Genomic DNA, 52703 nt, shown 5'->3' with positions numbered 1-52703 from the left:
ACTTTGGGTTCAAGTCCCTCATGAAGATAAGTTAACCTGCATTTTCAGTTCAGTTCTGATCAACAGAGCAACACAACAGATAAGGGGTAACGGCTTAGGTAGCCCAATTTGATTTGAATTATACCCTTTTGCAGTTCCCAGGATTATATTCATTCGAATCTCCCAAGTAAGAGGACTTCGAGGCCCTACATCACCATGAAGCCACTGCTCCAAATTCCCATTATTTACATACTCATACACAAGCATCCTACAACAGATTGAAACAAGGATAGGACATCATCAGCATATCTGTTGAAGATATCATGTATAAGGCCAGCCAGGAAAAAAAAATTAAACAACACAAAATCATTTTCAATGGGGAATTAATAAGATATTCTTGTTTGCAGTTCAAATACAATCAAGCAGGATTAAGCAATAGACAATAACAAAGTACCTATGAGCTCCTTCCGCACAGTAACCAAGCAATCTCACTAAATTTTTATGTCGAACTCGTCCAATTGCTTCTACTTCAACCTTAAACTCCTTCTCAGCTTGTCCCCTGACAGATTACACCATATAATCTATTGACTGGTCCTTTGGTATATAAATGGTAAAAGATTTAAAATGACACACAGATTAATTCAACTTAGACCACAATCATCAGTCCATTAATCCCAAGCTTGATTCTATAGAATACTAAATTGATAGCTGCCAATCAAATCTAAAAAATTTGTCTGATGAAAACAGATAGAATCGAAATAAAATAACTGAATAGAATAGTAGTAGCAAGAAAGCACCTATTATTGAGCAAGTTCTTGACAGCAACCTGTGTGTTATCCTCCAAGACACCATGGTAAACAATCCCATACCCACCTTCCCCAATAACGTGGTCGTCGGCAAACGCATTCGTGGAAGCCTCGAGCTCTCTCAAGGTATACCAATGGCCCCACCCCAAATGCGAAACTTCGGGAGCAACTATGGAGGCCTGTTCAACTGCCCGAGCCTCCCCACTCACTACGCGCTCGGGGTAAGAAATTCTATGGTCCTTTCCAAGCTCGATGTGAATCCTGTGAACCCCACCTGGACTTTCCTCTCCCGGTGGAAGAAGCAATGCCTGCCCTTCTATTCCGGCCAATTGATCCGATTCGGGAAATGGGTCGGCCTGAATCTGGCTTCGGTGGCCATGGTCAATTCTGATTTCCTGGATCTCTTTGGACACAGCTGGGATCGTGGGCTTCTGAGACGGCCTGATTTTGGAAGAGTTGTTCCGTTTTGATGTGAGCCAGAGCGAGATTAGGAAGAGAAGAAGCACAAAGGCAGCTCCGACACAAACACCCAAAACCACCCACAAGCGAAGACCAAATATGGAAGTGGGTTTGGAGAGCTGATCGTTCATGAGCGTAGTTCTGTGATCGGACATTGATACTGATCTCTGGAAGGAAAACCCACAATTGGATTCACACACATTGGATGAATAAATCAATGCGCAGACAAGCCCATATATACAGGCAACAAGCTAGTGATTGGTGAAGAATTAAGAGCAACGGAAGCAAAGTGAGTGAGAAGACGAGAGTGATCAAGAAAGTAGCAGCTGTCATGATGGGACTCCTTGAATAGGATGACCCCCACTTTGTGGGTCACCCTCCAAGGGGCTCCACTTTCAGCCTCCACATTGTTTTCCATCCGGGCGGGTCTAAGAAAATAAAAACCAAAATATTTAGCCACGTGGCAGCGGGAGAGAAGCCGACCTTCGATGCCCAGTAAAAGAACTGTACCTTCCGCCTATCTTTTCTTGACACGTGGAGATTGGACAATGGGATGTTTACGGCATCCAATCATCTGCTGAAACATGGCATAGTGGGAATTCTGTAGCCAACAACAGCGGTTTCGTCTTTATTCAATTGTTTTCCCCATTTGTAGGGGATTTATTAAAAATAAAGTTGAGTTTTTTTTTGGGAAATTGGAAAATCATCATATGGGATGCTCCCCTTGAAAATTACAGGCTTTATTGTTTTTATGGACCGACCATTATTGGAAGGTATATTTTATAGAAAAAAATATAAATAAAATTGGTCTGCTTGTCTCATTGTATATCACATGTGAGGAAAATTATGGGGTTGTGCTCTTTTTTTATTGATATTTTTAAATTATCTTTTAGCTATGAAAATTACTAAATTTAAAATTTACCGAATTAATTTATTAAAAAAATAAAATAAATTTTTTTACATCAACCCTGTGAATTATATCAAAGTTGAACACAAAAAGTGATGATAAACCTTTTGTAGACGCCATCCAATGAGGAAGGGTTAGGTTTGGTAAGTCCAAAGAGTGGACACGTGTTTATTTAATTAATCCGAAGCAAAATCATTTGCTAAAGTGCCATGGAAGAACCTGCTTTTTCAGTGCCTATTTTTCCATTTCCAAATGACAGGGTTTTCATACTCTCATCATAAATATAAAAATAAATAAATAAATATTTGTGGAGACAAAAAAAACGATGTCTTTGCTTTTTATGGATACGTGGATTGTGACTATTGGATTTTCTTTTATTTTTTATTTCTTTTTTGTATAATGGTATGAACTGAAGCTACAAATATGGGTAGAAAAATGAGAGTTTCGACAAGCGAGTATCATGCAATGATGCATTATCTCAAAAATATTATATTTTTGAGAAGTTTGAATTTTGATTTTTTAAATGCATGTATTTTGAGAAAAATAACTCTCAAAGTATGCATTTTAATAGTGAAAATCATGATTATTATTATTATTTTATGAGGTAACAATTTACCATGTGACATGATTTTTCTTTTTTCTTTATCTCCTCCATAATACCTTTACTTTTTTTGTTTTTTGTTTTTTTAATATGTTGGCTTTATGATTTTTTTTTTAATTTCATTTTTTTGTTCACAATTTCGTTTTTCTATATTTATTGATTTTAATTATTTATAAATATTTTAAATATAAAATAATAATATATAATCAATAAGAACAATTTTAATATAAAAACAAATACTTAAGAACAAATTAAAAATTTTAAGATATCAATTTTTTTATATTCTTATTAAAAAATATTTATATATTTTATAAATTTTATTACATTATCATATTATTTGATTATTTAAATTTTTATGTGAAATGATATCCGATGATTATGGTTTTAGTTTTTTTTTACTTATGAAGTTAATTTATCTACAATTTTAGCTTTTTAATGTTTAATATTTTTAATTAAAAAATATAAAAGCTTTGATGTTTTGTAAAGTTTTTAAAATTTGTATTTATAAATAAAAATAAATATGTGTGGACCCCGCATTTTGGCTCATACGTTTCCCACTCGATGGTGAAGCTCGCTTTTTATTTGAAAAATTATGATTTAATTGTTGATTAAGAAAAATGACTTGGAGTCGCCACTTATTTTTGTTTTATTTTTCAATGGTAAACAAAATAAGAAAGAAGACCCTAAGTGTACTCCTTATTTTGGAAAAAGTGATATGCGAAAAACCGGATTGGGTTCGGGGGTCAGGTTACTTATCAAGAAGGTACGGTAAAAACCGTAACACCCTTCTAAGCCCCTAAAACGGATCTCTACTAATAAAATGAAGCAATCGTGGCATCTAATAAGGAAATCAATGATTACCCGAATTGATTGTGCACATATGAGTATCAGAATATGTATAGAAAGTAACTAGAATATGAGCGAATGCGTACCTGGGTAGCAAACGGCAACGCGCTGGAAATCTCCCTTCTCAACTCCGTGTCCTGGACTATTCCCAGCAACTCCATGCTCCTCTGTTCTTAGCTTCCTACTCCAGTTCAAACCCCCCGTCTCTTTTCCTCAAAACTCTCAGAAAAACCCTTGCCCTCCACTCACAATGCTCTCCTCCCCTCCTTCTTCTTTTTTCCTCTCTTCTCTCATTTGTATCTCGGATTTGTCTTTTTCACGATCTCTATTGCAACCCTCTTTTCGGCCACCTTTTTCTGCCCCATTCCTTCTGCAGAAAGTTCCTCCACGTGTCAAAGTCCTACTGTAACTTCAAAAAGCGAGATTAATTCCTTATGACCACTAAAGAGGTGACACGTGGCCCGCTGGGATAGTTACACCTGACTAAAAATATGATATGCAAAAACAAATAGAGAAAAAGTGACCCATGCCTAAATGGGGGTCTACAATATGCTTTTTTATTAAAAAAATATATTTAATTATTTATATTATTTTCTCTTAATTTTGTTAAAAGGTTAAATTTTTGCATAGTAAAACAAGAAAAAAATTGTGTATCATTGCTCATAGAAAAAAATGATACCAAACTTTTTTGAAGATATATATGTTACTATTATTTTATAAAAAAAAAAATACTAAAATGTATTACAAATACAACCTAAAAGGCGAAAAACGAACCGAACTCATTAAGTTGTCGACTATTCAGGTGATAATTTTTTCTATAATACCTAAATTTATTTAAAATATCCATAAAATGAATATAAAAATATCATTTAAACTCTTTTAAATGAAAATTATTATATTTTTCACATTAAATAATGTGCTAAGAGCCCATACAAAAATCAATTTAAAGGATTATAAATGCTTTGTAATGATTAAAAATGAAGATTTCTGATAATTTTTTTTTAAAATGTAATGAATTATTATATTGTTTGTAACCTTTTTTTTTAAAAGAAAAATATCAATTTAAAAACATATTATCATGAGGATGAAGTGAAAGTTTGAACAACTGGTTAAAACCCAAATCCATACATTATTATTTATTGATTTATAAATAAATCATATTATATTTGATTAAATATAAAAAAGATAATAAAGAATATTTATTTCTTATTTTGTAATTATATTGTATTAATGAGTTTATTTAATTTTTGAATTGATAAAGTTAAGTTTATTATCATGGAGTAAACGCGTTTTAACAGGAATGTCTCCCGAGTGGGCTGAGGCACCATTCACGAACATATGCGGTAACGTGGTAAAAATTGATTAGCTCAAATAGATAAGGTCATAAGGCTCATATCTAATGAATGGTTCATCCTTTAGCCAATAGTTTCTGCCACGTATGAACCCACACGACAACAACTCAGTGATCGCGTCCACCGATCCAGCTCAGCGAGTCAATGGTCGACTTCGAACGATTTAAACCATACTTGGCGCGAAAGCGCTTGGATTTCCCGCCATTTCTCCTTTTCCTTTGAATGCATGTAAAACCCTAGAGAGAAAAAGAGAGGCATAGAGAGGGAGAGAGATGGCCGACGAGGAGCCCATAGTCGCCGGACGGCGGAGGAGCAGAGGAGCTGAGGCGACGGCCCGCTCGGACGCCCTCCAGCGTCTAAAAGCCCTCCGCCGAGGCGGCCGGCGCTCCGATGGCGTTGGATTCCAGATCAAGGTGGAAGATCCAATCTACGACACTGTCGACGAGGATGAGTACGACAAACTCGTTGCCAAGCGCCGCGAAGAATTCAGAGGGTTCATAGTCGACGATAATGGCTCAGGGTACGGAGACGAAGGTCAAGAAGAGGACTGGTCCCTAGCGGGTGTCCCTCCATCTTCCGATGAATCGGACGGCGAAGCGGAGAGGCCTAAGAAGAAGAAAACCGAAAAGAAGGACCCGCCTCCCAAAAAGCCCTCTCCGCTTTCTGCTGCGGCGGCTATGATGGGGAAGCAACGGCTTTCTTCCATGTTCACTTCTTCAGTTTTCAAGAAAAGTAGGGATGATAAAGTTAAGGGACTGTCGTGTGATAGTATAGTGGATGATGTGATTGCTGAATTTGCTCCTGATGAGGCTGATAGAGAGAGGCGTCGGAGGGGACAATCGGGGTTGGTGTCTGGTGGGAGGAATTTTGTTCCGGGTACCACCATTAAGATGGAGATATCACCGATTTCGATTAGGCCTGAGCCTACCAAGGTCACTATAGCAGATGGTGATTCCGTGTCAAGTTCAATGCAAAACGGCAATATGGTTGAGGGAAAGGGTGTAGTTAAAGAATCCAAAGATGCAAATGATTTGAATTGTGGTTTGGGTGATAGAAGAGATTTTCTGGAAGAAACCAAAGATGGAAAAGATTTGAATTCGAAAATGGATGCAGAGTCAATTGTCCAATCACATGATCCTTTAACCAAGGTAGATGCAGTTGAGGAGACTGTGCCAGATGCGGTTGAGGATAAATCAGAGCAGGCTGTGAAGAGAAAGGAGGTTCATTCACTCAATGCAAAAATTAAAGAGGAGAAAGACCTGACATTGAGTGCCGCCACTGCCGGGTGGCAGGCAGTAAGGAATGGAGGCAATCCTAGTGCTGGTTATGAGGGAGAGGTGGTTAATCCTAGTTTGAATTGTGAGGAGAAGGCAGATTTTTTGCTGGATTCAGATGGGTCACTGCCTTTCTACATACTTGATGCCCACGAGGAATTTTATGGTGCTAATATGGGCAACCTCTATCTGTTTGGGAAGGTAAATCGATAGTTTCAAAATCGTGTACTAATTTTAGGGCATTTTCAAGAAGTCCTTAGTTTCATGATACATGGATCAAGAATAATTGAACATGAATAGTCTATGGACATGAATTGTACATGGACTTGTTAAGATAGAGTTTATACTAAACAATTCTGACGACAATAACTTGATGGTTGGCTTCGTCTGTTGCAATTAAGGTTAAAGCAGGAAGTGCATATCATAGCTGCTGTGTGGTGGTAAAGAACATGGAGCGATGTGTCTATGCAATCCCAAATGATTCGGTGTTTGGCAATGATGAAATCATGAGGCTTGAGAAAGATATCGAAGCCTCTCGGGTTTCTCCTGCAGCTTTGAGGACAAAATTGCAAGTATGTTATTATCCACATAGACCTGTATATCCCTTGTTTCTTCTTTCTTAATTTTTTTTTTTCTGTTTGTTTTTATTGACCCACTCCTTCCCTGTTCATTGATTAGGACGTGGCATCAGGATTAAAGAATGAAATAGCAAAACAGTTGTTAAATCTCAATGTTTCAACTTTTAGCATGACGCCAGTTAAGGTTTGTATTTTGATCATTGAAGCAGCAGAAAAATGCATTGTCTAACTCTTAAAAATGCTGAATGCTCCGCCGCATATTTTCATCACTCTTATTCCATATTGTTGCTCATTCCTTGTTTATGATGAATATATCACAGAGGAGTTATGCATTTGAGCGAGCTGATATACCTGTCGGGGAGAATTATGTCCTAAAGATTAATTACCCATTTAAGGTATATTATACAGTTTAATGGAATCAGCATGGTGGTTTAGACCATTGGTTATCATGTTCGGTTATTCAGATTTCAACTCTGCATTTCTCTTTCCAAGAACTTTGGAGATTGGGAAGCTACTTTCTTTAAGATTCCTGTGAGCCATGCATTTGTTATTTATCTGGTTGGTCTCATCTCCCACAAGCTAAAACTGTGACTTCTGTCATTGCAGGACCCACCACTTCCAGCAGATCTCAAAGGAGAGGCATTTTGTGCTCTGCTTGGAACTCATTGCAGGTATAAGTAGTCAGAGCTAGTTCATTACGCTTGGTGTCTTTATTTATATCTCATATTAAGAATTGCCTTTTTTTCTTGCATGTTTGATTTCATGAGTGAATGTGCAACTTTAAAGAAGGAAGCTGACTGTGGATATAAATTTGTGCCCAAATAAACTAGTGAAACAAATTTTATATTTTTTGGCTTACATATGTGCTCCTAGGTGGAGATTTTTGCATGAGCTTGCTAGTGTATCACAAAATGATATTGGTGTATGAAATTTATACATGAAAATTAGAAGCAATCTATTTGTCTGCTTAGTTGTGTCTCACCAAACTCCTACTTGCTCACCAGAAAGAGGAAGAAAAAAAAAAAGATGACATGGTTTAAACAACTAGATATATTTATCAGTCTGTCTTGTGTTAGATAGTGAAATTTAGGCCCTCAGAATCAAGAGATGGATGTAAATGTTCATGATTAATCACCTACTGCATGCTAGCACTTAACTCCTATATTTTTCCATTCTGCAGTACTTCTTAAGTTTGATTTGAGTTTGTTCTAGTAAGAAGAGGGTAGGAGTTTGGAACTTGCATTTGTTAAATTCAATTATATGCCCCCTAAATTTTCTTCTATTGATTCTTGTTGGGAAGCCATGCTAAAATCTGGAACAGCCAAACTCAGTGATAGACCTGGTTTGTTGTGTAGTTACCTTGTTGGTTGGAAAAAGTTTCTTATTTTCAACTCAAGCATGAGGATTTGGTTGCTACTTATAATACTGGTCCATAGTTTTAATACCTTCTTTTTTTTTTCCTGGCTATGGATTGGCAAACTACTTACCTGATGCATATTATTTAGTTAAATTAGAGGAAATTTGACCAGCATCATTCTTGACAGTGCTTTAGAGCTTTTTCTCATTAAAAGGAAGATTATGGGACCTTACTGGCTCTCAATTTCAAAATTTTCCAGTTGTCCAGCTCCTGAACGGGTGAGTTTTTGGAATCCGTTCATTCCTTATCATTTGAGGTACCTGCTGAAGTTCTTTTTGTTCATATTTTCAATTTCCATCTTAAAAGCTTGGTTGAATTATTGACAGGTGAGCTGGTGCAAATTTGAGGTTACTGTTGATTGTCCAAAGGACATAAGGATTTTGGCTTCCTCTTCAAAGAACATAGCAGAGATTCCACCAGTGGTTGTAACAGCTATCAATTTGAAAACTATCATCAATGAAAAACAGAATGTAAATGAAATAGTGTCTGCATCTGTCATCTGCTGTCATAAGGTCAAGGTATGTTCTAGAAGCCTTGTTGGTGGTTCTGATTTTATTGATGGTGACTTTCCCTCTTAGGATATTTCACTTTTTTTACAGTTCTCGGCCATTAGATATGCTCCATATTCTTGTCCGTTTCTGATATTGGATCAGGGTTGTTTTTGCTGATTTGAATGTATTAGAATCAGGCTTGGCACTAGTTATCATTTTGAAATGATATATCAGAGAATATTGGGTCATGTTACTCCAAGAGAAATGAATGTCATTATGTGTTTATTGACATCTTAATTTTCTTTCAATTATCATTTCCTGGAGTTTGATTGTACATTTGTGCTCCCAATTTCCTGGGTTCAGTATGAGTCTGTTAGTCCCTTTTTTTCCCCTTAGGTGGAATCTATAGGAGAAGGAACTCCAGGACTCTCCACCATTGGGCAGTAGAGTTATTATGTTTTCTAATATTGGCATTTATACTAGGGTTCATTTTTGTCTCTGGGCGATTGATTGACTTCAGTGTCAAGGGAACATTTTAGGTTTTGGTGTGAGAAGAAATTTTTGAATATGGTTGTGGATGGTTGAACTCCCCTTACCTCCTGTGTTATCTAGATGGAGTGTTTAGCACCATTCAACACCAGGAAATGACACACAAAGATCCCAAATGTACCCTTTTTGGAATCAGCTCCACACTCTGGTGACATTACATGATTATGTGTCCTGTGTCTGTTACATTTCCATTCTTTATGTCAAGCAGCATCTCCTTTTCCTTTTATGTTGAGCAGAGACTGAAGATCTCTATTTTCTACGATTTAATTAGTATAGCTCATGATCAACAGGCAGTGGCTTAAATATCTACATATTCCTTAACTGCATGGCATGCATATAACTAGGGAATAACAATATACATCAGCATATACTGCTTCTGATGTTCCTTAATGATCACAAATGTCCAATGAATCTATATTACTAAATCCTCCATATAGGCATTTTGTAGACCTGGGTTTCACCGAATTTGATATCTTATCTTTGGCAGTATTAAAGTATTATTAACGGTTGACACTGTAATACCGTATAAATCTTGCTGCAGGATCCCTCTTTTATTCAATTGATTTATTATTCACATAGTTCCATGAATTAGGTATCATTCATGATATGAACAAAGGACAAATAATGCTTTTCATCTCTGCTGAGATGCTTGACTGTGAGGTGTAAAAGCATGTTTTTTCTTTTTCCTAATTTGGTTGATTTCTTGAGTAAGATACTTCACTGGTTATTATAATGGTGCTTAACTTACAGCTTCCACAAATCTATCCACTTCTGGAGTGACTAAAATTATAGACAAGATGTTCTAGATGAACCGCATCTTCTTAAACTTTCATGTCTGTGTCCCAATTATGTAGTCAGCAAAGTAGAAACAGAAGTTAAAGTTTAAATATTGTTGGTGGTTATTCTCTGGCTGCTGCAGTTCTTGCTTCAACATAGGACACATTGATTCCAATTTATTCCTTACTAAGATCAACCACTACTTGTGTGGTTGGAACTTTCAGATTGATTCCCCCATGTTACCCTCAGAATGGAAGAGGCCTGGTGTGCTCAGCCATTTTACTGTTGTACGCAAACTTGATGGAGGCATATTCCCAATGGGGTTCACTAAAGAGGCTTCAGATAGAAACTCTAAGGCTGGAGCAAATGTTCTATGCTCTGAAATCAGGCAGGTTTCAGTTAAACATTTTGTTCTTTGGCAAAATTTATCATTCCAAAATTCTGTTCTATCTAATAACATATCAGTTTTGCGAGAAAACTGTAAATTCCAGGGTTTCTTAAGCCACCTTTTTGTGCTTATTATATTGCAGTGAAAGAGCTCTTTTAAACCGTCTGATGATTGAGCTGTACAAATTGGATAGCGATGTTCTTGTTGGTCATAATATTTCTGGGTTTGATCTGGATGTTCTTCTCCACAGAGCTGAGGTGGGGATATTTTAGATCTTTCAATCAAATATTTTAATGGATTCAAAATATTCTTTAACCCATTCTCAATTAATTCTTATGTAGGAATTGGTGAATTCACCATTTTTATCCTCTATAATTTGCTTTTGAATATGGAATGCCTTGACTTCACCTACTAATCTGATGCATGTCTTGTTGGTCTAGCTGACCATCTACTTCACATTTTGAATTAAAGCAAATAAAATACAGTTAATACTAGATACTATTTCTGTGCTGATGTTTCTTTTTGAAAAAAAAAAAAAATAACAATTCAATCAGTATTATTTTTTTTTCAATGTCCAGTTTTAAAACACCAAACGAGACAGTAAAACACATTCACTTTGTTGATTCATCTTTGGATAAGCCATCTTCCCTAAATGACTCTGTAATTTTTTACCTACTTATACAGGCTTGCAAAGTTCCCATGTGGTCCAAGATAGGTCGTCTCAAGCGTCGGGTGATGCCTAAGCTTACCAGAGGAAGCACCATTTTTGGTTCCGGAGCAAGCCCAGGGATCATGTCTTGCATTGCTGGTCGGCTTTTATGTGATACTTATCTGTGTTCCCGTGACCTATTAAAAGAAGTATGACACTTCATTTCATGATTCTGGTTCTGCCAGCTTACACCAGTGAGCATTTTGTAATGTTGTTATGGTTTGATTCCTCATGCATGAAATTTTGATTCTTCCAGGTCAGTTATTCTTTGACACAACTTGCAAAGACTCAGCTGAACAAAGATCGGAAGGAGATTGCTCCACAAGATGTTTCTAGAATGTTTCAAACATCGGAATCCCTTGTGCAACTTGTACGTTTCTGATGTTTACTTGAACTACTTTCATGATCATCATGCTTCTGATTGGACAAGAGAAAAAAAAAAGTTTGATAAGTTCTAATTGGTGGGGATTGTAGTTTTAAGATTAATAGCCTTATAAAAAAATTGATACTCATCTTGGGCGAGGCTTCAAAAGTAGGGTCACCTTCTGCCATCCTTCTCTGCCATTCAGCTGCCTATGCCATTTACATCATGTCTTTTCATACCATCTCAACCCTACATACTTTTTGGTCATTATCTTGTCCTTCTAGAACCTTTAACTGGAATCATATTGCTCTTTTGTTTTATGAAATTCATTTTGTTTGCTTAGTTATGCGTAACCTTGTATCCCTTTGCACATAACATAGTTCAATTTACCTAGTAGCGACTAACAGTGACATTTAGTGGCTTGGAAGATTTTCGACTGAGGCATCTTACTTTTGATTCATGCCTCAATGAATTATTGTTGTTTCTCATAAAAATTAAAAAAGAAGAAAAAAATTGAGGCATCTCTTGAGCCTTGCTCAGAGACTGGTATCTTCTAAAACTTTGATAATGGTTTAACTGGTCTACTTTGCCTATTATAAATGAAAAATCATTGCAGCTCCTTTGGATGATTGCATATTATGGTTCTCATCCTATGTTTAATGGTTTCAGATTGAATATGGTGAAACAGATGCATGGTTATCCATGGAACTTATGTTTCATTTGAGTGTTCTTCCTCTTACTCGTCTTCTGACTAATATCAGTGGTAATCTCTGGGGAAAGACTCTCCAAGTGAGTGCTTCAAATGTGGTTTCTTTAATGATTTCTTATGTATTCTGTCCATGAGCATGACATAGAAAGTACAACTGACATGTGTTTTCAGGGTGCTAGGGCACAGAGAGTAGAATATCTTCTATTGCATGAGTTCCATGCAAAGAAGTATATTGTCCCAGATAAGATTTCTTCTCATTTGAGGGAAACAAAATGGACAAAACGAAGAATGAATCAAGGTGGTGCTGAGGACAGAAATATTGATGAACTGGATGTTGATGATGCACATGTTGAGAATGATGCTCATCATAACAATCAAGGAAAAGGAAAAAAAGGTCCAGCCTACTCCGGTGGATTGGTTTTGGAACCAAAGAGAGGCTTGTATGACAAGTATATATTACTTTTGGACTTCAATAGCCTTTACCCTTCAATCATTCAGGTAATTTGCTTTTCTCTCTCCCTTCTTACTCTCTCTCTCTTTATCTATCTCTCTCCCTCTATCTGTCCATCTAACTCTATCTCCCTCCACCCCCTCTCCAATCAATTGTTTCTTTTCCTCCTTTTACATATTTTTTATGAGCACTAATACTTCATTGTTTACAGGAATACAATATCTGCTTCACAACAGTTGAAAGATCTCCAGATGGATCGGTTCCTCGTTTACCATCTAGTAAAACGACTGGGGTTTTACCTGAGGTATGATCACCTTAGATTAATGCATTCATATTTCTGATTGAATTGAGAAGAAATGGAACTTTGCAAACTTTTTGAAACCTTATATTTGTAAATTGCATCTCTTGTTCCTTTCAGGTCTAGTTTATAGTTTGCATCTTAAAGAGCAATACAAATCTTTAATTCTAAAGGGAGAAGGAAGTTTTAGATCAAGATTCAGTAAAATTTAATTTGTATTTATTAGGCATTTAAACAGAAAAACTAGAGTATGTTTGCGGACATATTGCTTTGTGGGGGAAATGGTGTTGACATGGATCTGTTTCTGTTATTCATGTCTGCATGCACCCCCAGGTAGCAGGAAATGTATTAATCTCCCACCAAGCTCTATTCATTCTATGGTCCTGACCTAGCTGTAATATCATTGAAGTGAAAATTTTAAAATTGGCTGATTTAAAAACTGATTTGGTTAATTATTCAATTAATATTATTTTTGGGTTGTTAGATATTAAGTGGGTCCTCCCAGAAACGGTTAAGGAGGCTTTAACCTCCTGGAGGGGTTCTTTTGTTGGGAAGAAAAGGAAACAGATATGGAAATCCATTCCGCTGTGTATTTTTTGGACGGTCTGGAAGGAGAGGAATAGGTTAGCCTTTAGGGGGGGTGTGGTGAATGTTCAGAGGTTAAAGAATTCTTTTGTTTGTAACTTATGGAATTGGGCCAAAGTGTATTTAGGTGAGGAGGCTTTCTCCCTTATAGGTTTCTTGGAGTGGATAGCTTCCACTTGAGGGGAGGTAGCTCTTTTTGGTCCTTTTTCTTTTTTTGAGGCTGTAGCCATCTTGTATACTCCCTGTATGCTCTGTGGCGTTTAGCCTTTTTTAATGCATATCTTGTTTACTTATCAAAAAAAAAAATACTTGTGATGTCCTGCTTGGAAATTCTATTAAATGTTCTTGGAATTTCTGTGGATGGAACAACATGACCATTTGATAAATAATTTGCCCAAAGGATGCTACACTGGTAATGGCTCAATTGTTAGGAATTATATCATTATGGTTTTAATAAAAGAGCATTTATAATCTCATAAGAAACAGAATACGGTTTAAGGTGCATCTGTTTTTTTAATAGCCGATTTCTATTTGAACGAGACTTGAATATTGGCTCTAAACTTTGAGGGCTTTGGTGGCATGCTATTTTAGTGAAGATATAAATAGTATGAACTGTGAACGCTCCAAACCTAAAGAGAATGCGTGATTTTTTTGCAATCATGGCATGGATTTCATGACTTATATTCATTTGCTACCTGCTAGCTTTTCTGCTTAGTCCTACAGTTTCCTCATGAAGGCATGTTAAAAATTCCTAGCATAGAGATTATGAAGTGGTTGACCAAGATATTTATTCTATTTTTGTATGCCCCCGTTCAAATTCTTCTTTCAGTCACTTGCTCTTCTCGTAGTTTATTTGTTTCCATCTGTATTTCTCTTTTTCTCCTTTTAAATTTTTGGATCAGAATATCATTGGTTTAATGCCCTTTATGAGGTTCCCCTTGTTTTGGTGGAAAGTAAACTGGGAAAAGGATGGCACTAGTGTTGCTGGTAAGGCTTGTGTTATATTGGGTTCAGATGATTAAGATCCTTGTTTGCAGCCTACTTTTTGTGAGGAGGAATCCAGTGTTCCCTTCATTTTGGGGATTTTGTAATACTTGAATAAGCTTCTGTCTGTAAACAGGAGATCACTGGAAGGTTTGGCATCTATTTACTGGACCTACTTTCTATAGCTTCAAATGCACCCTCAATTATTTCTATTGGAACTAGAGAGTGCATGCTTTTACCCTACTGGTTTGTGGTTGATTGCGCTTGAGAACATGAAAGGAGCTTACATGTTTATGTGGTTGTTTACTGTAAGAATTTTGCTTCAAAGAAGGAAGATACAGAGGGTGAAGGTTTAGGGATAAAGGGAGAGAAATACAGAGAGCACTTCATCAAGGAGATTGAGAAACAGAATGCTACATCAAAGAAGGGGAAAATGGAAACAAAGGAAAGAAAATGAAAAAATACTTCTTCAAATAAAGAATAGGAAAGAAAATAAAAGAGAACACTTCATCAAAGAAAAGGGAGAGTGGAGGGTGGGGGAAAGAGGATAAGACTCCTTAAAGGGAGGGAGATGTGTTTTCATGTATTAAATGTGAAACGTCTGATTAAATGCTATATATTTGCTCTGTGTCTATGAGAGAGAGAGATGTGTTTTCCTGTATTAAGCAAGTATGAAATTTCTGATTAGTTACTACTATATTTTTGCACTATGTGTGTGCGTGCGTGCACATGAGAGAGAGAGAGAGAGAAAGGGGGGGGGGGTGCAGATGTGCTCATGTTTCAAGTGTGAAATTTCCGATCAAATATTATTGTTTTGCTTTTACTTTACATACCGTCTAAAAATTGGTCCAGGGAAGGAGAATATGAAATTTTAATTAAATTCTATATTTTTGCTCCAATTTTCTTCAGTATAGATAAATTAATATAAAATTTTTATTTTACATGTCTTTTTTGTAGTTGTTGAAAAAATTAGTTGAGAGGAGGAAAACCGTAAAGTCTAGGTTAAAGACAGCATCTGGTCTCAAGGTCCAGCAGCTTGACATTCAGCAGCAGGCACTGAAACTCACTGCAAATAGGTTTGTGTAATTTTTTTACCATTTCCATTTTTAGCCAATATGATGTGCTATAAATTTTCTTTGTTGCTATAATGGTATTTCTTTGTTTATTTTCCATGTTGTCTGTGATTCAGTATGTATGGATGCCTGGGGTTTTCCAATTCAAGATTTTATGCAAAGCCACTGGCAGAGCTTATAACACTACAAGTAAGAGGATCTGCAGTGCTTACTCTAAAATTGAAAAGAATGTATTAATTTTAGATAAGCTTTGGATTCACATTTTATGTTTTTAGTATTAGTGAGGAAATCTCTTAATCAACTTGCAGGGAAGGGAGATTTTGCAGAGTACTGTTGATCTCGTTCAGAATAATCTAAACTTGGAGGTTTATATCTTGTATATTGAGAATCCAAATTTGTTGTTAACTTTTTGCTGTATTAACTGGTTCAAGTAACGTGGCTGTTAGATCCATTGTCTTGTATCCTGCAGGTGATATATGGTGATACTGATTCAATTATGATTTATACTGGGCTGGATGATATTACAAAAGCCAAAGCAATTGCAGGGAAAGTCATTCAAGAGGTGGGGTTTAATTATATCCTAGCATCTGCTAGAGAATCATCTCAAGGAGATTGGGGTTTCCATTTTTCCTGTCATATGATGTAAACATGATATCAATCAAGTGTCTAGGGTCAAGGTGAAGAGTCCTTAATTCATTATTTCCAAAGTAGAGATGCCTGTGGTCAATTTGATATCCAGGAAGTACATGGCATGTTTCTACACAAAAGATTCTAAAATGAAATTTTGGATGATAAAAAGAGTTCTGTTTTGTTAGATATACGCATCTCTCTGGCCAGAATAGCATACACTGTAGCTCTTTCTTAAGGCATGTGTTTGATTTAAGCTTGAAACTGCACCTTTTTATATTATCCTTCTGTGATGCTTTAATGAAGTGTGATCTTGTTACTCATGGCATTCAGGTCAACAAAAAATATAGGTGTTTAGAAATTGATCTCGATGGCTTGTACAAGAGAATGCTGCTTCTCAAGAAAAAGAAATATGCAGCTGTCAAATTACAGTTCAAAGATGGTACACCATATGAGGTAGATAGTTGAACATTCACTCTTTTTTTCTCTTCTTATTGGTTGAGAATATGCTATTCTAGGCCTTAGTAAAATCACTTTGTTTGGACAGGTTATTGAACGAAAGGGTCTTGATATGGTTCGTCGTGACTGGAGTTTACTATCAAAGGAATTGGGAGATTTCAGCTTAAGTCAAATCTTGTCTGGAGGGTGTGTTTAACTTCTATCTTTTATTTTATTTTTCTTTTTATTATTATTATTATTATTATTATTATTATTATTATTGTGATTATGGATTGTTGAGCTGGAGATTCAAGAAAAATCATTGGCTTATTTGTCTTTATAAATTTTGTCACATCTATGGCTCTTGTGCTTACAGGTCGTGTGAGGATGTTGTTGAATCAATACACAACTCTCTCATGAAGGTGAAGTCCTGATTTTGTGTATTTATCATCAAATTCAGTATGATGTTATCATCACATTAAATCCTAGTGTTGATTGGCATGAAAACAAAGTTGATTTCTTAGTGCTTCACTGCTAAACAACAGGGGTCAACTGATAAAAAATTCCAATCACTGTCTCATAAGTGAGCTTGAGGATGTGTCAAATGTCAAATGTTGTTATTGTGCTTGTGTCAGTTTGATGGTGTTTAATATATGCTCAACAACCATATATTGAAATTAAAGGACCTTCATTTAGTAGATTTTTCATCTAATCCAACCATTTGGAAGATGATCACACCAACTATTTATTGTAATTGTGTATCAAGAGGCAGAACTGACTGGCATAAATTGCATAATCATGCTTCAAACCTGCACAGTTGGCCATCATGGAATTTAACAAAATGTCAACATGTGCTCATTAAGCAGGTACAAGAGGACATGAGGAATGGAGAAGTAGCACTAGAGAAATATATTATCACTAAGTCATTGACTAAACCCCCTGAAGCGTACCCAGACAAGAACCAACCACATGTTCAAGTGAGTTGAACCCATCTTTGATCTCATTTATTTTGATTACTCATCTGAAACTATAATTAATTTTGCTTGTATGATTTGTTCTACCATTCATTTAAATATTGCTGACTGCATAGAATGATCCATTTTCTAGGTGGCACTAAGATTGAAGCAAAGTGGTTACTCAACTGGTTGCTCAGCTGGTGATACAGTCCCTTATATTATTTGCTGTGAGCAGGTTGGTAATGCAGCATTGCATTTTCTATGGAGGAAGCAGTAAATCAAACTTTGGCGTACTGGGCTTCTTCTATGTTTAAGATTTTTACATTTGTAATAAGTTTTTGAGCTTTACTTTTTTCTTGTGTGTGGACAGGGGACTAGTTCAGGTAGTTCAACAGGGATAGCACAGCGTGCTAGACATCCTGATGAATTGAAAAGAGACAATGGAAAATGGATGATTGACATTGATTACTACTTGGCACAGCAGGTTTTGCTTATGTATTGATGATGCTTAATTAAATTGTAGTAACTAATGTTGGTTTGTGATTAGCTTCATTCTCCAGCTTGCTTGATGGTTAATATCTCTATGCAGATTCATCCTGTGGTCTCTCGTCTATGTGCTTCAATTCAGGGTACAAGCCCAGCACGTTTGGCCGATTGTTTAGGGCTTGACTCATCCAAGGTATAAAGCATCTCCCCTCCAGGCTGTCCTGGCATCCAATTGCCATAAAACTTTTAGGCAGTTATTTTTCCTAGATGAAGCTAACATTGTAATCATGGTCTCTCTCAGTTCCAAAGTAGACGAAGTGAGGCCATCAACAATGATTTTTCCATCTCACTCTTGTCTGCAGATGAGGAGAGGTAAACATTGCTTGACTCATGATAGCATTGTGGCAATCTCCAAAGTTTTAATAAGTTCCTGAATTATCAGCCAATTTTTCCATGAAAAGCATGTAGCTTGATTTTATATCCTTCAATTCAATAATCAAGCATTCCTGAATATTACAGTGTAGTAAATGATTGTTGAATTATATCCGAAACTGTATTCCAAATATTTCCCAAGGAAGAAACTTGAATGGCTTTACCCCCACTGCAGTTGATTCTTAGTATTTTATTTTTTCTTGAAGAGGAGGGGAAGGGGTTCTTGTTGTCTGGTGTTAGTGCTTGGCGGGTGTGATTTTTTTTTTTTTTCTTTCCTGTATTTAGTTTCTTTCTGTTACTGTTTATGTTTCATTACCATTTTCCTCCTTATTTTTCAGGATGTCTCAATTAAGACTTGAATTCAGATTTTTCCAGTATTTGCACTTATTGGATTTAATGGATGGATGCATGTTATCAATTGAATTGCAGATATAGAGGTTGTGAGCATCTAATCTTGTCTTGTCCAAGCTGCTTTGGTACTTTTGACTGCCCAACTTTGTTCAATTCTGTGCATACATCAATCACTGAAAAATCAACACAAGTGCAAGTAGAGGAATCCAACAATTTCTGGCAAAGGTTACGTTGCCCTAAATGCCCAGAGGAAGGTGATGTGGGTAGAATGTCTCCTGCATTGATAGCCAACCAGGTAACTGTTGAATTTTTCTGTTCTATATATGCTAGATCTACACCTTATATATGTAAAATGTAGAATCTCAGACCTCGGGCCACTATAAACAACTGATACCCTATGATCGTGTATTCTATCCTACCTAGTGAAACAGGATTGAATGTGATGATCAGAGACAAATTTTACCGTCTAATTTAATCTTATGAAGAATGAAATGTTCTTGTTTAAAGGTCTTGGACTAACATGGTATAGAATCATCAGGGATACCTTGTGCCCTGTGTTGGGGATTGGGACATTTTCTAGCTATCTGTGCACTGCTTTTGAGCCCATGCTTTGGTTTAGGGGCTCAGACAGATGACTCGTTAATTATCTGCTGAAGACTGTACATTTGACCCCCTATATTTTATCTATCAGGTTAAGAGGCAAGCTGATGGGTTCATCTCAATGTACTATAAGGGTTCAATGATGGTATGCACTCCTTTAGATTATTCTGTAAAAAAGCTTTAGACAATTGATGTGATAACTGGGTCTGATTAGGAGTCAACTTTAATTCTAGTGTGATGATGAAACCTGCAAGCACACCACAAATAGTCTCAACCTGCGGGTGATTGGGGATTCCGAGAGAGGAACGGTTTGTCCTAACTACCCTCGCTGTAATGGCCGGCTTGTAAGAAAGGTATTCATCAAATCTAATAACTCACTCTTTTATCAATATATTTGCCTTTTCTATTTCCCCTTTAATTTCTATGGCATCTTTCATTATTTACTAAACTTGGGTGTGAAATGTACTTGGGACTGGGACTAGTACACGGAAGCAGATCTTTACAAGCAGCTTTCTTATTTCTGCCACGTATTGGATACTGTTCGATGCATTGAGAAGGTTTATTTACTTTTCTTCTTCATGAGATTTGTGTGCGATCTATTTCTGGCCTATTAATCCAGCATTTATGTGCAAGGAAACCTATTCAATCTTTTATTGTGTTGCGATTTTGCAGATGGAGGTGAGCACCAGGATCCCAATTGAGAAGGAGTTGGCAAGAATTCGGCCGTTAGTTAACTTGGCAGCATCAACGACTCAAAAGATTAGGGACCGGTGCGCCTACGGATGGGTGCAACTGGATGACCTTACTGTTACAGTTTAAATGGCTGAAAGGTCCCAGTATGTTCAAAGCCGATATAGAGTCACAGACATTACTTTTACCTTAATTCTATGTAAATGGTGGATATACTTGTATTATCAACAGTGGGCAATTTTTCTGGGTAAAATAAGAGTTAAATTTCATTTACTTGATTCATCTCTAACCCAATATCAGCAACATGTGCGATATCTTGAAATACAGATTTGCGTCATCTCACCTGGTGAGAGTGACTAGGCTAGAGGTGTTTCCATTACTGGTTTCATTGCGGCACTTTTAGCTGCATTTTGATCTTTGCCTGTGTTCAAATTTGGTTTCAGAAAAAGATAAGGATTTACTTTGGACCGTCATTCAATGACTCCTGTTTCCAACTGCCTTGCTAATATGGTGCTTCATTCAATAAAATCGAAGATGTATATAAATAAAATTCTAATACTTGGATTCAAAATTCTGTTGTGTAAAGGTTACAACTAGAAGCTGCATTATTTCTTTGAGCACGGGTATACCGCAAAATCATACATAACTCTGAAAATGACAATGCTGGGTGCAGGACACAATTTTATTTGATGACGAAACAAATTGTTTCTCAGACTTATTCGAGTATTACATCAATGAGAATCTCACAAACTGCTGACTATTCAAAGAAGCTCCTCCTACCACAGTGGAATCATCACTTGGCTTCTGTTTTGTACAGTGCTCCACTCGTTCATCCCTTACTGTAACTCACCGACAGGTGCCTCATTGAGCCATAGGAAATGAATGAAGTCATACAACTTTGCACTCACGCTCACCTGCTAGGTAACAAAAGTTTATTTTTGTAGTTGCAACCAAGAAAAAAAACAATCATAAAAGAAATCACTATGAACTAAAAGCCATGCTAGTAAGATGCATATCTGTAGTTACCTTGTATGGTGTTGGGTTCAATCTCCTCATGTGGTCAGGCCGCATTTGTTCAAGCTGTTTCATGCAACGTTCTTTAATGTTCTTGAGAGGGGGTAACTCTTCTCTTGCTTTACCTTCAATGACCAAAAACTGAGCTTAAGATACTGTAAACAGAATGTAGTCTATCGGAGATTAATTATCATACCAGTTGATCTATTTTCTACTGATGAATGATTTTTATTTTCCACTTCAAAGAAAATTTATGAGATTCAAATCAAATCTTGCTACGCCTAATTATCAACAATCAAGAGCTTGAGGGGAGTTTTAAATTTGGAAGTATTTGCTATGGAACATAAAGTAGAGACATGAAAAGACTGTGTGGCCTTATTTAGGATAATTCTTTGTTTCACTTTAGCCAAAGTCATAGTCAAAATTTTAGAGGGGCAATATTGGTATTCTGAGAGTTTCCTAAATTTGAAACAACTTCATGTGTAAAGCCAGAGAAGGGCTTCTAGGAGAAATAACTTCCTAACTTTTGCATTGAGCTCCTTTTTAAGCCACGAGCTCTTTCAATAGAATTACCCAAATAAGTGCATAAGTTTTTATTGAGCTTAAGAAGAGCTTTTGACTTTTTAGAAGCCAATCCAAGTAGATCCCATTATATTGGATGGTTTCTTTATGTTCAGAATGGATAAAGCACTGTAGCTTTCACTGTATCAGGTATGGAGAATTTTTCTAACAAGTATAGATGTTTAAGATGATGACCAACAAAAAAAAGTGATCAAAATTATATCTGCACCTGAGCTCCCAGACCAATAACACTTCAGAAGCTCTTCAACATGTTGTGGCACCACATATGCTCTCTTGGATTCACTAAAAGGGTGACGACATAGAATTCGTTCTGCCAGCTGCAAGTTTAAAATAAGTAAAAAAAACATGTTTTGCTTACATTCTTCAGCCATCATATGAAGTAATTCTCATAAAAACATCAGAAAAAGCAAGCCGTAGGATGGTATATGGGCATCACAACAACCTGTCTCAGTTGATGCTAACAGTACAAACATGATGGAAATTCAAGATGAACCAGAAGTTGAAAATTGTCCTCCTTATCTTTTTTCATAATTGATGCTGGTTCCTTAATGTGTGGATGTATTTGTTTAAAGAGAGTTGCTGTGGGTTCAGCACCACTAGATGTAATTATACCCTTCCATGTACCCTAAGAAAATACCTGTTTCCTCCTTTCTTTACTAACACCTCCACCAACACCCCATCCCTGTATGTGCATTCTAGGAAACAAAACATTTTTTTTATTTGGCAAAGGTCAAACCTTTGGAATGTTTCACTAACCATTGCTAATTTGATAAAGCATTACACTTGTCCATGTTAAGTATGGAAGTTCATGATAGATTATTGGATGGCACAGTTATTGTTCAAAATTAGAGTTCTCATCTTGCTCAACTATTTATTCAACTTAACATTCTTAGTTTGCCCATCGGTAAGTACAAGTCAAATAAGCAAAGAGAGAATATCGATGAGTTTGAAAACATCTGACTATCAACATGCTTCAAAACATATACAAGGAATTTAATAGGAGCACCACAAGTGGATGGAATACCTTAGGAGGCAGCTCATTTTCCCCTGTCATGATGTCAACCAGAGGGTAACCCTCTCTCCCAAACAATCTGTAGCATCGTTTTTTACATGGAATAGAAACCTAGAACCAGAAAATAATGAAACCCCACCAAAAAAAGGAAAAAAAATAATAATAAAAAGAAAAAAATAAAACACAGAACAAACTGATTTGGACAACATTATCAAACCTTTGAAACATCTTCAGAAAGTTTAATGCGGGGCTGATTATTTATCTCAACAAGTTTGAAAACACAACCTAAAGCAGCTTGAGCATAGCATGTAACCAGATAGGTTCCAATCCCAAAAGCATCAACCTCATGACCCTGTGCAGGAAAACAGTCTGATTCAGAAATTTTGTCTGTTTTTCTTTCTGTAGGTACAGATGCCCTACCATCATAAAAATGCAAAACTTGAAAGAAAAGAACAAAAAGAAAAAGTGCAATCTTCACTCATGAATCTACACAATCTCAAGAAAAAATTCAAGCGTTGAAACAATTTTGAATTTTTATTTCTGTGGATTGTGGAACACCTTTATAAAAATTCTGAAATGATGGGAAAACACAATTGTTTCACAGCACCTTTAGTTCAGATGATTACCTGTTTGTTTAAAGCATCTAAAGTTTCCTCGTTGAGATCATTACTGGCAGTGATACTCATCTTTCCAAAATCAGACACTCCAAATTCATTCTCAATAGTACAAAAGAACTTCCTGGCTTCACAAGACAGATATGCTAGGTCACCAGAATCTAACCTAATGCCTACTGCTTTATACCTGCACAAAAAATCATCTAAAACTCAGCAAGAAAAATATAAGCAATTAAGTGAATCCTTTGCTAATAAATATGCAGATTGATATCTGGAACTTCAAGACGTACCCTAAATCAATGAGTGCTAAGGCAACTGCACAAAAATTAGGAATCCCACTCTTCATTACCTGGTAACATAAACATGAATTCTTTGGTGTTAGAGAAAGACCTTGTGAATGAGTCAATATGATATGCAACCAAGTGAGGTAAGAGAGAGAGACTAGTAGTCTAGCATAAGAGTGATGACTCTAATAAAATGACAAATAACCAAAATAAGAATAATCACTAGCTATTGAAATGCAAAGTCACATATTGGAGAAATTGACATAGTACTATGTAAAAACTAAAGTATAATCGTAAGTTACATGATGTAAGCATTTAATGCTTACAAGAACACTTGATACCACAAGTACCAAGATTCATAAAGTTAATGCAGAAGTCATTAAGGTTAATGTGACCAGAAACAAGAACAGTCTCAATATTAAAAGCACTAACCACTGGATTACTAAGAGAATCCTTGTAGGTTCAATCATCACGGTTACCACAGTACTGGGAGGGAAAATTTCAAGGGACTCACCATGTAAAGATATATTTATTAGGGGAGGCAAAAGACATGTTGACTACTTCAGCATCAACCATACCATAGCATGATGTAAACATAAAAATGAAAAGTGCATTTAAGTGGGAAACTGTAAGTTTTTGAATCTAAGGAGAAACATATTTCAAGTGACTGAGGCTGGACCATGGGGCAAAGCAAAGAAAACCTCAACCAGAAAACCATGTCTTTTGTAAGGAGGTAAGGTAAGATAATAGGCCACAATGACAGTAATTAAACATTACAAGATAATTTGCGAAAGTTTTACTTACGTCATATGTGTCCACAAGAGCTAAGAAGTTATTAGGGAATGCCAAGGCATATGAGGTGAAGGCAGCTAGCTCACTTTGATTTGTCTCACCAAAAACGCCACGAAATGAACGTGACCACTGGAAAGCAAACAAATAAACAACTGAACAATAAGACAAATGAACGGACATGGAGAGCAAGAGAGGATGAGTAAAAAACATAAAGTACAGACATACAGTATTCAAAAGTACTTCAGAATTGAAGCCACTATCTTCTCCATGTAAGTATAAGAAAAAAAGGAACATCCAAATCACCTTCAATTAATGCATGAAGTTGGTTCTTATTAAATTAATGAATTCATCTCAAATCCTATTATGGTGATTAAGAATGAGCTTCTGAAATTGTGTATTATAAATACAAATTGATATGATATGTACATGATAATAGGGGCATACAAAGATATTTGAAATTGGGGGAAAACAAAGCTCAGTGAATCCACTGTATGCACACATCATGCAATTTTTATTTTTATTTTCTATCATGTGGCTATCATAAAGTGAATATATTGGTCAATAATGTATGACATCAACCGCTATATGGACTTACTATAGCATTCGGCTTTTGTTTTATGTTTCCAAGTGCTTAGCATTTTACTATTTAAATTAAATTCCATCCATTTCAGAAACTTCTCAAAACCATTATTTTCTTAGAAGGAGCAAATCTTACTTCTGTCATGAAATTTGAGCCATGGTAAAATGTGGAGTTAATTAAAACAAAATAATAACATCAAGTTTGTTAACATATCCTATTGTTTAGAAGAAAAAAATTGCACATTTTATCACCAGCAAAGCCACAAATCCTGTTTTGGTAGATAAAAAGAGACAATGTATTGAAGTGCCAATAAGAGGCAACAGCCACAGATCTCCACCATTAGATACTTCCAAAACATTTATGAAAATTTCCAACTTTCTGAATGACTGAAAGCATGCTATTATAATTTGCAGAAAGATACACTTTACCATTATTTTCTTTTCTTGATGTGATTTTACTCACAAGATGCTAAAAAGAAGATGCTTTACCATTACCAGTTATATCTTACATTCTTCTCTCTTGTTGTAAAGAAAATAGTTAGAAGTAACACTTCATGATTTATATATGCACTTTTCCTTGTGTGGCATCTTTTCTTTCATTCAGAGATCAAACCTGCCACCTACTAGTAATGTCTAAGAAATCCTCATATCATGGCCATTTCTAATCATGCAAAGATGAAATGGGTAATTATGCAATGAATAATCAAAATTTAGTATATATCATTGCTGGCACATACCATAGTATGCAGGATATCTACAACATTAAAGTGCATGGAAGAACTCAATCACAGCTATTTGCAGCATTATTAAAGACTGCAATGCAAGTATAAATGCATAACATTCTTAATTACACATATGGGATAATTTTCACCAGGTTTGTAACAGGATTTTACAGTTTGATGGCTCACACTTAAACAGTATATCCATTGGAGTTGACTCTAAATAGAAAAATAATTGAAAAAAAAACTGAATGAATAGCCATAACAGAAGGCACAAATATTACAAAGTAAAAGGAAATGCTCAAGTTTGATGCCCTAGCACCATAAGTGCTCAGGCAGTAGTAGATTAGGTTAGTTATTTCTAGCTATAGGTGAAAAAAAAGAAAAGACAGAAACATTGATGTACACTATAAATTTGAGATGTACTTTTGAGCAGTTTAAAGCAGTTGCCAGACATTAAAGAATCTAAAATTTTAAGCCAAAGCACCTGAATTTTGTTTAACCATGCCTGCACCAGACTAACAAAATCCTCACAAGTTCTTGAGCCATCACAACTCCGAAGTGATTTGTCTATGATCTCATCAGGGCTCTGAAGGCAAGTGCATAAATTAGATAAAGTAAAGATTCATGCAAGAAGGTATGTATGAATCTAAAGAGAAGAAAATTTGTTCAGTGCACACAAGTATAATGATGATCAGTTCGATAATTGTTAAGGAATAACATACAGAAATGGTAAAAAATTTAGAATGTCGATATCAATTTCAAAGCCAAGGTTAAAGCAGTGGTAAATGTTGGAGTAAGGACCACATATTTGCTAATGAACAACAAGAAAGTGCAAATCATTGGTCAGGAGTCAGGACTATCTAGCATTAAGCACGGGTAACTTCTTAAACAAATTTAGCCTGGCAAGGACAAGTCTTAAAAACAAGTAGATACCAAATAGATAAACAAGTCAGTCAGACCTATAACAAAAAAAGGATAAACAAGTCAATCATGTCCAAGAGTTTTTTCATGCTTCTTCTTCAATTACCCTAAACTCAAACCCTGGTGGAGAAAAAGAGAAACATTCATCTGAAAGCACTAAATGAAACAGCTGACTATTTTATACAGCAGTGCTGACGTTTATAAAAAGATACCACAATGAAGCTAGAACATATTTGGGCCAATTAAAAAAAATAAAAAAAGAAGAAACTAAAACGTATTGGGTTAACAAATGCCACTAAAATAGTGGCATATAGCAGTACTTCAAATGATGCTGCATGGTAGACACCCCCCAGATTTCATGTAAGGAACTTAACAAAATCAATATAGAGAATATAATGGTTGTTAAGATGAAAAATATTGAACTTTACACTTTGAATGACTGACACAGAAAGTAGATGGTAGTGTAGATACATTTGCACATCCAACCAGCAGCCAAGTAACTGACAAGGAATGACTGACAAAGCTAAATCATGTTTATGGTATTCTCCGTTATTACTAACTGTCAAGTAAGTTAACATTCCAGAACTAGCTTAACATAAACAATGCCTTTCTATGCATTGTGATCTATAATTAGCTATCTATATTTGTAATGCCATTGATGCCAGAAACACACTCTTCTCCAAGTTAATACAAGATACTATTATTACTTTGAAACATTTAAGGTACTCTAGAGAATTTTTTTATCAGACAGTACACCTTGAGAATTCATATCTATGTGCCAAGGTCATTACAGAAAAATAAACTTGATTGTAAAAATTACCAACCATGAATGAGCTAACAAAAGCGTGGGAATGAGTTCCACGAAGTGGTATCCCAAATAACCTCCCAGCTGCAACATTACTATTAATGCATGATACAAAAAGGAAATTGGTCAGACCAAAAGTTAGCTTAGATAACAGTATGATCCATTGAAAAAAGATAAATGTAGTAGGGTTTGAAAGTCCCCTTAATCAACCATAAAGAAATACTCCACTAACACATTCGAAAAAGAAAAGCCTAAAGAATGCAGCTGAAAATTGCAACCTAGCAGATAGTTCTACTTCTCCATATTATATATTTCACCTGACTCACCAGGTGATTGGTAATGACAACACAGTAATACGTGTTTCGTTTTTCCTCTCTCTTTTATAAAATTTAAAATCGAATATATTTTGCAAAGCTTTTAAGTATTTGAGCATTCCACTTGAAAAGAAAAACTATTTCATATGATGTAAATATGAGACTTTTTTTTTAGTGATATAAGAATGTAAATTGGATTTAATAGTATTTACTGTAAAGGAATTGGTGCAAGGACAAACTATTTTACCATATAGATAAAAAGTCCCCTAAGAAGTAGTTCAGCGATATAGAAATGCGATGAAATCATATATCTGTTAATTTAAGAAATGGCTACTGCAGTGTTCAAAATGTAGCAACTGATATTTCAGCAGAAATTACCTTGTTGCATCGAATCCTCCAATATAGCAGTATTTTGATGCTCCTATTCCACCATCTGGCCCCTAATTTAAAATAAACAAATCTTTCTGATAAAAGAAAATACAGATCAGAACTTATTTCAAATTAAGGACAAAAAAAAAAAAAAAACCTGTGCCCGTCGAAGCCCAAACTCAAGTAGCATTTTAGACTTCCCAGCAACTAATCGATGCCTTGCAGCATTGGTAGCCACTAATGATGCATAATTAATAAGATTAACAAATGGAGTTTCCAGCAATTGAGCCACCTAAAAAAACAGAGAGAAGCATTAAGGTGGATTATAATGAAAATTTTAAGGAATAAAATGGAAACTAGACACCAAAGAGGAAATAATAATTACATCTTTAGAACATGAGATTGATTTATTATTTTTTTTCAAAATATTCTAAAGAAAAGACCTGGTACTTACAGCAATTGGCCCTTCAACTCTCATTAGGGGTACTTTTGGGAAAACAACAGATCCCTCTGAAATAGCATACACCTCAACATCAGAACAGTCCACTCCTCTAAGATAATCGTAGAAGCCATCCTACAGTTTGTTGATGACAATATATCAGTTAATCATATATTTTAATTCAAGGGTTAGATGGAGAGCAGTATAATACCTCAATATGAAGTTTGATGTTATCAGTAAAAGGAAATTCACATTTTAACTATATTTCTGAAAGCACTATCATGTAGAATGACAATTTTTTATGCGATCATCAACTAACAGAAAAAGTTGAAGTGCTTTACATTGTTTTCAGGTTTGTACAAATCAAACTGTCATAGTCTGGTAGCAAAACCCAATTAATAAGGATTTTACTTTCAAAAAAGTTCAAACTTATATGAAAATTTTCATGCTATTATGTACATAAATCCAAAATACTATTCAGAATTAGAACAGTTATAAAATGCTCTCATGAATAAAACTCATGATCAGGAACGCCTGTGATGGAAAAAAATAATAAAAATAATAATAAACATGGCCATTTTATAAAAGGAAAACCATGTCCTATTCAAAATAAGAGTTCTAGAAATTTCTATGTTCTATCATTTACGAATATCAACATGTTTAAGATCAGTCTAAGGTTTATTTTTGTCCTCCAATAACTCTAGCTTTTTGTTTTTTTGTTTTTTTTTCTTCTGACACATGCAATCTAACTAATTTAATCAATCAATTCTCATCAAACAACCAGGGCGAAAAGCACGAGAATGGCTTCAAAATAATAGGCATCCTCATTTTTAATATATCTTGTTGTCATACAAAGCGTGTGTGTAATAGAATAACCACTCCTATGTATCATAGAGAGGGGAAATCTTGCCACATTGCGCACATAAATTAAATATGATTTCTTTCTTCTTTTTTCTTTTAACAGGCATACATATGAGTCAAATATGATTTGACAACTACCTTGGGTGGCTTACCAGTGGCGGAGCCACGCTATGCCCAGGGGATTAAAGTTTTTGAGGTTTTGATCCCAGATCCAAATTCTGCAAATATGCATGGTTACCACTTGGCTATATGAGCTTTTTAATCTTATTTTGGCCCGCTTGAAGTGAAGTTCATAGCTTGCCCCAGACCCCCCACCCCTAAGTTTTGAGTTGTATTTGTAATAGTTTTTCTAGCTTTTGATTACAGTTATGTAGTGGTTGCCTCTAGGGGTGGGGAGGGAATTTAGCATCCTTCTTTGTATTTACTTATTTCATGATAGTAAACTGTTGGTTTCTAAATAAAGAAAAACAAGAAAACAGAAGCCTGTGTTTTTCTAATTGCTCTTTACTTGATCATTTTGTTATTTCATGGTATGTTTGGTTATTCAAAGATTTGACAAAAAATGTGAGGAAAGAAAATAAAGAGGAAAAATTGAACAAAAGAAAAAGTTAAGGAAAATAAAAAATAAATATAAATTTAATAAACTATTTTCACATACTTGTTTCACCTCATTCTACTTATTTTTTCTCTTCTATATAAAAATTAAATAATTTGAAGATGTATAAGTTTTTAATTAATTTTAATTATATTTGAGTTTCATTTTGATTTTTCATAATAAACCAAACATGAAGAAATCATTTTCTATAGTTTTTTTTCCTTCTCTTAACACCTCTTAAGGAACCAAAAAGAATCAGAATAACAATTGTAATCAAGAAATACAGTTACCTCACATGTAGGAGGCAAGGTTGCGCGGATAAAAGATATTTCTTCCTCTGTGAATTTAAAATTAGCTATAAACTTTATGCATTCTTCTAAACCAGCAAAGATTGTATATTCACCACCAAATGGGTTCTTCCGAAAAAATAAATCAAACCTGAAACATTATAGCAATTAGAAAACAAGATATTACAGTGCAAGCAGCTTCAAAACATAGCAAATAAGATTCTAAAAGAAAATTGATGGCCCTTAAAGCTGCCAGTGACTAGTAGTTCAATTCTAGTGTTCACATATTTTGCAAAAATCAATCTACTTTTCAAAACCACTTGAATTTGTACCAACTCAACCATCTCACAACTCCTTGTGCGGAATGTTTTCCAAGGCTTATCACCCGCTATAGCAAACAATCAATACAGACAATCTTATGGAATAAGACAAACGCAAGCAACAAGCAGCGAGCAATGAAATCAAAATCCATAAAATAAAAAAATAAAAAGGCCACTGCTTGGTTTCTCAGAAAATTTAATGAAACGATCAAAAGAAGAATTCGCCTCAATTTACAGTAGCATAACCAAGTTAATCTTTTTCACGAGCACAGGAAACTAAAACAGTAAAAAGAAAAAAAAAAAACAGTTAAGAAGGATCGGAACATCCTTTTGCTTTTGCTTTTCCTTTTCCTCCAATTTCCCAGTAACCAAACAGAGTCAAGGAAAAGGAAAATGCACTCACACGGCCCGTTCGTTATGCTTGCCGGCTTTCCAGTAAGCGTAGCACATAGTGAACTGATAGAGATCCGTAAGCAGAGGCGTAACCATTGGATTGGTCGGGCCATCAATGACCCCATACGACCGCTCAGTATTCGGACCATTCGCTGCTTTCGCCTCCATTCTTCTGCAAATTGCTAGGGTTTTGCTTTTCCTCTTTCTACGATTCGCTGTTCGCCGTTTCAGGGGTTGTATGCGTATTTATACTCAAAAGCAGACGTGGGCGAAGCGGCAACTGAAGCGCATATTCCTGAAATCAACTCATTTTTTCCATGTGAAAAATCGAGAGGAAGCTGCAGAGGAGAGGGTTGTGGAGACCGTTAAAAACGAAGGGCTGGAGGATAATCGTTACGAAACATGAGGGCCTGGACTCAACGCAACAGGGATAAATGGGCTGTTCTCAGTGGACTGCCGATACGAGACTCGACTCTTCCTATGAAACCCCATCATGACGTGGCAACATCATGTTGACTTCTGCCTGATCAGTGTGTACACTCTGGTCGGATGAGAATTTTGGGTAAAATACTAATATTAGGTAACACATAATTTATTTTAGTAAAGTACTAATTATTAAATTTATTATGAAAATCCAGAAAAATAAAATTCATTATTATCATCAAAATTTATATTTATTACAAAATGAAAACCTCATTTTTATTTATTTATTTATTTATTAAATAAAATGAAAAATACATTTGGTAATTGAATGGATTTTGGTCCCAATAGGGAATGGGAAAGCAAGAAGAAAGGTTGCTAAAATGGAGACGAAACTCTCTGGGTTGGACCATTTGAATGCTACAGGGAACGTGCTGTGTACATCGGGGTCCAGTCTACGAACATGGACCTAATGCTTGAGCTTCAACTCACTGCTTTGTCTTTGCCCTAATTCGTAGGACCTAATGCTGTTGGCATATCGTGTCAACAACGCCAAGACGATCATTCAGATTTCAGAGGGACTAGTTGAGGATTCGTTGTTTGGGTAAAGTCAATAAGACATTAATTTTTCGAAGAAAAATGCAAAGATTTTAATCCATTACAAAGTCGTCTTTGAAAGATACGAATTCAATGCGAGGAAAAGAAAAAGTTGGATACGAAATCGATGGCACGAAAAGGAAAACGTTTTTTTTTCCAAACCGTAAAGTAGTTTTGTAATTTAAAAAACATATTATTCTTAAAATAAATTTTAAATGTTTGTAATAGTCTTTTACAAAGTGTTTTAAGGAACAATTAAAAATATAGAAAATATTTTAAAAAATTTTATATTACACATTAACATAATATATTTTCATGAAGAAATATTTAAAAAAAAATATTATATTTAAAATTCTCTTATATATTCCACCTTGTTTAATTTTTTTTTTCTTTTTTTGAAAATTTTTAATTTAATTATATTAAAATAAATATATTTTATAAATAATTAAATTATTATATTTTTATAATTTATTTTATTGAAAATTATTATTATTATTAAAAATAAAAAAATAAAAAATAAATTAAATTAATTTTATATATAATCGGGATGAGACGAAGTGGGATAAAATAATACTCAAACTGGTTCCGAATTTTAATAGAAATCTTGAACCTGTCTCAAACTAGTTTTTTTAAATTTTGAGCTGTTCCATTAGGGATGGAAGGGGAGGATACCCGAAAAAACCCTACATATTATCATCCCTAGCCATAAGCATGAGACATCTACCCACCTATTTTTCTCTTCCAAAGACTATTTTTGAAATTATTCCATTTTGCTTTTTTTTTTCCATATCTTCTTTTCGAATTCGCTCAATTTTCAAAATAAAAATTGAAATGCTGAAAATTTGTCTAATTTTTACACAACCCATACACACCAGTTGTCTCTTGGGAACGTCATCAGCACAGCAATGCTCAATATTCCAAGAATTTCGTTTCTACTTTGCCTTTTGCATTTCTTTATTAAAACTATATGAATGTACAGCTCAGATATGACCGAGAACCCTGATAAGGCACCAAACAGATAAGACAGAGTCATATGTACTAGAATTGGCAACAAGAGAATGCAAACAGCATATTCCTTGCAAGCTCACAGAGAAAAGAGAGGCTGGGAAACCATCCAGAGATATTGTCAGCAAACTTGCAAAAGCTTCCAAAATCTGACGACTCTTTGGGTTAGTGGCCGGCAAATTGGACTGTTTTCATCCTAGTTGTCCAGAACTTTTGTTTAACAAGCCATGTTTTTGCAGCAAAATTGTGAGTTGAGAGTGATTGTATCATAAAAGAAAGACGACTGAAGGTACTTAAATCCTAAGCTGAGACGACATAGTTTTTTTTTTTTTTTTAAAATTTTCAGTTCTAACCTTTTGTCACTACCTGATTATGGTATTTAGTAATCTTACAATTATGCTGTGCATCTTTAATATTATAAATAACGATACTCCCCCACTTGCATTTTTATTTTATGTGACAACCCTGGACTGAGCTTTTGTCTTTGTGTGTGCTAGACATTAACAGATCAGGTTCATGGTATCATGTAATTTTAATAATACTAGGAGTTTTTAAACCATAGACAGGTGTCCTGTTTGTCATTTAGGGTATCAAGTTAAAAGCCACTCAGTTGGTCCTGTTTGTCATTTAGGGTGATTGGGCAGACCACGGTCTTCACTTAAAAACATATTTGAAGTAACATAATCACTTAGGAAAGTAAACAAAATAGACAGGTGTTTACCTCATTTGGAAGAGGTATTTGGTAAAATTTAATATTTATTATTTAATAATTTAAATTAATTTTAATTTAAATAATATTTAAATCATTGATTTAAATTTTATTACTTAATTTTTACTACTGTTTCACAAAATTAATTTAAAATTTATTTTAAATCATCAAATTGATATATTTATCCTCGTAAATTAAAATTAGGATAAAGGAGGTCGAATAATAATGGAAGTTATGAAATAACAAAAGAAATCGTGACGGTAACAAAAACAAATAAAGATAAAAAAATATAATAAAAATGTGAATTTAAGAATAAATTAATTATTTTATTTATCACTTAAAATTATTTTTTCCTTTAAATTATTTTATCAAATATATTCAATTTACTTAATAATATAAATTAAATTATTAACTCATAAATTGATTTACTAAACACCCACTCAGTCAAACATAAACACCAGTCATCTGCTCCACAGAAACTTGGTTCTTGACTGAGGAGGTTGATCTCCAGTCAACAAGGCCCTTCAACTACGGTTCATTGAAAATAAGCAGTAGGAAAAGAAAAAGAAAAGAATGTGGAGTCATACAACCCCAATCCCTACGTTTGATTTGTTGAAAAAGCTTTAACAAGAATGCATTGACTTTAAGACACGTGAGCTATTCTTGACGTGAGACATTCAAAGAGAAGAACAGAACAAAACAAGAGTCAATAAGTCATACCATAGGATCAGGACAACAGACCTCTGGCTTCTATTTCTTCTATTGGATCCAAGCAATTTCTCGCATGATTGCAAATCTTCTCTGGCTCTATATACAACAAAAGGATGTTACACCATTGTATAGAGGGGTGGAGCTGTTCATTTGGCTGAAATAATCTTGGTTTTTAGTGATTTATCCATGTTACTTACTGGGGAAATGACAGGGTTTTCCATTGAAAGTGGTGTTGCACATCCAAATTAGAGCACTGACAAACCATTGATGGGCGACATTTAAGAGACCGAAAATTAAAAATATCATAAGACAGAATTTTACATAATTTGCAGATTTCTAATTGATAAATGTAGAGGTAGAGCATAGCATACATCCTTGCACTTACGGCAGTTCATTATCAGATAAGAGTGTTCACTGCTAAAAGGAAGAAAGAAAAAACTAAGCCTTTACATGAATCGACCCCATTTTCTCAGTTAGCTTACAAGCAATACTCAAGAAGAGCCAGTCTGCTCAATCCCAGCTCATCTTAGAGGCATTATGATCCAAATACCAGCTTCGTGTTTGAGGGCCTCTTGAGCAAGATGAAGAAATAGAGGAGCTTGCAGAAGTTGTAGTTACAACAATTTTAAAATGTTAAAAGTGGTAGAATACCAACTAAAGCTTCAAAAATCAAGCCTATCTGTCTTCATGTCATCATTGGGAACACTTCTACCCGTATGCATGCTGAAAAGAAGCATATATGAGAGAAACTAAAGATCATATGGCGCCATGAAGTAAAAACATTGTCTTATGGATGAAAGAAATTTACCCATTCAATTGGGGAAAAGGAACTTGGTTGTGTTCAATGTTCTTTAGGAGCATGCCTTCAGACAGATCTCTTCTTTGGATGCACGATTCCAGAGTGTTGCTGTCTTTCACACCAGAAGCTTGTGCATCATAGGGTAGTGACACTGTAATTGTGGTTTCCATTTTTAATTCTTTCAACACTCAAGTACAGGTGAAACCAAGGGAAAAAAATATAATTTTTTTCCCCTCATGATAGATAAACATCAAATGGGATGTGAAACATGTGATAGATGGCACTCATGGATTCAACACTTGGATCCTGTAGCTTACATGATACTATTAAATTGGGCGAAAAGAAAAGATCAAGGCTTAGAAGACCCACCTAATGAATTTGTTCCTGCACAACTTATGTTTAACTGCTGATGAGGCAACACGTCTTCCCTGCAGATATCCTTCACATTGCAGAGACATAAGTTGGCAAGTATTATTTCCTTAATAGTTAATTACATTATTCATAGGGTAGTGTTAAACTTACCGCAGAGGATGTTTGGAGCTGAAAAGGTCCAAGGTGAGCCTGGATTGATGATTCCAATCCAAATGAAGTTTCTGAATTCATTATATCTGTCAAGTTGGGGACCGATGGATGACTTGAGGAGGTGCCTTGGTTGGCTAGCCTGTATTCCATGGTTTCTTGGTTCACAGGAAGTGTGCCAGTCATGTCCATATGCAGGGATCCATTTTCCTCTCCAATGCCTATTCTCATCTGGGAAAGTTGGACAGGCGGCAGTACTCCAGGTAGACACATAGGATGCAAACTTAACCCATTTCTCATTGATAACATCTGAAATGTAAAACAACATTATAAGAATTTTAGAATCACATCCTGTCTCTTTCAGCATAACCTCTACTGTTTTCTACTCTCCACGTGTGTTTGATCTTTTCAAGGAGAAAGATGAGAAGAAATTCAAGGTCGCATGATCAAGCATCACCTCCTAGTACATTCATTAATCATGCAAAACCATTTTTGAACTTGCAGAAGCTAACGTCTAAAAGTTTGCACACTAAATAATGAAGCTATTCCTCAAGTTAATATCGAACTTGAATTCTTTTAACTGTTTTAGAACTTGCTGCTTTTGTTGCAATGAAGATTGCTTCTCAGAAAAAGACACATAATACAACAGTGGCTACAAAAAGCAACACCTAGAGCAATAGGCATGCTTCTAACTCATGCTGGCAACAATTTCGAATATGGTTTTCTAGAACTTTGATCTCCACTTTTCCATGTTTGTGCTTGTGGTACTTAGTTCTCAAATACAATATGGTCTTAGCACCTTAAAGGCACCCTTCGTATTTATCAACACTACATTAACTTGGGCGACTGACTCTCAGTCTTAGTCCCATCTGAACAAGTTGTAGCATGGGAATTTTTTATGGTTTAACTGCAAAATCAAAACATGACAGTTTAATGGGAGGAAAACACTTTAATTAAATAGCTCCTTGTCTTCTCAACCAACTCAAAATTTTCAGAGGGCCATGTCAGAAAGGGCCATTTTGGTCATGGTCTTGAAGAGGTTGTAATATGATATGTTTGAAGGTTTATTACAGGAGATAACATCGTCTTCAAATTCAATTCATCGAAACCAACTCAACTACATAATCCCATTGTACTTTCTAATGCCTGAAAAGGGCTCTTACTCAGTTGTATTCTTCTAGGTGCCATCCCTACCATCCACAGAGAGGTGAGAAATATTAATTCATGACCACTATCTACCCCAAGATGACAATGCTCTAGCTAACTACAATGTCACTGCCCAAACTAATGCCAATGAATGTAGACATGTTGTTATTATTGTTGTATTATGTTAGGGATATTGCTGTAAATTTTTCGAAGTTCAAAAATATAAATAGATGCAAAGGTATAGGAAAGTCAAGTAGATAAAAATCTAACCTCCTTCCAAACCCCAGAATTATATGTTTATAGTTCCAACTTGGTACTAGAGCACAATCCTAGTATTTCCCCTAGAATTTCTAGAGTTTATTATTGCCGAATTATATTAGAAGTACTATTGTAATCTTCATTTCTTAAAATCAATAATTAAAATAGATGGAAAGATATAAGAAAGTCAAGTAAACAAAAACCTAAATCTCTTCTATCTCCTCTTTCTTTTTTTCCTCCCAAACTCCTGCATCACAGGTTTACAGTGGTTATCTGAACCCTGCCCCATGTCGACTCTAACCAGATTCAAGAGCAGGACAAAAAAATCCCATCCCTGCCCCAGTTCATCCATGATTGTCCAACCCCATCCTAGTAAGGGCAGGACAAAGAGAGTTGCCCAGTTAATCCATGCCATTGATATTCCTAAGGATAGGAGGTTAAAATGATGGGAAGATGTAAATGGAATTGTAGCTCAACTAGTGTAGAAAAGAGAGGGAACAAATTATAGTTTCCATTCCACACAATGAATTTGAACCTCAAAACACCCCAATCCACTCACAAGAGAAAAAGAAAGAAAAAAGAACAAGAGGCGGGTTTAGAGCAGGGCAATGTCACCTAAACAAGGAAAAGGAAAACTAGAACTTCATTTGCCAAAAGATGACTTTATAAAGGCTTATTAATTTCATTTTTTTTTCAAATTACAAATATATGAATGTTCATATGATGCATACAAACACCAAAAAAAGGAAAAAGTTTTTACATGAAAATGCCATTTTATAGGCTTTTCTTTTTACAGATCTGCTACCAAAAATTGAGGATTTTTTTTTTAATTTTTTGATTATTGAGGAACCTTCCATAGCCAAGCCCTTAGGACTCTCCATGGGGACCCAAACCTTGGGGCACTAACCACCTTGCAATAACTAACATCAGGTAAATTCAGGGTATCATCAATGATAGGATTCAAACCCAGGACCATGTGCTACTTAATGGGACCGTACTTCTTAGTGTTCGCCATATTGCAATGCATACAAACATAAACTTTCCAACAAAAGGCCACTAGATTTTCAAAAACTGACAAGAACCAAAAGAACCTCCACTCAACACTTGAAGAAAGATTGTAGATTTCAGCCTAGGAGACAGTTTCAAATATATGACTACCTTTTTTCACATAACTTTAGAATGTTTTCCTACCAGACTCAAATAAGCTACCAGATATGCCATAGCAAGCAACTATTCAAGTGCTTTTACTAGCTATAATGTGAAAACCCTTTTAAATTTTATCAAGTTTCAAATTAGCATGGAAAAACAAATTTATACTTCTCCGAATTGCTAAGATCTAAATTGTTAAGACCCTAGATAGGCTGTAGCTATAAGTACTTTGTCCACTTAGTAAAACCCTAGACCTATGGCATACAATTCCAAATATGAATATCCTTTACGTTTAGAGTGCCTTCAAAGCGTATGTAAATCTTGGAGTTAGCAAAGTTTGTTGCGAGACAAAAAGAAGGGCAACAAAGAACAAAACAGGGAGGAAAAAGTTAAAAACAGAAATGATAGGATTTATTGTTCAAAGAAATCAACAAAACTGTATTGCATCAAACTCCTAATTGAGTAATTTGCACTTAAAATCTTTGTATTAGAGAACGAAGAATTTCCAACCTAAGGCTTTTGTGCACTCAATTTATTGGTTTAAGTTGGCAATGGAGTCAAATCTTAGAATATGCCCCAATCATATTCATTGGTTGTGCTTATAAGGTAATTAATTCAATTTTTGTTAATTTTCTTGTCATCAAATTAGCAGTTTCATCACTATCACTTAATTCAAAAATCAAGCTTGCATCGATATTGGAAACTCCAAATCTAGAAGAACTAACCATAGCATGTACTTTGCATGTGTCGCCTCCATTGTTTGTCAAGGCTATTTTTATTTACCATGAATAACAAGAAAGCGGACCTTATGTTTAGATAAATCTCTTGAAATTGTTTGATCCTATCTAGTCTCTTTAGCACTCCATCTTGGTTCTTGCCATGCCTCAAAAATCACTATATTCTCACTGTTCTAGACACAATGTCATTGATGTGTATACCACTGCCATCATACATGAATTCAAGTGGATGCTTGTCAACAAGGACCATATTTTTCCTAAGCCCAGCCCACCAAAATGATGCAAGTGCAACCATTTCAAAATAGGGTTTACTTCTCTTGGTGTCATTGCATCTACTATTCATAAAACTTATGGCATATTCTAGTTCGTCATCAGTTATTGTAATGTAGTACTATGGAGGTAATGTCACTACTTTAGCTATGAATAGTATCTGAATCTTGTTTTGATGTGTGCTATCAATACGAGTCTCTGTTTCTATGCATAGGGTTTTGGGGTTTTATCTATATTTGGAAGCTATGAAATATTTGGAGATGGCATTTTATTGGAGATGAAATTTGCTTCAGGCTTTTTGGCTTTTACTAATATTTGACATGCTTTAATATTGAAGCATGCAAGAGGTTTCTCCTTAATATTCCTTTTGAAAAACTTAGTTTTCATGGGTATTGAAGTGTTTTTTCCGAGTCTTACATTCCTGAATTGTTAATTGTTCAGACGGTCAACATCTTTGAGGTTAAGAATGGACACCTCAAGGACTTAATAATCTTCTTACTTAAGGCCCAGTTGAACCAGCAGGAAGAGACAAAACACAATAACAGGACTAGGCATTAGAAGATGAAATTTCCTGATTTACGAGAAGATAGTGCTGTGGCTTAAATTCACTACTTGAGGGGACTAGTTCTTCTTTTCTTAGTTAGCTATGATGCCATTAAAGATCAGGAAGCTCATTTAGTTTTTGATGAATGATGAATCTCAAAGAGTAACAGTTCAGGAGTCGGTGGTTGTCCATAATTATTGATATGGAAAACCTATCAATGCTTCATAAATATGCAACCAAAGAAGCTTGTCATTATTGATTCTTGTAACATAAATGATGAGCACTTTGATGATATCAGCATTCCTCTGGATGACATAGAATTGTAAGAGGAACTTGGCGTGAAACAGTGAATTTCGTGTATGAAGAGGAACTTTTTGAGAACCCTTTTCATAAATTTTCTTATGTCTTTGGTGGACATGGCATATTACCAAGGGTGTAGATCTTACAAGACTTATTTTCTAGTTAGATCTATTTCCTTATTGCTTTCCAAGTTACATATAGCAATTTCAGTTCACACAGAATATTAGTCAGGAATTTACTAGGTGATTTAAAAGTATCTCACTTGGGTTCAAATGCCTATAGAAGCCAACCCCTATGTTTATCCACATCATTAAGGGCATTTGAATCAGCATGCACCAGCAGCAAACAACGAATAGATAAAGTTTTATTATTGAAGGAGAGTATAAACCTGTACTTGAAGCTGAAGCTGCTTGAGGTATTCGATGGCCTCATCAAGCATGGAAGCCTTGTCTGTCTGTTGTGAAAAAAAGAAAAAAGAAAAAGAAAAAGGAAAAGGAAAAGGAAAAGGGAAATCAACAATTCAGCCAAGAATCCAAATGGATCCGTAGGATAAACAGAACCAACAAAAGAGATGTACACCTTGTTAGAATTTGGAATTAGATTCTGCAACGCTTTCATTTTCTCGTTAATCCTACTCCTCCTCCTCTGCTCAACAAACTCCACACGTCAATACCACAACAGAACTTCCCTAATCACAAAGTTCTACAGACAATTGTACTACAATCCAACCTTTTCAGACAAATTATGGACCTCGGCAGCCCTGCTTCTCTTCGACGAACTTCGCAGAGGAGCTGCCTTTGTCGCCACCTCTTCCACCAATGCTTCAAGACCTTCCTGCAAATCCATCCAAAAATTCAATAGATCAAACTCAAAACCAAAACTCAACAAATTATACGGGACAAACACACAACATAAAGAACACAACTGACTACCTCACTCTCGCAGTCGTACTCGTCCAGGTCATTGTCGAAGCCTCCAGCCGACGAAGACGCAGTTCCGGCACTCACGGGAAAATAAACGCCGGTGGAGGAGTTCATTCCGTCCCGAACGAGGCGATCCGAGCTGGAAATAAGAGGGGATCGACACTGTCTGAGAGGATTCTCCGACAGAAACTCGCTCGGCATAAGTTTGGCATTGTGAAGCGAAGTGGTTGACGACGACGACGACGACCGGAAAAGAATCTGGTGGAGAAAGAGAGATATTTCGTCCGGTTCCGAAGCGGATGACGGTGGCACAGGAGAAGAAGAGCAAGGCTTGGTGTACTGATCCGCCATTAACACTATGAATACAAGCAGAACAGAGAAATTGTGGGCGGGGTTTAAATCAAATGATCGGGGCACGCGCTGCTGGTGCGAGTGGGGAGATCGACAGAGAACGGTCAACAGTTTCAGTTACTAGCCTTCCTTAAAATGATTGGGCTGTCAACTCTTAAAAATGACAGGCGGCAGTGTCTCAAACAGCTCGCCGGTGCACGTGACGTGAGGCATCCCCCACCGATCACTAAACCATTAAACCATCTAACCCTATTTCGGTGATAAATAAAGGGCCAGTCTAATCCTTTTAGTTTTTTTTTTTTTTTTTTTTTTTTTATATACAATGAATTTTCAAAAATACTTTTTAAAAACATTCCTAAAAAATCCATATTTTAAAAATACTTTTAGTCTTTCAATAATACCTCTCCATATATAATAAATACTAAATACTATTTATTTGGAAAAAATAAATTTAATTAGCCCATTATCAAATCCATTAATAATTCTTTTATTCGATAGAAGCTAAATCAAAGTAGAAGGGACAAAAGATTATGGGCCTGGAAATTAAAGTAGGTAAGTAATATAATAGTATGGAATTGGCGTGACCTTACCTCCCTTATAAATATTAATTTGGACCCATTATTAATTTTGGACGGTCAAAGCAAAAGACGAGACCTCTCACTATCACAGCCTTTCACTATCTTGTCCGAACCAACGTCACCTTAACCAGACACACCAAATAATGTCGCAAATATTTATCAATATCTTTGCCAGCCTTTTTCATCAGTACATACACGTGGCGAAAATCCATTGGAGGAATAGATCTCGTATCCAACGTGTGTACGTTTCATGTGGGACCACCAGAGTATCTGTGTCACCATCATCCCACGTCACACACCGGATCAAATCCAGACACGGCAAGTAATGCTGATGGCGTTGGACCGTGACGTGTCAACAGGATAGGATGATTGCTGCATTGAGATGCGTCTCGTTGGGGCTGATCGACGGCTGGAGATGGTTTGTAAGTCAAACGAGGAATTGATTTGATTTGTTGGGTGGGAAATTTAGGAAAATTGTGGGTTCCCAAGGGGTGTGAGTATCTGTGTTGTGTACTTTCTTGTTGTGACGGCTGAGAAGGAAGTCCAACCACTGAAGTCACCAAAATCAACGGCATCTATAAAAACAAACTTTAATAAATAAATAAATTAAGGCTTATTTTATAATATTAATTAAATTCGATAAAAAGCATGAAATCATAACAATATTTAATGATGGCACTTGACAGTGGAATAATAATATTAAACAAAAAAGTTGTACCAATATTCCAATCATGAGCTTCGATTATATATTAAATATCTTGAGGAAAGCAAGACCTAATCTATATTCTCATCCCTAGTGGGTGGTGAGTGAATAATATCATACTCATTTGAATTGTTCTATTAACAAATCATTCTCCAACAATTTTGAATCGAATATTCAAATGATTAACATAGGAAATGATGTGATAACATATTTTAACACTTCCCTTCCTATATTAATTATTCTTAGAATATGCTTTATTAAAATCTTATAATTTTTTAAATTCTGGGTTTATTTATTTTTTTATAAAATAAAGATTTTTATTATTAAATAATTTTATACTAAAGTGTGTGTTTTTTTAAATAAGTTTTTTTATCATTACTTTCATCATGATTTTTTTTAAAAAAAAATCTGTTTTAGTTTATGTCTAAAATTATATTAAATCATTTTTTAATTTATTTATGTTAAAATTGAATTTCTTTTAAAATAAAATATATTTTAATTATTTAATATAAGAAATAGTAAATAAAAAAATGGTGAATTATTTAATTTTCTTTGTTATAGTATTTTTTTTTTCCATTTAATACAAATTATTTAGAGTGTGTTGGGTTTTCTAAAAAACAATGTTAAGAAAAGGGAATAAAAGTTTTAAGGAAAATGAGATAGAAAAAAATAAGAAACAAATATTACGAAGAAATAGTAAATAATAAAAAATAGTGAATTATTTAATTTTCTTTGTCATAAAATATTTTTTCTATTTAATAAAAATTATTTAGAGTGTGTTGAGTTTTCTAAAAAAAATGCTAAGAAAAGGGAATAAATTTTTTAAGTAAAATAGGATAGAAAAAATAGGAAAAAAAATATTATGAAAAATTTTAAAATATTTTCCTTAAAAAAGATAAGCAAAGTTTGAGAAAGTGTGTTGGTTAATAATTTGAATTTATTCATCATTTTCTTTCCATCTATTTCTCATTTTTTATTATTATTTTTTCAAATTTTTATCATTAACTTTATTTTTTAAGTAATACATAAGAAAATAAATAAAAAATCATAGATTCAAAATTGTAATAAAATAGAAAAAAAATTACACAGCACAAATATTTTATAACAAATAAAAATAATATATTAATTAATTTATTTCATCATCATTTTTATTTTATTTTTATCAAAACATCATTTAAAGAAATATAATTGTAATTTTTAGTTTTTTCATCAACCACTTAATACATAATGAGAAAATAGTTGTTATAAATAAATTAAGTAGAGTTTATTTGGAATTCTAAGTTTTTTTTATATTAAATAACTAAAAACAAAATATTTTATTTTAAAAGAAATTCAAATTTTTAACATAAATAAATTTAAAAAATTGATTTAATATAATTCTAGACATAAATTAAAACAATTTTATTTTTTTATATTTTTTATGATGAAATTAATGATAAAAAATTTGATTTAAAAAAACACATTTTTAGTACAAAATTTTTAATAATAAAAATCTTTATTCTATAAAAAGATAAATATAGAATAGAAAATTATAAAATTTATAATTTACTTATTTTTTGTTATAAATAATTAGTCAAATCATGGTTTTTGGGGTGGTATTTAATCTTAATTGGTTTAAATTTATATTATCAATTTTTTTTTAAAAAATACGACCTATCATATTTTTTCACTTTTAAGAGGTAACTTTTGTAAGAATATCTTTTCAATTTTCCCATGATGGTTTTTTATAATAAGATTTTAATAAAAGTATACCATATTATTACTATTTACACTCCAACCATTCTACCTATTTCTCATGTCCCTAACTTTTTGGATCTTGTTGATACTCAATGTCCAAGTTCTCCTTCATTGGAACTGCAAGATACTCTAGATAAACATTTCTCATTAATATTCCTGTACAAGCAGGTATCTTTAAGAGAAAGTTGTTCCTAGTTCAAAAGAATGTTGAAACTCATACTTTTAAGTGGGCAGTAGAGTGTCTACATTGTCAACTTGTCTTAGAGAAAGAATACAATGCACTTATGAAGAACAACTCATCACAATTTGTCCTTTTTTCTTCGCATGCAATATAATCGGTTGTAAATGGCTATATAAGCTCAAATACAAACTTGATGGAAGTATTAATTGATACAAAGCTTGCTGAGGAGCAAAAGGATTCAATCAAACTCAAGGTTTCAATTATTTTGAAATATTTAATATGGTAGTCAAACCTTTGACCATTTAAATAGTCCTTACAATTGCTCTTTCTTTTCAATGGTTGATTTGCCAACTTAATGTTAAAAATTCATTCCTAAATGGCGACCTTGAGGAACAAGTGTTTACGTTTATGAGCCAACCTCTTGGATTTGTTGACAAATGAATTCCTTTTTATGTCTATTGGTTAACCAAAGCTTTATATGGACTTAAACAGGTTCCATGAGCTTGGTTTACTAAGCTTAGCAAAGCCCTTCTTGATGGGGGATTTTAGTCCTCTTGAGTAAATAATTTGATGTTTATTTGTTGTAATGATTAATGTTGATAATATATTGGTGCAGAAGTTACTCCAGACCACCTTTACCTTTTGAGATCTTAGCTAGATTAGCTACTTTTTTGGTGTAGAAGTTACTCACTTTGCCATTTCATTGCATCTAAATTTGCAAAAGTACATACATGACCTCTTGACTCGCATTGAGATGGTTGACTCTAAACCTGCTAACACCCCTGCAACTTTAGGTAACACGTTATCTCAATATGATGGTGAGACTCTCATGGATGAAACCTAGTATTGCAACATAATTTGTGCACTTAAGAACGTCACCATTACACAACTTGATTTTGCCTTTGCTATTAACAAGACTCGTCAATTCATGGCCAAACCAACAACTACCCATTGGCTTGTACTAAAGAGAATCCTTTGTTACCTAAATATACTCCTTCTCATGCTTTCCAGTTGTAAATGTCTCTCTCCCTCGATATTCAAGGTTCAACTAATGTTGATTGGGCTTTTTTGCTTAGATGATCACAAGTACTAACGGTTATTATGTCTTTCTCGACATACCACAACTTAGTCTCTTTGTCATCTACCAAACAATGTATGGTCTCTCGAAGTAGTGCTGAATCTAATTATTGTGGCTTAACTTTTGTTATAGCCAAAATTATATGGATCCAATATGTTCTTAAGAAATTTGTATTCTTTAATCTACATCGGGCCTAGTTTGGTGTGATACTAAGAGTGCTACCCATTTAGCTATAAATCCCATTTTCCATGGTTGATCAAAACATATTAACCTTGATCTTCACCTTATTTAGAATAAAGTCTTAATGAAAGATCTTTCTATTCACTATATTCCGTCTACTTACCTGGTTGTAGATATATTCACTAAGCATTTTCCAAACTCCTGATTCTTAAGCTTTCACATAAAACTTTTCATTATTCTAAGACTAATAAGCTTACGGGAGATGATAGACAACAAGATAAAGATCCATAAAACAATTATAACTGATGTTGTTAGGCATCTTCAAAGTTAGAGAGATTGTTAGAAAGTTAGAGAAGTTGTCAAAAGTTTTGTTAAATTAGTTAGACAATTAATGTAACTCTTATATAAAAACAACATAGTTGAAGCTCAAAATAGCCTTCGATTTTTTTTTTAATTTAATTTAATTTTTTTTTCTGGGTCAACTTCTCAAGCTCCTTTAACTCTAATAGGGCCACCCAAGTTGCAACCCTAAATATATTACTATTTCCATGACATATCGTGTACAATGATTACATTTTCAAAGATGTGATCATATGATAAGTGTAAGGTTAAATTTGTATAGATGAATTCATCTTTAGATTTTAACTATTTTTATTATCAAACAGTCAAATTGACTTGGTTTAGTTGTGTTTTCAATTGTCAATCTTATCAGCGTCATCATGATTTGAATTATCATCCTCACATATAGCTCACAAAATTAAGAGTTTGTAGTAAAAATATTAGATATAAAAGAAATGTTATATCATGGATCACTTCATTGCTATTAATCATGAATTTGATACTAAAAATATTAGTTTCCTCCTGACAAATAATGAGGACGACAAAACAGAAGCCTTAAGAAAAATGTAAACACTATACCATGAAATCGGATTTTCTTTGATTGGTTATTATGTTTATGAGCTTTCTTTTAGTGATTTTTCTTAAATCAATGCATTTATGGGAACTTTCCTTGACCTCCAAATTGTATTGTTCTTGTTTCCATAAAACTACATCGACCTTAATAAGGCTCCACTTTTTTTATGATTCCTTTTAACATGCAAGGAAAAAGTAGAATGACACAAGAAAGCAACAAGAACTACAAGAAGTTACAAATATGAAATATAAAGATATTTCATATCACATGCATTAGTATTTTGGTGCATAGATTTTTTTCACTTTTGTAACCTACTTTTCATCATTTGTGATTTAGCCAGTTGTTTAGTCATAATAAGATTGTAATTAACTTATATATTTGTTGGATTTTGTAAATAATTTTTCCTAGTATTACTTTTTCCACTTCAACAAATGGGTTAATTATCTTCTAATTTTATCTATAGATTGAAAGATGAATAAGGGGATTGCAAGAGTAGGTTAGCTAGGGAATCCCATGGTGTTTTACCTAATATTTGGAATGAGTATATTGTTTTCTTCATAGCATTTGAAATGAGTCAAACTCGTTAACTCAATAGTTGCTGAAAATTAGATGATTTTTGGAATCTCACAAAATGAGTTAAATCTTTAGCAATATTTATGGGAATGCATTGTTTTGTATGAATTAAATTTATGTGGAAAATTCTAATAATATGACACAATAATGATATTCCAAGAAATCCAAAATGCTAAAGTTACGCATGAATTAAGATGACGATTCTTTAAAGCATCATAACTGTTATTTAACTTTGTAATGATGCTAAAAATGTTAAGGTAGAAAGGGAGCTGACCATGGCACTTTTAGAAGCGTTGTCATTGACAAGAAGAATGAAAGAAGATGACACTTTTTTTTTATTGTCAAGGTCCATATTGGTAGAAGATGATGCTTCATATGAGCGTCAAGGTTTATGCCACATCAAGATGATGCTTAATTATTTCGAGTGCTAAGATTGTTTGTAGCTTTGCAATGATGCTTTTTGATTTCTTGGAAATCATTTTGAGCATCAACATTGATATGAACAAGAAACTTCCTAATATAATGATACTCAATAAATGCTAAGGCATGAAAGATTATGTCTTTTCCTAATATAATGATACTTAATAAGTGCCAAGGTTCATACAAGATTTTTTTTTTTAAGCATCAAAGTTTATGTTATGAGAAGATCGATGACGGTCCTTGTAAGTGTTAAGTTTTAAGAATCATATCATGACAATCTATAAGATGACACTAATTAATGGTAGCATCATTGTATGTCTTTCTTGAGATGTAAAAAACGTCATCTTATCATTTTTTCCTTGCATTATTACAATTATATATCTTACATATTTTCTGTATTGCTTTTTACTATATTATTTTTTTGGGTTTAATACACTTTACCCTCTCAACTTATCCCGTGTTTTGCACATTGTCTCTTTAGGTTTAAAATCAAATACATTGCACCCTAAGCTTTTTAAATTGTAGCATTTTGTCTTTTCTGTTGGACAATGTTAGTTTTAAGTGGATGGAAATGTCACGTGTAATGTCCGTGATTGACTAATAAATAGTAGATTTGTAAATTCCTAAACTTAAGAAGTCGCTCACCTTCCCTCAGTCTTCATCTTCATTTTAGTTTGTAACATATTGCACCCTTAACCCCGTTTGGCTGCTCAAAAATTGTAAAAACAAAACAAATCAAAGTTCTTAAATCGTAATATCCATCGATCTTACGACAATTAATTAACATTATTGAGTAGAGATTTCAATTTCATTACAGAAACGAGATCAGAGAAAACCCATAACAACCCAAAATTCCAATCTCCTATCTTTTTCTTCACTTTCTCAGCAACCAAACAACAAGAACATGTAAAGTCAAACCACCCAAATCCCACCTTCCACCAAGCATTGCACACACAAACAATTTCACCCAAATGGGTACCATTCAAAATCAACCTAGGAACCAAAAACCAAAAAGAAAAAAAAAAAAGTCATTCCAATAATCACACCAGAAAACAGCCATCTACAGACCCTCAAATTTCAGAACTCTAAGCTCCCTTAGCTCTTTCTTTAGAGGCGGAAAATCTACAATGCCTAAGAAAATAATCTATGATTAGGGTTTGAAGATTGGAGTAAGAAGGATGGGAAGATATTAAGAAGACGAAGACAAAATGCTGAAACTGTTGATCATTTGTAAGAGAGGGAAAATGCTGAAAATTGCACTCCAAATAGGGTTAGGGTTTGATGAAGACAAAGACAAAGATGGAGAGAGGAAGAGTTGTTTGAGGATTTTTGGGTTTGAGAATTTACAAATTTATCCTTCATTAGTTAGTCACGTGCATAACACGTGATATTTCCGTCCACTTAAACTAACACCGTCCAACGAAAAAGGCAAAGTGTTACAACTTAAGAAGTTTGGGGTGCAATGTGTTGGATTTTAAACTTAAAGGGGCAACGTACAAAACATAGGATAGATTGAGGGGATAAAGTGTATTAAACCCAAATTTTTTTTAATAACAATCTAAATGATCTAAAACATTTGAGATTGGTGATATATCTCTCATACATCTTATAATAAAAGGAAATAAAATCATTTTTCATAGCACAACTTCTTTAGGTTTTCAATCAAGATTTTCTTCCTTCAACGATCATATTGATAACATGATCTAAAATTAGAGAACATAAAGAGACAATTTAGTGGAAGTCGTTGAAGTTATCTTATTCTACTAACCATAACATGAATAATTTATATATAGGGATTCAATCATAATGATTATTGTTGAGAAGTGATCGTTCCCAAATATCTATGTCAAAATGTTGTTCCTTAGGTACACGGTGTCAGTTGTAGTTTTAAAATCCCACTAAACCAGCGAACCATATGGAGGTGATCTTTGGTGTATAGGGAAAATGGAGAGGTTTAGAAGATGAATAAAATTTTTTGAGGTAAACTCCTTCACTTAATTGGTTGAAAAATGATGTTGACGGATTTTTTTGTGAAAAAAAAGGGATAAATCAAGTGAATTTTAGCTAAAATTTGATTTAACAAGATTATTTGATTTAACAAAATTTGTAAAAGTGTTAAGGATATGGGATCTATTGCGTCCTTTCTTTCTATGAAAAGACCCTCAATTAAACTTAACTTAACAAAGACTACTTATAGGTGATCTTAGCTAGAGAATTTTCAACACAAACACAATTTAACTAAATTCAATGGTTCAAACTTGTGAGTTGAACCTTCTTGTAAAATCTTAAAGCCTCCATTACTCATTTGCTTATCAAATTATAACATTAAGGGCTTAATCGTGGTTGTCGCAAGTCAAAATGATTCTTACCGAAGTGCTTGAAAAATCCTTGAAGGGGCCCATAACTCTAATTCTAAGCATTAAATCATGATATTCTAATTTAAAATAGACCACCAATGATATTCTTAAAACCTCCATGGCTTATTTACTAGCCAAATCATACCATTTAAGGGCTTAAAATCAAATATTAATGCCATTGACAAAACACAATGCTTAGTTCTCCAAACAAAGGAAATTTCAAATAACAAAGTATGGGATGAGCCACTGCTATAAAGCCAGGAGAAATAGATAACATTGGGACAAGGAAAGGAAGTCAGAGGAAGTCTCTCTGAATTATACAAGCGCGGCCGTCTTGCATATGGGGCACAAATTCTTCTGCACAAGCCACTGTTTAATGCAGTCGGAATGGAACTCGTGCCCGCAGTCGAGTATTCCCATCGTTTCGCCTTCTTCATACTCTTCCTGTGGTCGGGTTAAAAAAACAAAAAAAGGAAAGAAGGAAACGTTTAGAAGGAAACGTTTAGAAGGAAAGTAAAATTAACAAATAGAATTATACACAAACCTAAACATAAAATATGAAGTTGAAGTAAGCTACTGGAAGAGCTGAGTGTTCTTACTTGGCAGATGCAGCAGATCTCGCCCTCCACAGGAGGGCCCATTGTGAAACTGCTGTACTTCTTTGGCTTAAGCTTTGCCTTGATGGCGTCCTCGTTCAAGCCAGTGCTGACATTCCCAATATGGTCCTCCAGTGCTAGCAGTTCCTGAGTCCAGAATTGTTATTTAGCAGTGTTGACAATAATGATAGGGAATATGATGCTAAGCAATATTTTCCTTTTAAGTTTTCAATAGAATTACCTCGTAGGACATGTTGTCCACATCTGCACGCATATCTTCATTGTTATAATCATCGTCCTCCTCCTCTTCGTCAAAGTCATTTTCATCCCAACTAACTGGCGCAAAGTTATTTTCTACCTGGTCGGCAGGTTCCAAGTAAGCAGGCAGCCAGTTAGCCGGTGCCAAACTAGTAGCAGCGCGGAGGGCAGGCAAGTACGGAGGCAGCCAGGTAGCAGGTGCCAAACTAGCAGCTTCTTCAGAGACTGGCGCTAAGTTAGTAGGTGGCTGGGTCCTGAGTTCCAAGATAGAAGCTGCCTGGTGGGCAGGAGCCGAATTAGAACCGGCCTGGTGGGAAGGCGAGTCGACCAGTACATCTTGACCCAAAAGTCTAAGAAGCTGATATACCACCATCAATGAAAGCAAAGCATGAGAAAAAACATTATCTTCTGCACTGGAGACAAAATAAATCCAACTATGTAATCAAATAGTGGTTATTTTGCTAATTGATATGTAATTTTTCTGAGAACAGTTTGAATGAGGAGATTGGAGAATCAAATGAAAGACCCATACACTATTCACTTTATAAAAGAAGAAGAGTAGTTGCCGGCAAAAACACATAGAAAACCTAGCTAAAATCATACCGGTGCTTGTATGTTGCTGCTCCTGCGTACAAGCGCCGCTCCAGTGAGAGGCTGCAATGGACAAAAAACGAGAAAGTAAGAGGTTTGGCTAACTGATGGTTAACAAATATCACTAGTGAGGAAAATGGATCCATGCATGGATATTGTTGTAAAGTTAATTAAGGTGTACTGCTATACTAATAAATTAAGAACAATGTCCGTAAGTTGTAACTATTCTCGTAGTTTATAGGATAGACAGGCAAACATTTGAACACTACAACTAAAAGGAATGACAAATCAGTTACTCAGGGATGGAAGTTCAGCATGCAAGGCCAAAGAAGAGGTAATGGACTTTTAAGATGATGTTCGTGTAACAGGCAAAGCTCAGTTACCTCTCCTCTTCTATTCAGGCCAAATGTATTGGCTCCATCTTGTATCGGGGCTGCAGCAGGACCAAATTGGTTGCTTGTCTCACCTCTGAATTGGGTGCCAGAAGGTCCAGCAGTAAGCTGAACAAGATTCCCTCGTCCTATTGGGAGATATGCTTCATGGAAATGCTCAGACTGGCTACCGAAAGCTGAACTGGAAGCATTAGATCCATGAATCCCATAGTTTGGACTCAGATGTGTTTGAGTCTGTGCCATATCTCCCCTTCCTGCGCCAGATGGGTTTTGCATGCGTTGCAGTCTTTCATCACCATCTAGAGGTGGATATGCTGACAGGGCGGTCGCTCTTGATGAACTAGCTTCCTGCATACTAGGTGCTGGATTACCAGAAGAGCGCTGAAAGTGAAAGACAAATAGGGGATCTTCACTGAGTGGCCGAACATGATTAGAATTGGTTGGTGATGCCAAATTTTGTTGATTCTCGTAAGAAAATCTTTGGCGAACATTCCTCTGATCAGAAGATGCTCCTATCCTTACACCAACTCCTGCAGCATCTTCTGGTCCTTCTCTCTTCAAAGGATGATGCTGATCATGGCCACTGGAGGAAGGACCAGCCCTTCGATCATCTCCCCCGACTACAGCA

General features: G+C 34.8%; 5 protein-coding genes across 7 annotated transcripts in view; 1 reads left to right on the top strand and 4 right to left on the bottom strand.

The window, feature by feature from the left end:
• The window catches only part of LOC100254248 (probable serine/threonine-protein kinase At1g01540), a 3284-nt gene extending 1631 nt beyond the window's left edge, over positions 1-1653 (bottom strand). The window contains exons 1-4 of one of the 2 annotated variants that reach the window (XM_059738686.1): positions 777-1653; positions 434-538; positions 125-247; positions 1-36 (exon numbers count right to left, since the gene is read on the bottom strand). The exon at positions 1-36 is cut by the window's left edge and continues 135 nt beyond it. In XM_059738686.1, the coding sequence (XP_059594669.1) occupies positions 1-36; positions 125-247; positions 434-538; positions 777-1399 (887 nt within the window). In that variant the 5' untranslated portion in view covers positions 1400-1653. The remainder of the gene's footprint in view (positions 37-124; positions 248-433; positions 539-776) is intronic. The other variant, XM_010654505.3, reaches the window with a different exon arrangement.
• A 3499-nt stretch (positions 1654-5152) lies between these two features.
• On the top strand, positions 5153-20450 carry LOC100250805 (DNA polymerase alpha catalytic subunit). Its single transcript, XM_010654504.3, has 31 exons — positions 5153-6425; positions 6626-6796; positions 6903-6986; positions 7123-7197; positions 7409-7473; positions 8347-8437; positions 8546-8737; positions 10261-10424; positions 10567-10681; positions 11109-11282; positions 11390-11503; positions 12167-12286; positions 12378-12704; positions 12869-12961; positions 15482-15600; positions 15714-15786; positions 15906-15962; positions 16067-16159; positions 16558-16680; positions 16772-16869; positions 17039-17084; positions 17529-17639; positions 17770-17853; positions 17989-18102; positions 18208-18297; positions 18406-18476; positions 18966-19182; positions 19579-19632; positions 19721-19840; positions 19970-20044; positions 20160-20450. The coding sequence occupies exons 1-31, from the start codon at positions 5223-5225 to the stop codon at positions 20304-20306; spliced, it is 4680 nt and encodes a 1559-aa protein (XP_010652806.1). The 5' UTR covers positions 5153-5222; the 3' UTR covers positions 20307-20450.
• A 268-nt stretch (positions 20451-20718) lies between these two features.
• LOC100249147 (nicotinate phosphoribosyltransferase 2) lies at positions 20719-31626 on the bottom strand. Of its 2 annotated transcripts, none has more exons than XM_010654503.3 (15): positions 31091-31626; positions 30371-30518; positions 28640-28759; positions 28343-28477; positions 28195-28256; positions 27522-27597; positions 26261-26362; positions 24488-24604; positions 23690-23748; positions 23412-23586; positions 23003-23137; positions 22798-22896; positions 21982-22090; positions 21204-21316; positions 20719-21094 (listed from the first exon to the last, which is right to left on the bottom strand). In XM_010654503.3, the coding sequence occupies exons 1-15, from the start codon at positions 31246-31248 to the stop codon at positions 21014-21016; spliced, it is 1689 nt and encodes a 562-aa protein (XP_010652805.1). In that variant the 5' UTR covers positions 31249-31626; the 3' UTR covers positions 20719-21013. The 2 variants fall into 2 exon arrangements, with proteins under 2 accessions (XP_010652805.1, XP_002282786.1); XM_002282750.4 differs by having other exon boundaries at positions 20719-21091.
• Positions 31627-34837: 3211 nt separating this feature from the next.
• LOC100245665 (transcription factor SPATULA) lies at positions 34838-41754 on the bottom strand. Its single transcript, XM_010654502.3, has 8 exons — positions 41177-41754; positions 40974-41078; positions 40824-40889; positions 40633-40698; positions 35844-36149; positions 35691-35760; positions 35331-35472; positions 34838-35245 (listed from the first exon to the last, which is right to left on the bottom strand). Exons 1-8 carry the CDS (start codon positions 41516-41518, stop codon positions 35185-35187), a joined length of 1158 nt encoding a protein of 385 aa, XP_010652804.1. The 5' UTR covers positions 41519-41754; the 3' UTR covers positions 34838-35184.
• An 8799-nt stretch (positions 41755-50553) lies between these two features.
• LOC104879941 (uncharacterized) overlaps positions 50554-52703 on the bottom strand; it is a 2569-nt gene continuing 419 nt past the window's right edge. Inside the window, exons 1-5 of the mRNA XM_010654703.3 lie at positions 52067-52703; positions 51696-51746; positions 51076-51450; positions 50838-50981; positions 50554-50682 (exon numbers count right to left, since the gene is read on the bottom strand). The exon at positions 52067-52703 is cut by the window's right edge and continues 419 nt beyond it. Coding sequence (XP_010653005.1) covers positions 50554-50682; positions 50838-50981; positions 51076-51450; positions 51696-51746; positions 52067-52703 — 1336 coding nt within the window. The remainder of the gene's footprint in view (positions 50683-50837; positions 50982-51075; positions 51451-51695; positions 51747-52066) is intronic.

This window comes from Vitis vinifera, chromosome 7, assembly GCF_030704535.1.
Source record: "Vitis vinifera cultivar Pinot Noir 40024 chromosome 7, ASM3070453v1".
NCBI lineage: Eukaryota > Viridiplantae > Streptophyta > Magnoliopsida > Vitales > Vitaceae > Vitis > Vitis vinifera.
The sequence above is the reverse complement of the archived record's forward strand: the minus strand, read 5'-3'. Positions and strand labels throughout refer to the sequence as shown.

What these genes read in the sequence shown, in the direction of transcription:
- LOC100245665 (XM_010654502.3), bottom strand. Translation starts at nt 41,518, where the DNA reads ATGGCGGATCAGTACACCAAGCCTTGCTCTTCTTCTCCTGTGCCACCG. An exon ending in TAATTCCAAATTCTAACAAG is followed by an intron (nt 40,699 to 40,823) that starts GTGTACATCTCT and finishes TTTTCACAACAG; the next exon opens with ACAGACAAGGCTTCCATGCT. An exon ending in AGCTTCAGCTTCAAGTACAG is followed by an intron (nt 36,150 to 40,632) that starts GTTTATACTCTC and finishes TTTACATTTCAG; the next exon opens with ATGTTATCAATGAGAAATGG.
- LOC100250805 (XM_010654504.3), top strand. Translation starts at nt 5,223, where the DNA reads ATGGCCGACGAGGAGCCCATAGTCGCCGGACGGCGGAGGAGCAGAGGA. An exon ending in TTTACCCTTCAATCATTCAG is followed by an intron (nt 12,705 to 12,868) that starts GTAATTTGCTTT and finishes CATTGTTTACAG; the next exon opens with GAATACAATATCTGCTTCAC. An exon ending in CAGAGCTTATAACACTACAA is followed by an intron (nt 15,787 to 15,905) that starts GTAAGAGGATCT and finishes ATCAACTTGCAG; the next exon opens with GGAAGGGAGATTTTGCAGAG.
- LOC100249147 (XM_010654503.3), bottom strand. Translation starts at nt 31,248, where the DNA reads ATGGAGGCGAAAGCAGCGAATGGTCCGAATACTGAGCGGTCGTATGGG. An exon ending in AAGCATAACGAACGGGCCGT is followed by an intron (nt 30,519 to 31,090) that starts GTGAGTGCATTT and finishes ATAATGTTTCAG; the next exon opens with GTTTGATTTATTTTTTCGGA. An exon ending in CATGGTTAAACAAAATTCAG is followed by an intron (nt 24,605 to 26,260) that starts GTGCTTTGGCTT and finishes TTTGCTTTCCAG; the next exon opens with TGGTCACGTTCATTTCGTGG.